A 72,089-nucleotide genomic window follows, 5' to 3' on the forward strand; every position below is an offset into this window, starting at 1 on the left:
TTTGGATGTGCAAACAAGAGCATTCATTAGAGACTTAGAAATTATGAAGAGAGAGTGAATTGCAAAATTAGTTACAGAAGAACAGAGGATAGAAAGAACGATAAAGCATTGAGACATCTGATCAAGAAGGATCAAGAAGATAATTGTTTAGAGGTGATCTATCATCAAGAAAGAAAGTGCCAATTGTAGGATCTATGCTGAGACATTTTAGTAGGTGATTTCAATTAAATCTCTTAAATAGAGTAGTCCTAGTAGGCTATATGAAATCCTTTAACAGGGTGCTTACTTAGTTGTAAGTTGAAGTCCTCTAACAAGGCACACTTCTAACAGGGTGTTGAAATCCTCTAACAAGGTAAAACCTAACAGTCTTTGTAAGAATTTAATAGTTTGGGCCTTTCATAGGGTATATCATGATTCATGATCAAAACATTGTGTATGAATTTTCCTTAGGGCAAGATTCACCCAAGATCGTAGAAATCGAACACGAGCACAATTGTAGACCAAAAAAGAGTATGATCAATATATCATTGCATGTCTTGATACATCACTATTCCTTCTCCCATTTTGTGCCTAAGTCTCCTTCTCAAGTCTTGTTGATTCACTCTAATTTACAAACCACATTATAGCATGAGCGATTTGGTCATCTTGACTTCCACTATCTTTAGCAAGTTTACTTCAAATACATGGTCAAAGGTCTACCTAACATAAACTTTTCTAAGGGTGAATTTTCATAATTTTCAATGGACATGCATCTCAAGGAGAAGTATGATAAAGGAAAGCCTTTATGAGCACCAATTGTTCTCCAGTTGGTTCACATGGTTTTAGTAGGACCTTTTCAGTGACATCCGTAAACCAAGGCTACTACATCCTTACTTTTGTTGATGACTTTTCATGATTCACATGGATCTACTTTATTTATCACAAGAATGATGTGGTTCATAAGCTTCAAGCCTTCAAGATTCATGTTGAACAAAAATCAAGAAAAGCCATCAAGGTTTTATGCATGGACAATGGAAGCAGATATGTGGATAGAAGACTTAAGGACTTTTTCAAACTTGAGGGAATTGATCTTCAGAATCCACCAGCATTTAATCCACACAAGACAAATGTTTTAGCACTGAGGATTAGGATTCTTAAGACCATGGCAAGTTGCATGATAAAGGCCAAGTCTCTTGATCCTACACTAGAAGTCGAAGCTATAAGGAGTGCCACTTACATTCTTAATAGGTCTCCTCCTACTGCCTTAGAGAAGAAGACTCCTTTTGAGGCATGGTGTAGTAGAAAACTAGTTGTGAGTCATTTCAGAGTTTTGAGTGTCCAACATGGGAAAACCTATCTTCTAGGGGTTGCAAGGCACCAATGCCCAGGCCTTGTACTTTCATTAGATATGAAGATAATGTGAAGACATATAAACTTATGGATCTAGAGACACATAATATTTTTGTGGAGAAGGATGTACACTTTGAGGAAAGTTCACCTAGCTTATCCTCTAATCCTCTCCACACTTCATATGCTATGGAAACTAATAGTGACACCAATCAGACATGTGGAGTTCTATTGATAGTTGTAGTGAGTGGTCATGACATTAGTATAGTCCACATGCTTACATTACCATAGTGAAAGGTCCAGCATAGCAAGGTACATGTTGTCTTCTAGCTCCAACTTCAGTTGATGACTTCTTAGCAGACATTGTAGGTTTGTTCATGGAATCACACACCATAGAGTTGGGAGATATCTTTGATGATTTGCATCTTCTCTTTGATGAATATGACCCTTCTAGAATTGTTGTGAGGGCTCACTCTAACCATCATGTCCGTTCTCTACATGATCAATAGTCATAGGTTGGCATGATTGTGGATACTTATGTACAATAGTTGGAGGAGGTCTCTTTATCAGTTGAGGAGATAGTTCTGAAATAGGTTGTACAAACACTTGAGTAGGTTTTTGGGCCACCATACATCTTTAGGATTGTACCTTTTCCATTTTTTCTTCCAAAGGGGAGGAACATCATTCAACATTCTTGGACCAGCTTCTACCTTGGAGTAGCCTTCATTGATTGACATTCTTCCTTGGGGGGAGGGGGGACTACCTTGTCTCTCTTCCTCTTCTTCCTTCTGGGGGGGGGACTTTTTCCTCTTAGGAAGTTTTTTCCTTCTCATTCTTCTCACTTGTATATGTATGTCATAATGGGGGGTTCTTGATTACTCCATCCATCCATGCATCTTGCTTTTTCATCTCTCTTTTTGGGGGAGGGTTTTTCCCACGAGGTTCCCCTCTTTCTCCACTTTATGAGAGATTGCATCTTCATTATGTACATGGGTACCTAACATGGCCTAGTAGTTGGGACCCATCATGCATTTCATCCTAGTTTTCGTAAGCTTAAGAGCATTCCCCTAAGTTGCACTTAAGGGGGTGTTGGTGTAAATAAGTATTTACTATTTACATTTACTTAAGTTTACTTAGGTTAATGCATATTTTAATATTTATTTATTAGTCACCTAGGAGTGTGCGTACTCTTGTGAGTTGTCATGTTGACAACACAGGAGTTCACACCTCTTTTATGCACATGGTGTCTGCAACATAGGAGTTAGCACACTAATTAAGCACATGGTGTCTACAACATATCCACTTGAGATACACCTTATCATTCTTATCCTCTAATCTAGAATGAAGGATAAGACATATGCTTAGTTATCATGCTTATCTTATCTCTTGGTTCTTTCTAGACCCATTCTAGGTGCTTCCTAAGAGGCCTTTATATACAAGCACTCCTAGTGTGTTTATACACATAGTGATGTATCAGGACATGCTATGATATATTGATCATACTCTTTGGTCCACAATTGTGCTTGTTTTTGAGTTCTACGATCTTGGGTGAATCTTTCCCTAAGAAAAATTCTTACACATTGTAATCTTAATTGGATATATTTTACAACTGCAGTAGTGAAGATTTGTGTGTATCATCCCCACCCCAGTTTTACCTTCTCACTTCGAGGGTTTCTAGGTAATCATATCTAGTGTTATGAGTGTGATTGCTTACATATTTACATGATTTAGATGTATGTGCTTTATATGTTATTTTAGTTTATCTATTGAATGAATGAGATGGATGTGTGGTGAAATTTTTATGGGTTCAAGTTTTAACTACTAATTCACCTCCCAGAAGTTTACCTTTCCTATTGTAATTTCAACAATTGGTATCAAAGCTAAGTTCTAAGAAGAAGAAGCTTTGTAGCTTTGAGGAAAAGATCTTGAAATGGAGGTCTACAAGTTGGGAAAGATAATTGAAAATTAGGAGATTGAAATACATCTCATACTACATCACCTAAATGAGGCAAGAGAGGAACTAAATAAATCCTTGAAGAGAAGGAAAGAAATTTCTATTACAGAGAATGAAAAAAAATATAGAGAGATCAACACTAATAAGTTATTTGAAGATAGAGACTCAAATGAATTTGATGCAATAGTTGCAGATCTAATGAAAAAGAACAAAATTCAAGCTGAGAAAATCACAAATCTCAAGTTAGAACAAGAATCACAAGCCATACTGGTATGTGAAGTGGTTGAAAAAGAGAGGAAAGCCATGGAAGAAAAAGCCATGATTGAAGAAGACAAAAGAGTTTTGGTAACCAGTTGGAAGAAAAGTCAATAGAACTAACCAAGATTTCCAACATACAATTGGATACTCTAAGTCAAATGATGAATGTCAACTATGAACTGAATGTCAAGGATATTGAGATAACTACATTTAAGTTGCAAAATGAACAACTATAGAGTGATCTAAAGAGAGAAAAAGAATTTTCTAAAAGTTTCAAAAAACCAAATGAAGCCATCAAATACTTTGAACAATTACTGAGATTCCCTAGATCTAACAATGGTACATCTAGACTAGGATACACAAGCATTGGAGAAGGAGAGTCATCTAAAAGTGTTGAAGAAAGGAAAAAAAAAGGTAAGAACTCCAAACCTATTTTTCATAATTGTGCTAAGAAAGGGCATACTACTAATGTGTGCAGGATCAAGAATACAAATCAGAATGCTAAGCCTATGAGCATGGTTCATTGTCATAAATGCAACAAGCAAGGTCATCAAGCACATGAATGCAGAACTAGGACCATGAACACATAAAGATTTGAAGGTTATTTCTATAACTATCAAAAGTATGGACATAGAGATTTTGAATATAGATCCAAATCCATATGGGCATCAAAAAAATAAGCAAAGGTAAGGAACAATGACAACTCTTATTATTGGGATTATAATACAAGATATAGCTATCATTATTATCAAGAATATGGACATGTTCCTGAGAAATATATTAGAACACACTTCAGTGGTAACTAAAAAAGGTGGTTGAGTCAAACCACATATTTTAGCTATTTGAAGACTAGTCACATCAGTAAGTATTGTCCAGCTAGGTCAAAGGCACCAAGTTGTGAATTTGATAAAGGAAAAGGCAAGGAAGATGTTGAACACATTAGAGATGAGATGAATAAGACATGGAAAATGAAAGATGATTGAAGCACATCAAATGAAGAAGGGGTCACTTCACTCAATGGGTCAGGTGATCACACCTCATCAGACTAGGCAATCAAGAAATATATGGGATTGATATTCAAATGCTATATCATACATCAGTTCCAAAGGAGATAGAAAAGACAACATTAGCATGAATAAAGATGCAAGATGTTAAAAATTCAAGTTAAATATTTAAGTCTTTTATGTTGTTGCCGAACATGAAATGTTTCCCATGAATATTGAGTGGAATGATGGTTGATGTCGAGCTATCAAGACTAGCTAGTGGATGTCGAACTCGTAGTAGTTGTTGAGTAATGGAAATATCAAAAGATGCCAAGTGATCCTAAAATTGGTTGATGCCAACCTTATATCTGTGTAAGCACTCAACATTAAATGCAAGGTTTCAAAGGGTATATGATCAATTTTTTCTCATTATTCATCATTTCAAATTCAAGCAAGAGCGAGTAGAGAAAAAGACAATTCATAAACCTGTTCAAACAATTTGTAGAGATTTAGATAGTGATCTCACACCAGTTCTTCAAATTCCACAAGGTATTTATCACAAGTCAAGCTATGCAATTTTACTTTGCATAAACCCTAGTTTGACAAATGGCATCTAGTTTGAAAAATGTTGAAGCTATCAGTAAAGAAGTCAAACAACCTGTGTTTAAGGCCATTCCTGATATAGCTTACAAACAAGATCCTTTTGGCACATTATCAATGATCCTGCCAAATGTAATAATGGTGCACGATGTAAGGAGATGTTATAATTGTAAAATTGGTAGCATTGGGGACTTAGAAATCAAAGAAGCATATGATAGGTTATGTGAAAATGGTGTTCTAAAGGAAGAGTACAAAATTGTTGAGAGAAAGGGTTTAACACGTGCCCTAGATTTTGCTTGTGTTTTAAAACTGAATGGATTAGAATTATGTTGAGCCAAATACAAGATGTATCTTTATGACTAGAGGGTGGACCAATTAAGATTACCAAAAGAATAATTCATAGGGTTACTCGTTACCCAACCATAGATCGGTCCAAGACTCTAAGGAGTGATTCCAAGGAAGTGATAGAGAAAAATACTGGAGCAAAATGGAATAAGAGAGGCATGACAATAGATACTACTACTGATCCACTATTGAACTTTTCTATAAGGGTAATCTCACATAAATTCTATCAATCTAGTAGATTGAATAGTGTACCCTGCATAGCTATGGATGTTGGTTATAAAATTGTAAAGAAAGATCATACATATGATCTAGCAGAACTTCAGCTACAAAAAATGATGGAGAACCTTAGAGCTATCAAGAAAACCAAGAGTGCATAATGAAATTTGGTTCAATATAAGTTTGTATATTCTTTTATGTATAGAATACATTTCCCTCTTTTGGTACAATTGGATGAAAACCCAACTGATCAGTTGCAAAGTAGATTGGTGAATTTATTGAATAGATGGGAGACAACTTTGAAACCATCATAACAAGTTATTTTGAATATTTTAAGAAATCAATGAAGGAGAGAATGAGGATACCAATTTCATTGGTTAAAAAATATTATGATCACATATGTTTCCTTGTTGATGTTGATTACACATATGTGCAAGCTGCCACACCAAGGGTAAGATGGCTAAGACCCTTAGGATATGAAATTAATGTTGATGAAGCCTCAACAACCATCACATCTCTACTAATAGAGGAAATAGACAAAACTACTAAAATCTTTGGGAATTATGAAGTGATGAAAGCAAAGGTTGAAATGGAGTTAAAAAATGCCTCCACACTCAAGAAGAAAGATAATCTAGTTAAGAAGATTAAGGTTAAATTTGCTAAGGGTGCAGATGAGGAAGAGAAAGAACAAGAATAAACTCAAGCACCTCTTGCATTGACCCAAGGCATTGGAGAATTCAAGGAAGAGGAGGAAACTAAAGGAGCCAAGGGAGAAGAAGTTGAGGAAGCACCTACTCCTATCGAGCCAAAGAAAAGGAAGGCTAAGACACAACTGTTAACTTCATAATGATTTTTGACACTTGAGTACCAATACACTTACCTAGTTTCTATATTGGAGCCAAGTACAACATGAATGCTGAGCCACAACATGAGCCGAGTTAGGAAAGACTTCGAGTGCTAAGTAATCTTTTTGTGCCAAATATTTTCAGATGCTGAGTAAAGTTCAAGTGCCGATGACTTTAAGTGTCGAGCAGAATAAAGTACCGAGCAGAATAAAGTGTCGAGTGATGTTCAAGTGTCGAGTCATAGATGATGTCGAGCAAAGAGTAGGTGTCGAGTAATATCAAGTGCTGAGTTATTCAAAGTGCCGAGTAACACAAGGTGCCGAGTGATACAGTTTTGTTTAGGTGCCGAGTTATCCAAGAAATAGCATCTACTGAGCATCAAGTAATGCTTTAGGAGCCGAGTAACTCAGGATATCAGCATAAGAGTTTGTAATTGCACAAACTATGATGTAAAACATTTTTGTAGCCAAAATAAGGTAAATCTTGAATGATCTAGAGATAAGAACGAATCTTTTATCTTTCCTATGCAATCTACATGCAGCCAATAAGAAAAATGATGAAGGCATGCAACCAATGGAAGAAATGAAAACAATGAGCAGAAAATAGAGATCGAATATGGATCGTAGATCCATACCTAACCCTAAATCCTCAAATGCCTTTATAAGGAAGATGAAATTTCATTGAAAAATATACGAGTGGATATACAAGGGTGTATAAGGAAATCTACTTTCAGAACAAGGGTTATCAGATCACAAAGGATCAAGATCAGAGAGAGTAGAACAAGTGCCTGCATTCAACAATCAAGGATTGTAATCTATTAGGTTCATTATACCTAATACTTTCTAGCAATTGTATTAGAATGAAAATCCTATGGTGATAGGTTAGCTTAATAGCTATTTTGTAGATCCTTTAAATAGGCGATTAAATCCTTTAACAGGGTGACACTTCATGTAAAGTGTTTGTAAATCCTCTAACTAGGTCACTATTGACATAGTGTAAAGTCTTTAACAGGGCAGACCATCAGAAGTGGTTGAACAACATTGCTGTAGTAATTTTTGTGGGTATCATCCCCACCCCAGTTTTACCTTCTTATTCCTGGAGGGTTTTTGGGTTACCAAATTTCAGTATTATGTGTTGTTGATGCATATCTTAGTTTCATATTTACTTGATGAATTTACATGTATGCAATTTACTTCCACCTAAAAGTTTTATTGGTTAAAATGTGATACTTCTGATTCACCCCCCCCCTCTCATTAGTATTATTCCTATTTGAGTATTCCAAAAATTGGTATCAGAGCAACCAGGTTCTCATAAGGAAAAGTTTGATAGCTTGGAGATAAAGATCTAAAGATGAAAGTCTTCAAACTTGAAAAGATCATTGAAAACTAGGTGATTGATGTGCATCTCGCTCTACAAAAAGTAGAAGAAGCAAGAGTGGAATTAAAAAAATCTTTAAAGAGAAGAAAGGAGATAGCCATAGCTGAAAATTATATACACTACAAGGAGGTTGATACCACACAAGTGATTGCCAATGGAGACACTAAAGAATTTGATGCAGCAATAGCAGAACTAATGGAGAAAAACAAAGTTCAAGCAAAGGAGATGAGATCTCTCAAGATGGAACATGAATCATAGGCCATAATGATATGTGAAATTATTGAACAAAAGAAAAGAGCAGTTGAGGATAAAGTCATGATGGAAAATGAGAAAAGAAATCTTGCAAACAGACTTGAAGAAAAATGTACTGAATTGACAAGGATCTCAAACATGCAGATGGATACACTTGCCCAAATGATGAATCTTCATCATGAACTCAATGTGAAAGATATTGAGATCTCTACTTTGAAGATGCAGAATGAAAAAATACAGAATGAATTGAATAGAGAAAAAGAGGTAGCAAAGAATCTCAACAGGTCAAGTGAAGCCATCAAGTATTTTGAACAATTGATGAAATTCCCAAGATCCACCCATGATACATCAGGACTTGGATACAACAGTACTAAAGTTGGAGAATCATCAAAGAGTGCTGAACAAAGAAGTGACAAAGGTAAGGATTCAAAAACCACTTGTCGTTATTGTAATAAGAAGGGGCATACAACTAATGTTTGCAGGAGTAGAAGATTCAATCAATTAAACACACCCAAGAGTAAGAACTTTTGTCACAAGTGCAACATGTAAGGACACATGACACAAGATTGTAGATCCAATGTTACAAGGACTCAAAGATTTGATGGACATTGTTATAATTGCAAAAAGTATGGACATAGGGCATCTGAATGCAGATCAAAACCTATGTGGACATCAAATCAACCAGTAAAATCAAAAGGGAATGGAAGTCATTATCATTGGGATTACAACACCAGGTATAGCTGTCATTATTATCAAGAATATGGACATATGCCCCAGAACTGCATAAAAATACATTTCAAAGGGAACTACAAGAGATGGTTGAACCAAACCACATGTTTTAGTTGTCTGAAAACTGGTCATACCAGTAGAAACTGTCCTACAAGATCAAAGGCGCCCAAGACTGAAGAAAATAAGGGCAAAGAAAAGATTGATGTCAAAAATATAAGAGGGCAAATGAATAAAACTTGGAAAAAGAAAGATGAGTGCAACACATCAAGTGGAGGGATCACTTCACCCAATGGGTCAAGTGATCACACTTCATCAAACTAAGCATGAGAAGTATACGGTACTGATATACAAAGCTATATCACACATCAGTCCCAAGACAAAGAAGCTATGCAAAGTATAAATCTGCATGAGACAAGATGTCAAGATGAAATCTAAATGATTTTGCCAAGCTATCTTTGGATGCCAAGTTAAACTCCAACACATGCCGAGCTCCTAACAATGGTCGAGTTGATAATTGATACCGAGTTAGGTCAATTTTTTTCAGAAGCCGAGTTGGCAGTTGAGCATTTAATGCAATAAAAATAGGGTATATCATCATGATTTTAATCAGTTTTACTCATCGCGATCAAGAAGCAAAGAAGAGAAAAATAGCGGAGCAACTTCACAGCAAAGAATCCAGCATTTCAAGCAGATTGCAACCTCTCCCAACGTGTTTTTATCGATCTTGAGGTATTTTTCATTTGTGCCAAGCTATGCAGTTTTATATTTCGTTAAAAGGAAACCCTAGTTTACATAAATGGCGTCAAGTTCCAAGAAAAATAAGGACAAAGAGTCATTTTAAGTTTAGTTAGTGTCCAATGAGGTTAGGCAACCTGATTTTCGTCCCATACCTGAAGTAGCATACAAAAATGACCCAGCCGGAGCTCTCTCCCAAATACCCCCAAAAGTCATAATGGTTCAAGACATTAGGAAATGCTACAATTGTAAGATAGGTGCCCTAGGAGATATGGAAATAAGGCAAGCCTATGAGAAATTGTGCGTAGATGGAGTCTTAAGAGATGAATTCAAAATTGTTGAGAAAAAGGGTTTGACCCGAGTTTTGAGCTTTCCCACCGTATTCAAGACAGAATGGGTTAGACTTGTGCTAAGTAGAATTCATGGTGGTAGTCTGTGGTTAGAAGATATTCCCATCAAATTAACCAAAGAAATCATACACAGAGTAATAGGGTACCCAACCCTAGATCGGTTCAAAACCTTGAGGAGTGAATCGAAGGAGGTTATTGAAAAGAACACTGGTGCTCAATAGAATAAGAGAGGAATGACAATTCACACCATACAGGATTCTCTAGTTGAATTTTCTGTTAGAGTCATCGCCCATAAGTTCTACCAATCTAGTAGACTCAATAGTGTACCATGTATTGCAGTAGATGTAGACTAAAAATTGGTGAAAAAGGATCATACTTATGATCTTGCAGAACTGCAACTACAACAGATTAATGAAAACCTAGCTGCCATAAGAATGACAAAGGGCACTCAATGCAAATTTGGAGCAATTCTAGTTTGTATATTCTTCTATGTTCAAATTGAGTTTCCCTCTTTTGGCAAAGTGACATGGAGGAATGATAGAACAATCATTGCCCAAATCAATGAATATATAGAACAAATGGGAGAAAATTTTGATACCCTGATGACAAGCTATTTTGAAGATTTCAAGAAATCCATGAAACAAAGGATGAGAATACCAGTTACTTTAGAAGAAGAACATGTTAATGATATATGTTTCTTGGTTGATATTGACTTCACATACATCCAAGCAGAAATTCCAAGAGTGAGATGGCTAAGGCCATTTGGATATGAAATCAATGTTGATGAGGCATATGCAACAATAACTGCATTATTGGCAGAAGAAATAGATAAAAGTGCTCCACATTTCTACACTTATGATGTAGTAAGGTAAAAAATAAACATGGAATTAAAGACTGCTTCCACATTAAAGAAGAAAGACAAATTGTTAAAGAAGATTAAGAAGAAATTTGGTGAAGAAATTGAGGCTGTAGCAGAAGAAGAAGAAGATGACAATGATGATGAAGATGAGAAAGAACAAGGCCCCATGGAATTAACTCAAGGACTAGGTGAAGACAAGGAGGAAGGTGCAGAAGATAAAGACGCCAAGGAAGCACCAACTGAAGCCGAGTCAAAGAAAAGAAAGGCAACAGAACAACCTCCAGCTTAGCAAAAACCAAAGAAATCTGCCATGCCATCACCTCAGAAGCCTACAACACGAGTTGCAACAAGGACCTCCACTCAAAAGGCTAATGAGGAAGTTACAAAGAAGAAACAAATTAAGGAAACATAGGAAGAGACGAGGAAAAGAAGAAGATACGTGGCTCAACCTGATATTGATGAAGAAGATCAATCTGAAAAGGTAAGCCATTCTTCAGTTGATATTTTATGTAAAAAGATTGGAAATGGCGATTTAGGCAACTTAGATAAAGTTGATTTCAATAATTTTACCAAAGAAGAATAGAATAGGATAGAAAAAATAGTCTATGGAATGATGACACAGTTCAAGTACACTCCACTTGAACTAGATGGACAATTGCCAAAAGAACTATCTAAAATTGTAGAAGACAGATGGCATTTTTGTTTGAAAATGGAGAAGGAGATGAGGGAATCAACCCTAGCGAGTGTATTGCCAGATTTGACTAAGGAACAAGTAAAGAAAGCAGTCAAAAGGCATAATAATAGGTTTACACCTAAATACAGGGCATTCTTCATACTCCAAAACAAGATGGAAGAAATTGTTCAAAGAAAAATGAAATCATGGAAGAACTTGAATAAGAAGATTGAAGATTTTATTGAAGAAGAATACAAGGAAGAAGCTGCAACTCCACTAGAAGAAAGGAGAAAAAGGAGAGAAGAGAAGACAGAAGAAAAGAAAGTAGAAGAAGAAAAGGAGGAAGAAGAAAAAAAAAGATGGAGAGGAGGAAGAGACACAAAAAAAAGATATAATGGCAATAGCTGAGAAAGAGCGGCAACCAGATCAGAGTGTGCAAGACACACAATTGCCACCCTCTAGCCCTCCTCAAGTATCCATCACACCTGTAGAAACTGTAACTATTATTGATGTTCCTGACACTTCTAGTCAGAATATCAATCCATTAATTGCAGAAGATCTCAAAAGAATCCTTGACCAATCTACACAACAAACATTATTATGTGCAAATCTAGTATTGGTTAGTATGGATGAATTACAAAAACTAGTAGAAAGCACAGTTAGGATAAGGTGAATCCACAAGAACCACCTTCCATCATCTCTATAGCTACTAGTAGTCAACTTCAAATGCCAACAGTTATCTCAATATGCATAGTTGATACTACAATACAGAAGCCGAGTGCAACTGTAGAAAAAGGAACAGAACAAACAAGACAAATAGAACAAACATGACAAACTATTACATCTGATCCTACAACACAAACACAAGGTGCACTTCCTAAGATTACCATAATTGATCAAGATAGAAGACAGCAGGAGGAGGAAAAAGTGGAAACCCCTAAAGAGCAAGAGGCAATACAAACACTGATAAATTTGCCTACCTTGAGAACTCCTTCACATCAGCCATTGCAAATATCTTTACCAACATCTAGTACTACAAAAGTTACAAGGGTACTTCACTATGGAGACCCCAAATTAGATGAGGAGATAGTCATACCAGGCTATGACTCAAAAACTATAACCATTGATCAAATAAATGAGGTACAGGAAGCACTGAATAGGAGAAAAAGACAAGAAATACTCAGGAAGGAGTATAAACAAAAGCAAACACTACATGAGATTAAGGAAATCTTTATGGATGACTTCAGTTTGCAATCACCAGATGAGTCAAAGCATATCACGAAGCAATTGATAGATATTGTTGACCAGGTGACAAATGAAGACCAAGAGACAAATGCAAAACTTATGGAATGGTCTGAAAGAAAATTCCATGGAAAAGTAAATGAGAAAATATCAAGTCAAATTGCACTTTCCCAGGTTGAATTGGCAAAGCTAATTGACAAAGTGAAAAAGGTACTTGAGAATATATTCTCATTGTACAAAAAGTTGTGTGACTTTTCATACTTCACACAGGAGACTAGCCAAAAGACAATGAGCTTGGAAAGAAATTTAAATATTTCTAGCATGCAGCTACCTAAAGATCCAGTTCAAAGTGAGAAGCATTTTACCCAGATGCTTCACACTCAAAAGGAAATAGCTGTGTTAATAGGAGAAGAGGCCAATATCAAGGCAAAATTGATACAGCTCCAGTCCTCCATTACCCCACATTTAGAAATACTCCATAAAGAGCAAGTCTATGCTGAAACTGTTCTCAAGAAAGACCCTAATCTTTCTACATTAGATGGACTTATTCATCTTGCTGCAAAGACTGCCATCCAGCATAAGTCACTAGAAATTTCTTTAAACAATTGGGATGCAGCTCTCAGGATGATTATGGAGGTAAACAACACATTTTTGGCTAAATATGGTCTTAACCCTTAAAAATTCTTTGACATAAGTGTCAAAAAGGGGGAGAAGAAAAAGAGATATAATAGGGGGAGATACAGATATTATGAAGATAAATTAATGGGGGAGAAAAGATAAAAGCAGGAGCATGATATACAAATAATGGCACAATCAACTCAGGGGGAGTTACAAAATTTTTGAGGTATATATTGTAAGTTACAAATTTTGATCAAGTTTTCTTTAAACTCTGTATATACCAAACAGATTAGTAAATGTACTCATAAGGTTAGTTAAGTGTTTTTGTCACTCATGTTAAAGGGGGAGATTGTTAACTTCATAATGATTTTTGACACTTAAGTGCCAATACACTTACCTACTTTCTATATTGGAGCCGATTACACCATGAATGCCGAGCCACAATATGAGCCGAGTTAGGAAAGACTTCAGGTGCCGAGTGATCTTCTTGTGCCGAATAGTTTTTAGATACCAAGTAAAGTTCAAGTGCCGAATGACTTTAAGTGCAGAGCAGAATAAAGTACCGAGCAAAATAAAGAGCCAAGTGATGTTCAAGTGCCGAGTCATAGATGATGTCGAGCAAAGAGTAGGTGCCGAGTAATATCAAGTGTCAAGTTATTTAAAGTGCCAAGTAACACAAGGTGCCAAATGATACAGTTTTGTTTAGGTGCTGAGTTATCTAGGAAACAACATGTGTCGAGCATCAAGTAATGCTTCAGGAGCTGAGTAACTCAGGATATCAACATAAGAGTTTGTAATTGCACTAACTATGATGTAAACCATTTTTGTAGCTAACAAAGGTAAATCTTGAATGATCTAGAGATAAGAATGAATCTTTTATCTTTACTATGCAATCTACATGCAGTCAATAAGAAAAATGATAAAGGCATGCAACCAATGGAAGAAATGCAAACAATGAGCGGAAAATAGAGATTGAATATGGATCATAGATCCATACCTAACCCTAAATCCTCAAATGTCTTTATAAGGAAGACAAAATTTCATTGAAAAATATACGAGTGGATATACAAGGGTGTATAAGGAAATCTACTTTCAGAACAAGGGCTATCAGATCACAAAGGATCAAGATCAGAGAGAGCAGAACAAGTGACTGTATTCAGCAATCAAGGATTGTAATCTATCAGGTTCATTGTACCTAATACTTTCTAGCAATTGTATTAGAATGGAAATCCTATGGTGATAGGTTAGCTTAACAGCTATTTCATAGATCCTTTAAATAGGTGATTAAATCCTTTAACAGGGTGACACTTCATGTAAAGTGTTTGTAAATCCTCTAACTAGGTCACTATTGACACAACGTAAAGCCTTTAACAGGGCAGACCATCAGAAGTGGTTGAACAACATTGCTGCAGTAATTTTTGTGGGTATCATCCCCACCCCAGTTTTACCTTCTTATTCCTGGAGGGTTTCTGGGTTACCAAATTTCAGTGTTATGTGTTGTTGATGCATGTCTTAGTTTCATGTTTACCTGATGAATTTACATGCATGCAATTTACTTTCACCTAAAAAATTTATTGGTTAAAATGTGATACTTGTGATTCACCCCCCCACCCTCATAAGTATTATTCCTATTTGAATATTCCAACAAAAACCACTAGCTAAGGCAAAGAAAATTGTCAAACCTAGCCAAGAAAAGTTGAGTGCACTTACCACCAGAGCTACCACACATGCAATCACTCAAAAGGCTAAGGAAAAATCCAAATAGAAAGAGAAAGGAGGACAACAGCCAAAAGGTCAAAGAAGAAAATATGTGGCACAGACAGATTCAGATAAAGAAAGGATTGAATTAGATGATAGAAGCCAATTTAAAGTGGTAAGTCACAATCCCCTATTTGATCTTAAAAATTTGTGTGAAAATGTCAAGAATAATGTAGATTTATCTAGTTTTAGACATGCAAATTTTTATGATTTGGGAAAAGAGGAGAAAAAGAAAGTGGAAGAAGCCCTATACGCAATGATGTCAAAATTTAAGACAACACCATTAGAATTTTCCAACTCAGCACCCAAGAAACTATATGACTTAGTTGAGCAAAATTGACATTATTGTTTAAATTTGGAGAAACAAATAAGGGAAACCACTTTAGCCCAAGTAATGCCAAAACTGACAAAAGGGTAGATAGGCTAATAAGAAATATGGAGTTATGTTTACACTTAAATATAGAGCCTTCAACATTCTTCAAAATAACATTGAAGATGTGGTCAAGAAATCAACCCAAATGTGGAAACTCATTTATCGGCTGACCACTATGAAACAAGGAGAAGTTGACCCTTTTGAGGGTAAAAATGATGATAAGGATGAAGATGGCAAGGAAGAAGACAATACAGTTGGGGAAGAGACAGAAAAGCAAAATGATGACATAGAAACAACTGAGCCTAAGCAACAAGATGAATAGAGTGTGCAAGACACACAAGTATCAAGTGTCAGTCCTCACTATAACACAACCACAACCATTGAGACCATACCTGTAAAGAATTTTTTTGATGCATCAATATAGAACTTCAATCCACTGACTGTAGAAGATTTAGAGAAGATTCTAGATACTTCTACACTGCAAGCTAAGCTATGTGATAACCCAGTTTTGGTCAGTATAAATGAGCTCCAAAAGGCATTAACTAATGTCACAAAGGACAAGATAAACCCACAAGAACCAACTTTTGTCATCCCTTCAGTTAATCAAGTACAACCTTTGACTCAAAAAATAGTAGATACATCTACTAAGGTTTGTACACTTGTTAAAATTGACATAGTTAAGCAGAAGCAGACTACAGAAGAAGAGAAAGACACTACTAGTGGAAAATAGGAAGCATGATAGATAGATTCATCTATACCTAAAGCACAAGGACAAGGTGCTAGTCATGTCATTGTAATAGAAAAGATAAAATCTAAAGAGAGTGAGAAAATACCAAAAGTGAAGGAACAAGAAGCTAGCCAAGCATTGGTAACCCTACTAACATCTGGCACTACTCCTACATAGGTTCTTTAGAAGTTGAGCACAAAAGCTATACCATTGAAAATCTCAAGGCGAGGCTCTAGCTCTTCAAAAATTGAAAAAGTTAATTCACTATGGAGATATCACTCTTGATGAAGAGATTTTTATACCCAAGTTTGACTATGATATAATGAAAATAGACCAAATAGGCATATTGCAGCAAGCCTTGGAGAGGAAAAGCATCAAGAAAAGCTTAGGAGAGAACGTAGGCATGAGAAAACACTTCAAGATATTAAGGACATCTTTCTAGATGCATTTAGTCTACCAACTCCTGAAGAGACCAAGCCACTACTAGAAAAATTGCCAGATATAGTGGAAAAGGTCAACAATGAAGACATTGATACTAATGCTAAACTCTTAGAGTGGTCTGAAAAGAAATTCTAGAGAAAGGTAAATGAAAAGATATCTTGTGATATAACACTCATTTGAGTTGCATTGGCAACAAAGGTTGAGGATGTGAAGGAGGTACTTGAGAATATATTCTCATTGTACACCAAATTGTGTGACCCTACATGCTTCACCCAAGAGACCAGACATCATATTCTAAGCCTAGAGAGAAATATTGACATATCAGGTACAAGGCTACCTCAAAACCCTACTTAGAGTGAGAAGTATTTTAATACATTTTTTTAGTCACAAAGTCAATTAGTTGTATTAATAGCAGAAGAGGCTAGCATAAGAGCCAAATTAACATGTATACAGGTGTCCCTCACCCGACATATGGAGATACTGCACAAGGAGGTAGGTTATACTAAGACTCTACTGAAGAAAGACCCCAATCTTTCTACTCTAGATGGCCTAGTGCACCTTGTTGTCGATCTTGTAATCAAAATCAAGTTATTGGATGTTGCATGCGAGAACTGAGATGCAGCTCTCAAGATAATACTGGAAGTCCACAAATCATTTTTGGACAAACACACTATATAGGTATAACCCATTTGACACAAGTGTCAAAAAGTGGGAGAGTAATACAAAGGGGGAGAAAATATATAGATAAAGGGAGAGAAACAACAAGGAGGAGATACAATATGGTAAAAATAAAGAATAAAGAAATGGGGAGATACATCATTGAAGAATAAATAGAGCACAATGAAGAGATATCAGCTAAGGGAGAGCATGAAAGAGTATAAGTGCATTTGAAGTCAAAGAGTATCAAAAAAGACACACTTACTCAGAAAGGAGCATAGATTTTGGATACAAAATGGATATATTAACTTAGGGGATGTTATCAAATTTTGAGGTAAAAAGGTTATTGCAAAATTTTGAAATTTTAAAGTTTTGTATATAAGCCGAGCCATGGATATGTTATGCTTGAGAAGATTGAGGTTGATTATGTATATTAAAATGTTTTTGACACTCATGTCAAAGGGGGAGATTGTTGATCTTAGATTGGTTTTGACAAGTGAGTGTCAAAACACTTAAGCCATTTACTTAGTTCATGCTGAACTAGTAATACATGCCAAGAACATCATATAAATATTAAACCATGCTGAGTGATTTAGGAGCCGAGTAAATAGTGGATGTAGAGTAATGTAGGTGCCAAGTTAGAATAGAAATATAGTGCATCTAGAGCATTAGAGACTTCATATGCCAAATGACACAATTTGGACATATTTGTTTGTAATGGCACAAACAACTATGTAAACTGTTTGTGAGCAACCTTAAGGATAGATTACAATCTTTTGGAGATAAGGATGAATCTATATGTTGATTCCCTATGCCTTACATTTAGCTAATCAGAAAATGGGAAGGTTTAAGCAGCAATATCGATGAATCTCATCGTATATTCATACCTAAACTTAAGTCTTCTAGTCTTCTTAAGGAGGAAAAAATCCTAAACTTTATATGAGTGTGTAAGAGATTGAAGGAGAAGTATAGAGAAGTTTGCATGTGCAAACAAGAGCATTCATTGGACACTTAGAAGTTATGAGGAAAGAGTGAATTGCAAAATTAGTTACAAAAGAATAGAGGATAGAGGGAACAATACAACATTGAGACATCTGGATGAGAAGGATCAAGAAGATAAGTGTTCAGAGGTGATCTGTCATCAGGAAAGCAAGTACCAATTGCAAGATCTATGCTAAGGCATTTTAGCAGGTGATTTCAATTAAGTATCTTAAACAGAGTAGTCCTAGCAGGCTGTATGAAATCTTTTAATAGGGTGCTTGCTTAGTTGTAAGTTGAAGTCCTCTAATAAGGAACACTTCTAATATGGTGTTGAAATCCTCTAATAAGGTAAGACCTAATAGTCTTTGTAAGCCTTTAACAAGGCAAACCTTTTAAAGGGTGGATCATGATTCATGATCAAAACATTGTAACCTTAATTGGATACACTTTACAACTATAGTAGTGAAGATTTATGGGTGTCATCCCCACCTCAGTTTTAGCTTCTCACTTGGAGAATTTTTGGGTAATCATATCTGGTGTTATGAGTGTGATTGCTTACATATTTACATGATTTAGATGTATTTTATTTACATGTTATTTTAGTTTATCTATTGAATGAATGAGATGAATGTGTGATGAAAGTTTTATGGGTTCAAGTTTTAACTACTGATTCACACCCCCTAGAAGTTTACCTTTCCTATTGTAATTCCAACACCAAATGGTCTAGAAAGTGTGTATGGAAGGCTAGTTAGTCCATCAAGGGATTCAATTTCAAGGGAACTCCATTTCCCAAAAAGAAGAATAAAAAAGGTGACCTAGGCATAAGGATGTGTCTTTCCTTAAGGGATCAAAACAAGATCAAGCTTCCCACACAAAGAAGGGTCAAAACAAGGATCGAGCCTCCCAAATTTTCAATAGTTTAGAGAGAGATCCAAAAATTAAATAGACCAAGAGCCTAAGAATGACTCCTAAAAATTAGAAGAAAAAAGTGAGAGAGGGGATTGTTGGAATATGATTGAAAAGATCATTGTTGAAGAATGATGAAGATGATAAAGAATGTTTTCAATCATTTTTTTGTCATTGATGTCAAAAATTGCTATTTGCTAGAATGACAATTGCTTATATGATCCAAATACTATCACTTAGTTGATTAACAAGGAGGAGTTAATCAATAAGAGGTAACAAGAGCACCTAAGGAAAATGTTGAGTTATGATGTTGTAATGAAGTATAAGGATCAGTTAAGACATTGATAAAATAGTGTATTGATAACATATTCTAAGGTACAAAGGTTGGTCACACTTAGAAACATTAGAAGTATAAGTTGTAACAAGGTTGATTGCAAAGCTTAACTAAGTTCATCAGTGAGTGCTGAGCAAGCTAGTTCAAGTAGAGCAAATTTTCAGTTGGAGCCAAGCAAATGTTAAATCTAGTGTGTCCTGAATAAAAGTGTTTAGATGTTGAGCAAATAGTTGAAGCCAAGAAAACTTCAGGTGCCAAGCAAGGAAAATTTAGTATGAGCCGAGCATCAATAAATTTAGTTGATGTCGAGTGAATCCACAGTGGGTGCCGAGCAGTGTTTAAGTGCTGAGTAACACAGTATGTGTCAAGCACCAGTATTTCGATAGTGCCAAGCTGCTACATTATTTGAAAACTCAAAGATTTTCTAGATCTAAGCTAATAAGGTTGTTACATTGAATTTTGTGAACCAGGTAGAAGATAAGGATGATGAGCTAGTGTCACATAATTTTATGCTACATATTTTAGGTGAATACAGATGGATTTAACATGATGTTTCTAGAAGAAAAAAATTGGAGGAAAAGCTACATCATATCTTTCTAAATAAATTCAAGTTATGAGTGGGAAATGAATTCCAAACTTCTACATAAGGAGTTACAGGTCAAAGATCGAATAGTGGCCAAGAGTGGTTGAGTGTGGGCAAGTGTGGTGTCTAAGAGAAGACATTGAGAAGGAAGAATAGAGCACAAAGACTCTAATTTGATCAAGTGACCACAAGGAGGATATTACATTGGCATAATGAGTAAAAGACTCAAGGAGATAGAACTTAAAATGGTGGACAAGCTGTTAGAGCTGCAAAGGAAGAAAGCCAAGCAAAAGTTGTGAGTTGAATTGTGATCTGAGATTTGCAAGGTTGAGTTGTAAGTTATATCAGGTCAACGACTTTCTAATACTCTCTAGAAATTGTATTAGATAATGGAAATCCTATGGACTTAGGTTGGCCTAATAGCCATTTGTAAATCCTTTAACTAGGTGACATTCCAAGTTGAATGTTCTAAAGTCTTTGAACAAGACACACTCCTAACAGGGTGTTGAAATCCTTTAATAGGGTCACATCTAATAATGTGTTGTAACCTTTAACAGGGCATCACTTCAGAAGGGTGAGAAAGAAGGTAGCATGTTATTGGTGGTTTTCCCAAATTGGGTTTCTATGTAAATCTCTATGTCATGTGTTGATTTACTGCATATTGAGATACACTTACTTGCTAGGATAAAGGATTAAGCTTGGATGCATGATAGGTGGAATGGGCTCACTATAAATAGTGAAAAAGTTTGATTAGTGAACATTTGGACCTTGAATAACTAATTCACCCACCCTCTCAGTTATTCTAAAACTATTCTAACAATTGGTATCAGAGCCATCTGTTGATTTAGTTTTAAGGTACTAGTAGCAGGAAGATCAAGATGTCCAAGAGAGAAGTTCCCAAGCTCAATAGAGATAACTTCACTGCATGGAAAAGTCTAATGAAATTGCACCTTGGATCAATAGGTGACTATGCAAAAACCTCAATTATAGTGGAACATGTAGATCTAGTTGGACCCCTCTTTGCAGATGATTTGAACAAAAGGAAGGAGCACAATTAGGCAATGTTGGAGATTGCCTCTACACTCAGCTATGCTCAATTTAATGACATCAAAGGATGTGACACTACATGCAAGATGTGGAAAGCCTTATCAAATATCTATGAAGGAGATTAGAATTTTCAAAGAGAAAAAAGAGAAAGCCTCAGAGGAAATTTTTATGACATGAAAATGGAGGAAGGAGAAAATGCTGCTCAATATGGCACCAGAATGAAAGAAGTGGTAAGTACAATAAGAAGTTTGGGTGGTTAGTTAGAAGAAGAAACTATCAATAGAAAATACTTGAGAACCCTACTCCCTATCTATGCTATTAGAGTTCTATCCATCCAAGAGCTAAGGTGTGTACAAGGAAACACACTAACCTTTGAAGGAATAGTGGGAAGACTTACTACATTTGAACTGTCCAACTTTGATAACTACAGACCTAAGAACCTTCAATCTACTCTCAAGGCCAAGTTGACATTGAAAGACATTGAGGAGGTGAAATCAAAGAATAAGAATAGAAAAGGAAAACATGTATCTAGTGATAGCAGCATAGATGAAGAAGGTGTGGAACAATTGGAAGCACTACTAGCAAGAAGATTTCGTAGAGGTAAAGATAAATTCAAAGGTAAGCTACCTATTATTTGTTTCAATTGTAATGAAGTAGTTCATATTGCTACAAGGTGTACACAAAAGAAGAATCACAAACAAGGAAACAAGTACAAGAGCAAGAGAGAAGATGATAGCAGAGATTACAAGGACAAAGGCAAAAGATGCTACATTGTTGAAGAAATTTCTAATGAGAATGATGATGAAGTAGTTTATGTAGCCATGAAGGATGAATTAGATGAAGATGAATCAACAACACTGGTAACCTATATGAAAAAAATGACAAGTGGATCATTGACAGTGGATGCTCACATCACATGACTGGAGACAAAAGTAAGTTTATTACCTTTACTCAATATGATGGTAATAGTGTTAGATTTGGAAATGATGCTCCATGTCTAATAAAAGTAAAAGTTAGCATTAAACTTACAAAGAAGATATCATGTGATAATGCACACTAAATTGAAGGTTTGAATTATAATCTACTAAGTGTATCACAGTTAGGAAACATAGGATGCAAAGTAGAATTTGAAAACAAAACTGCCAAGATCTATGACACTCATGGAAGTTTGATAGGAAAGGGTGACCAGACTAGGAGCAACTTATTTTACCTAGATATGGAAGATGCTACTTGTCTTGTTGTTAGATTTGATGATGTGTGGTTGTGGCATAAGAGGCTATGCCATGTGAATTTTGATAATCTGATCAACATCAGCAAAATGAAGAAAGTCAGGGGATTGCCAAAACTGAAGAAGCCTGACAACATAATGTGCAAACAATTCCAACTAGGAAAGATGACAAAGTCTAGCTTCAAAAGAAAGACCTATACTTCCAAAGAAGTATTGGAGTTAGTTCATACTTACTTGTTTGGTCCAACTGAAGTGCAAAGCTACGAAGGAGATAGATACATAATGCTATTTGTGGATGACTACTCAAGAATAATGACTGCCATGTTCCTGAAGCAAAATTATGATGCATTCAAAATGTTTAAATGGTACCTTGCCAAAGTAGAGAATGAAATAGGAAAAATCTTGAAAAGCCTAAGATCTGACAAAGGAGGTGAGTTCACATCAAGAGATTTTGAAGTGTTCTTCAATGATAAGGGAATCAAAAGGCAAACATTAGCACCTAGAACTCCACCAAAAAATGGTATAGCAGAAAGGAGAAATAGATCAATGATTAACTGTGCTAGAACTTTGATGATGGGAAAGAATGTTGCACTCAAGTATTGGAGAGAAGTTGTAAGTACAGCAGTCTACACCCTCAATAGAGTACAAATCAAGAAAGGTACTAATGCAACACTTTTGAACTATGGTATGGTCACTCACCTAATGTTAAACATTTCAAAGTATTTGGATGTAAGTGCTATATTCTTAAAGAGTCTAGGAATGGAAAATTTGATGCCAAAAGTGATGAAGGCATATTTCTTGGTTATTCCACTAGAAGCAAAGCTTATAAGTGTTTAAATGTTAACACTAAAAAAGTTGTGGAAAGCACAAATGTAAACTTTGATGAGAATGCAAAAGTTCAAGACAATGAATCCACCAAGAAACCAGAAGAATACAAATCCTTTGTATAGTTCTATGAAGGAATGTCTGATGAATAAGATGTTGCAAATCAAATTGGGAATCAGTAGCAAACTTCATTATCTACTAAGTCACAGCCAGTGAATGCTAAATTGCATTCAGATGCCGAGTTGTAGAATGTAGGAAATACACATTCTGACTCTAAAATCAACACACATGAAAGAGATGAAGAGTTACCTGATAGAGCTGAACGTAGTGACTCTAATGTTGAAAGACCAAACATGGAAACAAGGACTGAGCCTAGGCTATCAAAGTATGTGAGAAGACGCCATCCTACAGAATAGATCATTGGTGACAAGGATGCTAGACCAATGACAAGAAAAAAACTTAGAAGTGAGACATGTCTTCTTAGCAAAGTTGAACCTAGGAGAGTGAGTGAAGCTCTACAAGATGATAATTGGTCAATGCAATGAAAGAAGAGATAGAGAAAATTGAGAAGAAAAAAACTTGGACTTTAATTCCAAGATCAGTAGATAAGAATATGATTGACACCAAGTGGGTGTTTAGAAATAAGTTAGATGAAAATGGTGAGATCACAAGAAACAAGGCTAGATTAGTCTGCAAAGGCTATGCACAAGAAGAAGGATTGGATTATGGGGAAACATTTGCCCCTGTTGCAAGACTGGAAGGAGTTAGGACCCTACTTGCATATGTTGCCTATAAAGGTTTCAAAGTCTACCAAATGGATGTAAAGTATACATTTTTGAATGTCATACTAGAGGAGGAAGTCTACATAGAAAAACTAGAGGGTTTTGTTAATGAGAACAACAATGATAAGGTTTGCAAGCTGCACAAAGCTCTTTATGGGTTGAAGCAAGCTCCTAGAGCTTGGTATGAGAGACTTCACAAATATTTGGTGAAGATAGGCTTTGAAAGAATAGATGAAAAAAAACAACATGTACATGAAGTCAGAAGAAGGTAAGGATATCCTGATATCATAAATCTTTGTGGATGATATAATTTTTGGAGGAAAAGAAGTATTAAGAAAAGATTTTGCTGATAAAATGAAACATGAATTTGAAATGTTAATGTTTGAAGAAATAAAGTTCTTTTTTGGATTAAAAGTACATAAACTAAAACATGGTATATTTGTGACCCAATCAAAGTATATCAAAGAGATACTCAAGACATTTGGTCTAGAGGATTCCAAACCTGTCAGCACACCAATGGTAACAGAACACAAGCTATCCAAGAATGACGAGTCTACTAAAGTCAATCAGACAATGTATAGGTCCATGATTGGAAAGCTACAATATGTTGTACATAGTAGACTAGACATTGCCTTAGCTATTGGGATAGTAGCAAGATTTTTTGCTAATCCAAGAGAAAATCATCTCATGGCAGTGAAAAGAATAATGAGATATCTAAAAGGGATTGATGACTTTAGTTTGCACTATAAGAGGAGTGAAAAGTTTGAGTTGAATGCCTAAATTGATGCAAATTGGGGAGGAAACATTGATGACATAAAAAGAACCAGTGAAGGAGCACTCTTCTTAGGAAAGAGACTAGTCACCTAGACTAGCAAGAAACAAACTTGTACCTCACAATCCACAATTAAAAGTTGAATATGTAGCAGCAGCCATCAATTGTACTAACATTATGTTGACCAAACACCTATTGAAAGGAATGAAGGAGGAGATAACTAAGCTAGTGATACTCTATTGTGATAACACAAGTGCTATCAACATATCCAAGAATCTTGTGATGCATGCAAAAACTAAGCACATTGCAATCAAGTATCACTAATTCAGAGAGCTAGTAGAAGACAAACAAGTGAAGATGGAATGCATTCACTCAAAGGAAAAGATCGCTGATATCTTCACTAAAGCACTACCTAAAGATGCTTTTGAGTATCTTATAGGTAAGTTAGGGGTAAAGCCCCTATTCTAGGTTGTTTGAGCAATAGCAGCACTGCCCTGCATCAAAGGAAGTTGATTGTTGAAATAATGAAAGTTGATGCAGAGGATACTAAAGTGCTGAAATTCCAATTCAGTCATAAGCATGGTGATAGAGGAAGAAGATTGGAAAATGCAAATTTCATGTCAACATAATCAAAGATGTTACATCTTTGGCATTGTTGTCAAAGAAGGAGATTGAATAGTAGAAACTAAACAACACGAGGGAGAAATAGAAATAGTAGAAGATTAGAGGGAGATATGGAACTGATCAAATAGTAGAATTTGATCTAAAGGATCAAAGGGAGAGATAGCAGAAACTGATTAGTCAGAGCAAGAAATAGCAAAGCTACATGATCAGATGAACAGGAAAAGAAGAAAGGAAAAAATAGCTAAGAGGGAGAAGCAAAACAAAGAAATTAGGATAATATATCTAAGGAATTAGTTTGTATTAGAAAAAGAGGGAGATATGATACAAAGAGGGAGATATGAACTGATAACAACTTTTCTTTTTGGCAGACAAGTATTATGGTAACTAGGTTGATCAGCTTGATTAGTTGATTAGTTTGGTTTGCCATCAATGCCAAAGAGGGAGATTGTTGGTATATGATTGAAAAGATCATTGTTGAAGAATGATAAAGATGATAAAGAATGTTTTATCATTGATGTCAAACCTGCTATTTGCTGGAATGACAATTGCTTATATGATCCAAATACTATCACTTAGTTGATTAACAAGGAGGAGTTAATTAATAAGAGGTAACAAGAGCACCTAAGGGAAAGGTTGATTTATGATGTTGTAATGAAGTATAAGGATCAGTTAAGACATTGATAAAATAGTGTATTGATAACATATTCTAAGGTACAAAGGTTGGTCACACTTAGAAACATTAGAAGTATAAGTTGTAACAAGCTTGACTACAAAGCTTAACTAAGTTCATCAGTGAGTGTCGAGCAAGCTTGTTCAAGCCAAGAAAATTTTCATTTGGAGCTAAGCAAATGTTAAATCTAGTGTGTGTCAAGTAAAAGTGTTCACGTGCTGAGAAAATAGTTAAAGTCGAGAAAACTTTAGGTGCTGAGCAAGGAAAATCCAATATGAGTCGAGCATCAGTAAATTTAGTTGATGTCAAGTGAATTCACAATGGGTGTTGAGTAGTGTTCAAGTGTTGAGTAACATAATATGTGCCAAGCACTAGTATTTTAGTAATGTCAAGTTGCTACATTATTTAAAAAGTCAAAGATTCACCAGATCTGAGCTGATAAGGTTGTTACATTAAATTTTGTGAACCAAGTGGAAGATAAGGATGATGAGCTAGTGTCACAAAATTTTATGCTAACTATTTTAGGTGAATACAGATGGATTTAACATGATGTCTCTAGAAGAAACAAATTGGAGGGAAAGCTACATTGTATCTTTCCAAACCAATTCAAGTTATGAGAGGGAAGAATTGAGCAGGAAATTAATCCCAAACTTCTACATAAGGAGTTACAGGTCAGAGATGAAATAGTGGCCAACAGTGGTTGAGTGTGGGAAACTGTGGTGTCTAAGAGAAGACATTGAGAAGGAAGGGAAGTACATTTCATTTCTATTGTTCTATAAGGAATAGTAAAGAGATAATTTCGATAGTGGGTTCAATAGTCTTGCCCTTGAAGCTATTTGGGTAGTGGGTCTAGCTATCTTCCACAAATCCTAACAGGGTTGGCACAGCTCCTAACAAGGATTCAAAGTCTCCTAATAGGGACTTATATGTACTAAATGTATTCAAAGACTCCTAACAAGGTCCATCCTCTAACAAGGAATATTTATATTATTACATCATCTTGTGGGTACCATTCCCACCAGGGTTTTCCCTTTGATCAAGGGTTTCCCTAGTTAACATATCTAGTTTTATTGTTTATGAGTATCTTGTTGTGGTTTCAGTTTATATTACTCATATGGTTAAGTTTGTTTAAGGTTGATAATTGTGATAATAGTTGGATGACTGATTGACCCCCTCACCTCTCAATTATATCAATGGACTATATATTCTAACAGAGTAGAGTATATGCCCCCACATTAATGTGGTTGTAAACACCTCAACAAGAGAAATTGCTTTAGTAGAAGCGTAAGTGCATCCATTGAATACTATTTAAAATGCCCCCAAGAAGATAAAAATATTAGGGGAAATGACCACATAACAAAAATAAAGAGTACAAAGGGATCTACTAACTTTAAGGTTAGTAAGATCATACAATAATACATAATATGAAAATATCACCATTCCCCAAAGAAAATAGAACTATGATACATTGGAGGAAAAGACACATAAGAGATACAAAGAAAAGTATTTTAGTCCAATAACATAAAGACGAAAAAGAACTAGTTCTACCATGTCATAAGTGAGAAAGAAAAAAACACAAGATCAATAGTACTAACAATAAAATAATCAAAACATTGTTGGCATTATGATACATTTTTGTCATTAGTTACAACAATTATTGGATTCTGAATGCTTACCGAGCTCTCACCGGACATTCCTTTGAAGCCAAGCTTTACCTAGTTCTCAGTGTTTACCGAGTGATCGAGGTGAACAAAGAAGTCAGTGTTTACCGAGTGATCGAGGTGAACAAAGCAGCTAGTGTTTACCGAGTGTTCGAGGTAAAGAAAGGAATCAGTTTTGACCGAGTGAAGATGTACTTAGTATTGACCAAGAACTTCATGATAACCGAGCTCCTGAGGTTATCACGGAAATTAATTTTATCGAGCTCAGACGGTTATCAAGGAAACTAACTATCATCGAGTCACAAGGTTCTATCGAGTGTTTCCTTTGATCACCGAGCTATAGTTCAGATAGAAGTGTTCATCGAGTGACATCTCTTCTACCGAGTCTCCAGTGGTTACCGAGTTTAGAACTACTCGAAGTGTTTAGTATGGACCGTGCCTTCACTTCTACCGAGTGCATGACGATGCCGAGTAACGCAGTGGACGCCGAGTATCAGAAGGACACCGAGTCAGTTCAGTGAACCCGAGTTTTTACCTTGGGCTGACTTTGTATAGAGATTTGCACTTGTTGTTTTGGCTGACCTTGCATGTATTGTTTATTTGGATGGTATATATATGCAATGTATTGTATCATTCAAATGTAATGGTAATGAATGAAAATGTGAAAGTGTGAAAGAAATACATGCGTGCGAAAGTATGTGTGCTGAGTTGTGAAGGTATTCAGCAAGGTCAAGTTTTGGAGCAGAAAAGTTTTATCTATCACATCAAGGTGAATCAGAGCATAGCAGATCTTATCAGCAATCAGTTGTAATCAGATCCACTATTTCATTCTAACAGGTGAATTAGTTTTTGTAAATCCTTTAACAAGGTAGACTTAACAGTCTTTTGTAAATCTCCTAACAGAGTGCATACTTTATTGTATGTTTGTAAATCCTCTAACAAGGTGGATCTAGCAATCCTTTGTGCTCCTAACAGGGCAGATCACCAGAAGTGGTCATTGTAAGCCTTAACCAGCCAACTTCATACTGCAGTAACGAAGCTTTGTGGGTTTCATCCCCACCCCAGTTTTACTTTCTATTTGGAAGGTTTCTGGGTCACCAAATCTGTGTGTTCAAGTGTTGCAAATGATTTTGTTTCATGCTTACAGTAGGTTACTTGGATGAATGGTGAATATATCAGTATGCAGTTTTATTGTTTGAAATTTTAAAAGTTACTGATTCACCCCTCCCCTCTCAGTAACTTGTCATATCTTGAATATTTCCAACAAAAATAACATGCAAAAACACATAGAAGAAAAGAGAGACAAATGGACAAATGTAAATGAAATGGTGATTACTTTATCCTCTTTAACTCAATGAAACAACAAGGATTATCTAAAGAAATAAAAAGAGGAAAAAAAAAACAAGGGGTAAAACATAACACAATAACACAAATAGTACTATGGTGAATAAATTCTACATCAACCATTTTGTGTAAACCCTATCTTGATTTGAAATGCTAGCAGAAGGATGGTGATTCATGAGAGGAACAATATCCATTATAGTAGGAATCACAATGAGCTCTAAGCAAGTAGTTAGAGTCATTATTCTCATTACTAGGAGTGAGTGTAACTTATGTAGAAAACATGTTAGTCACATCACTATCATATCAATTAAATCTTTTTCACTACTATCATCTAAAGTATCTTCCATATCTAGATCAACAAAGTTAAAATATGAATGTAATCATCATGTTTATCCATATGCAAAATTTTATCTTGTTTAACATGCTCCAAAGACTTACACATTTTGTGGGTCCACAACACAGACCCTATTTTTAACTTCAAAAATGGGGAACCCTTTTTTGTCTCAAAGAAGCTCATTCCTCAGAATAGGGTATCTTCAAAGGTGCCTCAGGGAGTGGAAATTTTATAGTTTGAGTTTAGGAGTCTAGTTAGTTAGCATCATTTTTAATCCTAGATTAGTATACTGATGTTTATCTTTTGTGTAGGTCATCATGACATCCTCATCATCCCTAGCACAAAAATTACCATGGTATTACATGTGCATATTCAACACATGTGCCCTAATATTTTAGATAGAAGAAGTAGAAGGAGTTAAAGTCTATGAAAATGTTGGACTATAAAGAGGGCATAAATAATCAAAATGATCAGGAATAACTACACAATAGTTCTTATAGACCATGTCTAAGAAAAACTTAGAAACCATTTTCAAAATTGGGAACTTTGATTTTTAAGTGAATTGAGGACCTTGAGCACTTTTCTAAAGATGCACAGGTGTGCTAGTGCACATTACAATTTTGAATATACATAAGTTGAAGGACTCTAGAAGGTGTGCATGTGTGAATGTGCACATGTGTGCAATTTTAAAGTCTTGAAGATTCCCAAGGTTCTAAAGATTCTAAGGTGCACGGGTGCATAATTTTACAAGTTTTGAAGATACATAAGTGCATAGGTGCACAAATATGCTTAAACCATCAAAAATATTAGAAAAAAGTACACAAGAGTGGTCCTAGAATTCATTAGAACAAAACCTAGAAATCATTTTAAAAACTAAGGACTTTGATTTTTGGGTGAATTGAGCACCTTGAATACTTCCCTAAATGTGCACAGGTGCACAATTTGAAGATTTGGTGAAGGAATTATCTCTAAAGGTGTATAGGTGCACATATCTAGAACATCTAGAGGTCCCCAAGGTCCCAAAAATTACCATGGCTTTCTCATCCTCTATAGAAACTAAGATCACACTCAAATACATGACTTTCAAGTTCTAAGGAATGCTCAAGAATTCACACTTTATGATTTCCATAGAGAAGTGAGGGAAAAGTATGAAGCTTTAGACAGTTATAAAGGAATCACATGTAAAGGATGAGGTTTTGAAAGGTTTTACGGATAAAATAACAAGCACTTTTAAGTATCTTGGAGAAGATCATAATACAAACATCCATTTTCTTACTAAATACTATCACCTCCATCAAAGGATTCATTCAGATTTGGAATATGCTAGTTAGCAAGATGCAATATCTAATGTGTTAGTGCAGATAGATCAACCTGGTCAAATTTCTGGAAGTAATGAAATTGTTTCAAGTTTTGATGTTGCAATAAGTGTGGATATCCTAGGAAATGTTGAGGATGTAGAAAAATTTGAGGTTCCAAAACTCCATGGAGTTGCAAAAATTCTCAAAGTTGCATAAAATGATGGAAATTTAGAAGATCTTGAGGTTAGTGAAATTTTTGAATTAGGAAGTCATCAAGAAGAAGATATCAATGCTTCCTACTATGATATTGATTCCCCATTGGATAATAATAAGATACCTCCCTTAGAAGAGATGGATATAATGCTTAATTTGGTCTAGAGTTTGAGTAAAGGAAATGTCTATTTATGGGTGTTCTATACATTAAAAAAACTATGTAATGATAAATTCATGTAGAGTTTACCCCTTTGGTTTCCATTCAGAAGTAAGTTGTCTTGATTTGTTGTTAGCTTTTGAGATTGCAATGGAAGGTAAGTATGATTTTGAGCATGTTTCTTTGGGATATGAGGGAGAAAACACCTTGATTAATGATATTAATGAACCCTATGGTTCAAAAGGAAGGCTTATGATTGAGTTTGCTAGTCCCAAGTGTGGAAACAATTTATTCAATTGTATATTGTCATTGATGTTACACAAATGTCACACTCTAACCAAGCATGACTAGTGTTAACCAAGCTCAGTCAGGCACTATGGAAGTTTCTAGTATTAACCAAGTTAGGTTAGTTAATAAAGGAAGCTAGTATTAATTGAGTTTGTTCGGTTATCAAAGAAAGCTTTGTATTAACCGAGTGTTCACTCTAGTGTTAGCTGACTGAAAATAGATTACTTTGTTAATTGTTTGGTTAATACAAGTTGACTAAATGGATGTTTATCGATGTTTTGAAATGGTTTACAAGCCACTTTTATTAGCCTATAATATATAAGACAGGTCAAGATGTGAGGATAAAAGAGAGTATAAATTTGAATAAAAGAGATGGATATGTGAGTGAAGACAAGACATAGCAGAAAGTGTGAGTGTTAAGTTGCGAGGAAAAATCTGATTAGGAAGGATCCAAATGTTAATCTAGAATAATAATCTAAATTTTGAAAGTCAATTGCTTCATCAATCAGGTAAAACTATTGTTGCTTTCTAACCATTTTAGCAGTAAGGAAATCTCTTAACAAAGTTGACTTAGTCATTTTGTAAATCCCCTAACAAGGTAGCATTTCTCAATTGAAGTGTTTAAAAAACTTCTTACAAAGCCACTCCTAATAGGGTGATTCAAATCCTCTAACAGAATTAAACTTAACCATATGTTTTGTAACCTTTAACAGAGTTGTCTCCTAATAGGGCTCACTTCAGAAGAGTGAAAATTTGTAACTAGTTACATTGGTGGTTTTTCCCATTTTGGGTTTCCACATCAAATCTTGGTGTCTCATGTGTTCATGTTATTTTCTTAATGCTTTATGTTTCTGCAACTAAGTTACTAAAGGTTAATACACATTAATATCTTAAGATTTCTTTGTTAAACGAGTTACAGTGAATATCTAGTTCTAACTGAGTAGAGAAAGTATTTGGTTTAAGGAGTATAAGTTTGTTTTGACATCTAAGGGACCTGGATTAGTTTTTATGGTAACTGATTCACCCCTCCCCTCTTAGTTACTCTTCTTATATTTCAAACACCAAGGAACTTAATGGTGAAAATTTATGGTTTAAGGCTAATGATGGTGATAATAAGGACCATAAACACAATATTCTATCTTTTGGGTCTAGTATTAATAGCTATACTATATTATCGATGCCAATATTTCCATTTGTGCATGGAGGTGTGTACCATGAGATAAGATCACCAGAAGGAGAAATTACTGTTAGATTGTGGTGACTGATTAGGAAAGTACTGTACATACTTCATAAATAGTGGGGTTCGAGGCATCGCCCCAAAAAAAAATTTTGGGCAGTAGCCGACATGGTAGCCGACATATTATGGCCGACATATGGCCGACATGTTATAACCCTAAAGCGGTTTAATACTTGTATAAAAGGGCTTAGGGTTGGGTATTTTTCATAATGTTGTTATACGAAATTGGTTCTTGTGGCGGTATTGAGCTGTAAGGGATTACAGATTGTAATCAGGTTGTAATCACTGGATTGTAATAATATTGGACATGCTATTTGGTGGATGTAGCCCAGGGATTGGGTGAACCACATTAAATCTTGGTGCCTTGTATTCATTTCTGTGTGTTCTATTATTTTCTATTATTGGTTATATTTGCATGTAGTTTTTATTTCTGTCTGTGGTTTATCCTAACAAGTGGTATCAGAGCAAGGTTGTCTTTTAGTTATCCTCTGCAGGAAAGTCTCACGGTTAAGTGGGAGTCTCACAGTTGAGTGGGAGCGATGGCAGATGAGGGTAAGCAAAGGGTTGACAGGTTTAATGGGCAGAACTTCCAGTTATGGAATATGCAAATGGAAGACTATTTATATCAGAAGGATTTATGGAAGTCGTTGGAAGGAAAAGCCAAGAATCAGGGAACTATGTCAGAGGCTGAATGGGATCTTTTGGACAAAAAGGCACTCAAAAGCATTCGGTTATGCTTGGCACCATCGGTGGCATTTAATATTACAAAATCAAAGACGACAGAAGATTTGATGAAAACCCTAGCGACACTATATGAAAAGCCCTCCGCTTCAAATAAGGTATTTCTCATGAAGCATTTATTTAATATGAAAATGGCAGAAGGTGGATCTGTTGCAAATCATTTAAATGAGTTTAATACTATTACTAGTCAATTATCTTCTGTGGGTATCAATTTTGATGAAGAAATTAGGGCTCTCTTGATTTTGTGTTCTTTGCCTGAAAGCTGAATGGCTTGGTAATGGCGGTGAGTAATTCTGTTCTTGGATCTAGTACCCTAAAATATGATGATGTGATCGGTGTTATTTTAAGTGAGGAAACTCGTAGAAAATCCTCAGGTGGATCTACATCAGGAAGTTCTTTAAATGCACAAAGCAGGGGTAGAACGACTGAAAGGGGAAGTAACTCTGGAAATTGTGGGAAATCAAGAGGAAAGTTAAAGGGGAGGAGGTCTCAATCGAGAGGACCAAATGATTGCTGGTACTATGGGAAACCAGGGCACAAAAAGAAAGATTGCTGGAATCGAAAGAAAAATGAAGGAGATAAATTAGATGGAGACAAGGAGGCAAATGTGGTAAGTAACAAATCTGAAGAGGATGCTTTGCTTCTATCTTTAGATAGTGTTGATGATTCATGGGTTTTAGATTTTAGTGCTTCATTTCATGCTACACCTCATAGAGGTTATTTCATTGATTAGGTCCAAGGGGATTTTGGGCTTGTTTATATGGGGGATAATGAACCCTGTCAGATTGTTGGAAAGGGAAAAATTAAGATTAAGTTGCAAAATGGGAATCATTGGCTACTACATGAGGTAAGACATGTTCCAAAACTAAGTAGAAATTTAATTTTAGCAAGGAAACATGGTGATGAGGGTTGTGTAGTTATTTTTAATGATAAAAATTGGAAGGTTTCAAAAGGTTCCCTTGTAGTAGAAAAAGGTGTGAAAGTAGGCACCTTATATCTTTGTACAAGTCATATTGTTCCTTCTACTTTGATTGTTTCAGAGAAAATGAATATTCAAGAACAATTACTGCAGTTGAGCAGGGAGAACAAATAGCTGCTGTAGATTCTGATACAGCGTTGTGGCACAATAGACTTGGGCACATGAGTGAGAAAGGTATGAAAGTACTTCATTCAAGGAAAGTTTTACTAGGTCTAAAATGTGTGAATATGGATTTCTATGAAAGTTGTGTGTATGGAAAACAAAAGAGAGTGAGTTTTGTAAAGACAGGGAAGGAAAACAAAAAGGAGAAATTAGAGCTTGTGCATACAGATGTATGGGGACCAGCCCAGGTATCTTCCTTTGGTGGCTCTCATTATTATGTTACATTTATTGATGACGCAACTAGAAAAGTATGGGTTTATTTCCATAGATAGAAATCTGATGTATTTCAAACTTTTAAGAAATGGAAATGCTTGGTTGAAAATGAGACTGGTAAGAAATTAAAATGTCTCAGATCTAATAATGATGGTGAGTATTGCAGTCATGAATTTGAAGATTATTGCTCCACTAATGGTATTCGTAGACAACAAACTATTCCAAGGACTCCACAGGAAAATGGAGTGGCTGAACGCATGAACAAGACTATAATGGAGCGCGCAAGGAGCATGAGGTTGCATGCTAGGTTGCCCTTACACATGTGGGCAGAGGCTGTCAATACTACAATATATTTGATTAATAGAGGTCCCTCTACTCCTTTGGGCTATGGTATTCTAGAGGAAGCATGGACTGGTAAGAAGGTGGGTTATTATTTTCTCAAGACCTTCGATTGTGAAGCTTTTGCTCATATAGACTCTGAAAATAGAACCAAGCTAGAAGCTAAATCAAAGAAATGTGTATCTTTTGGATATGGCATTAATGAATATGGTTATAGGCTTTGGGATTTTGAAAATCTTAAAATTATTAGAAGTTGGGATGTCATATTCAATGAGAAAGTGTTGTACAAAGATCTGTTGCAGCAACATGAGAAGAAAGAAGATGATTATGTAGTGTTGGATGATACTCCAAAAGCTAATGTTCCAGCCATTCCTCATGATGTACAACAACTGCAACAATAAATACCACACACACCAGTGAATGTTAGATGGTCAACAAGGTAAATTAGACCTCCACAAAGGTTTTCTCCCTCTTTGAAAGATGAAATGGACTCTTTGCTGAAAAATAAGACATGGGATTTATGCAAGTTGCATGTAGGTAAAAAGGCTTTACAGAATAAATGGGTTTACAGGTTGAAAGAAGAGGAAGGAGGTAAGAAAATATTTAAGGCTAGGTTAGTTGTAAAAGGATTTGCACAGAAAAAGGGAATTGATTTTGATGAGATATTTTCTCCTGTTGTTAAAATGACTTCTATTCGTACTGTTTTAAGTCTTGTGGCTACTGAAGATTTGCATTTAGAGCAGATGGATGTTAAAATAGCCTTTCTTCATGGTGATTTGGATGAAGAAATATATATGGCTCAGCCATAGGGTTTTGAGGTCAAAGGTAAGGAGAACTTAGTGTGCAAATTGAAGAAAAGTTTATATGGCTTGAAGCAAGCACCTCAGCAATGGTATCTGAAATTTGATAGTTTTATGCATGAGCATGGATATAATAGGTTTCATTCAGATTATTGTGTTTATTTTAAGAGGTTGGATGATGATAGCTACATTATTTTATGTCTATATGTTGATGATATGCTTATAGCTGGGTCTAACATGCATCATATTAAGGGGCTAAAATTCCAGTTAGCACATGCATTTGCTATGAAAGATTTGGGGGCAGCAAAAAAAATCATTGGTATGAAGATTTGCAAAGATAGGAAGAACAGAACCTTGATGCTATCTCAAGCTGATTATGTTGAGAAGGTGTTGCAACATTTCTCTATGGAGAATGCTAAAGCTGTCAGCACACCTTTACCTGGTCATTTGAAATTGACTAAGGAGATGTGTCCCAAGAAACAGGAAGAGGATAAGATATCCAAGGTACCCTATGCTTCATCTGTAGGAAGTTTGATGTATGCTATGGTATGCACGAGGCCAGATATTGCACATGCAGTGGGAGTCGTTAGCAGGTATATGAGTCATCCAGGATTTGAGCATTGGAATGTTTTCAAGTGGATTCTCAGATATTTGAGAGGAACATCCAATAAGTTTTTACACTTTGGGGGCTCTATTACTGATTTATAGGGCTATGTTGACTCAGATTTGGCTGGGGATATTGATACCAGGCGGAGTACTACAGGTTATGTCTTTACTATTGGTGGGGCAACCATGAGCTGGGTTTCTAGGTTACAAAAGATTAATGCTCTCTCCACTATAGAGGCAGAGTATGTTGCTGCTACAGAGGTAGCCAAGGAGATGATATGGCTTCAGTTCTTATTGGAAGAATTGGGACATCCTTAGAAGGATAATTATTTGTTCACAAATAGTCAGAGTGCCATTCATCTTGCTAAGAATTCAGCTCTGCATTCTAAGACCAAACACATACAGTTGCGGTACCATTTCATTCGGTCAATTTTGGAGGATGGACAGTTAAAGCTGGAGAAGATACATACCAATGACAATCCAACAAATATGTTGACAAAGGTTGTAACAAGGGAGAAGCTGAAATCCTCTTCAACTTCGGTTGGTCTTTTAGACTGAACATGAATAAAAGAACAGTAGAGTCTAGGATGGTTTGATCCAGTGGGAGCCCCATGTGGTAGTGGTATTGCTCCAGGATCAGTCTCCAAGTGGGAGATTGTTGTTTAGTGTGGAGCCTGATCAGTCCCCAAGTGGGAGAATGTTAGATTGTAGTGACTGATCAGGAAAGTAGCTGACATATTATGGCCCACATATGGCCGACATGTTATAACCCTAAAGCGGTTTAATACTTGTATAAAAGGGCTTAGGGTTGGGTATTTTTCATAATGTTGTGATACGAAATTGGTTCTTGTGGTGGTATTGAGTTGTAAGGGATTACGGATTGTAATCAGGTTGTAATCACTGGATTGTAATAAGATCGAACTTGTTGTTTGGTGGACGTAGCCCAGGGATTGGGTGAACCACGTTAAATCTTGGTGCCTTGTGTTCATTTTTGTGTGTTCTATTATTTTTTGTTATTGGTTATATTTGTATGTAGTTTTTATTTCTGTCTGTGGTTTATCCTAACAATTACAATGTGTGAGTGTACCCCTATGGTAGGGGCCTCACTTGATAAGGTGATATCTTTTAATTATCCCTCTTAGTTTGATGATTTTCAATTTGAATATGATGTTAATGGTAAGAAAACTTGTTTGTAGATTAATCATAACCATGGAGAATTACAAAAACTTCTTATTTTCTATGATTTATACGCAAAATTTGAACCAAGATTGCCCAATTTTTATTTATTTTTGAATATAAAGACAAGGCAATATTTTTTAGAACTATATGGGTTGGGTTATCACTATTGCACATAATGAAAAATCTACTAATAACCACACCATATTCTTATTATTTAGGGTTTTTTGTATATAAGATTTTTTTTTTTAAAAGTCTTTTTAGCTAGGTGTTAGTTTTCTTTGTGTCAAGTCTATTTTGTTTGGATTCTTGCATCTTTTTGCTTCTTTTTAATTTTTATTCTTTGATTCAGGGAGTCACTATGTTTTGTCGAGGTTTTTCCAAACATGTGGTCCATACCAACTAATCTCAATTTTTGGAGGAGGTGTTTCTTTTTCAAAGCATTTAGATAAATTTGTTTCTTGTATGAACTAAATACAAGTGTTATGAGCCAAAAAGGACTTCTATCCTTAAAATCAAAATCTAGATCAATCAATCTCAACACTTCACAAATTTAAGGAATTGGACATCCAAGTTTAACTCAAATCTAGGTGGATGGTATGGAAAAACAATTCAAAACTTACCGGTTCAAACTAAGGATCTCCCTAGAAACTTGTAAAGATTAATGTATGCATGTGAGTTTCCTAAAGTTTATTAGAAGAGGAATGCAAGAGTTATCAAATTAGAAATAGAACCAAAATGGAAATACCAATGCCTTGGATACACAATCTAAATGTGGTCAAGGAGGAGAAAGAAGAAGAAGAAGAAGAAGAAGAAGAAGAAGAAATAGAACGGTGTCACATAAAATTGCAGATGCTTGCAAGGGTAATCAAATTCAAAGCTAACACGTCATAGTTACTATCCTAATTCAAGGAAGAATTAAGTGAAAATACATGAGCTCCATGAAGCAAGCTAAAGGATTACCAAGTACTCAAAGATAAGCAATTGGCAACTCATTAAGAGCTCTTTGAATGAATTCTCGCATCTATGCATGTAGTGATTCGTAGCAGGATTTTAGGGACTTTCGATGCTTTTTCCAATTTTTATTTTTATTTTTTTTAATATCGTTGAACACTCACAATGGTTGGCACCTAGAGATGTCAAGAGGAATTAAGACACTGAACACACACTTAACATGAAAATTATAGATTCTAAGTTTTTTGTTCCCAAGTACCTAAAGACCTCTTGTGACTTATGAAATCAAGTTTCAAACTTGACACAAATTTGAGAAATGCTTGTCGAATAAGAAATACCTTTGTCATTTCTTCCTTTTATTAGGGATATTTTTTGTGGGTCTACAACACACACCCCATTTTTAACTTTGAAAATGGGAACCCACTTTTTCGGCTCAAAGAAGATCATCCCTTAGAATAGGGCATCATCCAAGGTGCCTTAGGGAGTGGCAATTTTGTAGTTCAAATTTAGAAGTTTGGTTAGCATTGTTTTAACCCCTAGCACCAGTATACTAATGTTTATCTTTTTTGTAGGTCATCATGGAATCCTCATCATTTGTAGCACAAAAAATTACCATGTTATTGTATGTGCATATTCAACACAGACGCCCTAGGATTTTAGATAGGAGAAGCAAAAGGAGTTCATGTCTATGAAAATTTTGGACTATAAAGAAGGCATAAATCATTAAAATAATAAGGAATAAGTACACAAGAGTGCTCCTAGACTCCGTATGAGGAAAACCTAGAAACCATTTTCAAAACTAGGAACTTTGATTTTTGGGTGAATTGAGCACTTCCAACACTTTCCTGAAGATGCATAGGTATGCAAGTGCATAGGTGCGTAGGTGTCCATTGCAATTTTGAATATGAATAATTTGAAGAACTTTAGAAGGTGTGCAGGTGTGTAATTTTAAAGTCTTGAAGATGTCCAAGGTCCAGCATAATTTTATAGGTTTTGAAGATGCATAAGTGCATAGGTGCAAAAATGAGCTTAAATTATTAGAAATATTAGAAAAAAGTACACAATAGTGTTCCTAGACCCAATTTGAAGAAAACGTAACATTCATTATTTGAAACTAAGGACTTTGATTTTTGGGTGAATTGAGCACCTTGCACACTTCCCTGAAAGTGTGCACACTACTACATTTGGGTCCAAATTGTGAGGGCAAGTTGTCACAATTGTGATGGCCACCCATCACCCAAGTGACAGTATCATGAATTGGCTCCTATTGCACATGTGTCAGACTTTTTTTGTCACAAATTGTGATGCCAAGGGTGTAAGGAAACTTGCAAGAAATAATATAACTATTTTCACATAACCCATAATAGATCTAAAATAAATATGCAATTAAAATCCACATGCAAGAGAATATAAAATATACCCACAAAATTGTGACACAAGATATACCCTTGGAAACCCTCATTTGGAGGAAAAACCCAACCTCCAAAAACATCCATCTTCATGTATTATTTAATGAAAATACCATTACAATACAACTATGGAGCCCTTCAAAGCCATAGCCACTACCAATAAATCTATGTGAATACACATCCCATGCCATGCTTCCAACCTTCACAAATGATCCTTTGGCTAACTTGTCAAGCCTTGTCCCACTCAACTCTTTCCCTTTTTGCCTTTTTTCTTCTCACACCAATAACTACCCTTGTGGCTACTTATATAGTAGCAAGTCCCATAAAACCACCAAGTGGTATTACATAAACCATGTTCTACCTAGCCTATTGATCCCACATTTAATATTGGAAATATGATTATTTTCCCCAATATTAAATAATTACATGAAATATTATCACAATGTTACAACATAGCTCATCAAGTATATTCCATGAGAATCTTTACATGTTGCACACCCATCTAGGTGCAACATTATATAATAAAATAAAATAATACAATATAAAAATATTATGCAATGTGTGCAACACCCATTATCTCAACAATCTCCCACTTGTTGTATACATTGCATAAGGTCAATCTATAGCTACGTAAATGAACAAGGGAACAATTCATCCCAGCACATCCACCATCATGGATCAAAGTACACAAAGTACTCCAACCTAGTACCCACAAGAAAATCAAAGTATCCAACATCTCAAACATGAATGATCTCACCTCCTATTATGTCACTACCATTGGAAATACATAGAATCCATCCAAAGAGAAAGCCACCCAACTTGTTGCATTAGAAGATTAGAAAAATGCTATACCAACCAAAATGCCAAGCACAAAAACCTGATCTAAAAGGTAATCACATGTATTTGTAGTTGTCAAAATATCCATAGATGAAATAGCATCCACAGTAAGTGCCAAACCCATCCAACTATCCATACCTCCAAAGATATACTAAGTGAATCTCACATAATCAACATATGCAATCTATAACTTACAATCACAAGCCTCAAGAGCAATACTTGCCACATATACACCAAGAAGCTCCCACTGCAAAAGATAATGTCAAATTTATAACCAATCCACTCACAACATCTCAAAGAAGTCAATCCATGTAGTCTCAAGGACATCCACAACACGTAAATTAATAACCTACAAGAAAAACTCTCATAAAAAGTCTCAAATGCTATCCCAAGTTCTCCACAACCAATAGGGGAAAGAGATAAAGGAATAACTATGTGATCTCTCAAATGACATACATTAACACAAAACAGCGATCACAATCTCTAACCAATCTCAAATCCAATGTAAGAAAAATTGAACATCCAAGAAGATAACCAAGACCAAATAGAAACCATGCAAATCATAACCTATATCATGTAAATAGTGCAAGTATGATCTCCTCCATAAAACCTCAACTAAGAAGCCACAATAACACCCAAACAATACCATACAACTAATCATGGATGTAAGCCTCTCAAAATAAGATCAAACTCATAAACCATTCCTAAACCAAGGAATAACCATTCCTATTCCAAGGAATATGCCCAATATAAAACCATCTCCCAATCTCAACTAACATAACAACATGGGAAAATGGAGATAACCAATACTAAACCATCTCTCAAATGAACCCTCTAGAACTAACTCATGTATCATAGTTCAAGATCCATATCCATGAAAGGTAAGCATAAATATAATGCATATGAGAGAAACAATGGGCTATACCTCTCAAGTAGCAAACCGTCGAGTAGACCAAGAGTGGGGAATGAGAATGTTCATCAAGATATCCAAGCCTCCAACCAAGACTCATCTAAGAACAATCTCCTCTCAAGTCCATATCAAGTGAATGCCCCTCAAATGTCCTATTGAAACCAAACAACTGTCCCAACAAATACTTCTCTAATCCAAGAGAAATCAACATCACCACTATCTCTAAGTATCCATGAGCACCTGTAACCAATCAATCCATGCCAATTCCAAATGCAACATAGCAATATCATGAAGTATCCAGCTTATGATCAATGTACTCAATACCAAGAAACTAAACCAAGATTAATGTCAAAGTTCCAATTATGGCCTCAAGAACATAAACATGATAGCATGATCTTACCATCTCAAACAAAGAGATAACATGCTCCATATGAATATAGTATAACATGTCACAACTCTAAACACATATCAAGAGTATACCATGACATAAAATGAAACCATCCTAACTCCAAGGATAACATGCCAAATGAAAGCATAAACCACACCTTTTACCAAGAACCATGTAAGTCCTCAAGATGCAACCATCTGCACACACCATGAAGAAAAACCAAGAACCCCATGATTCCTCAAGATCTAACCACCTCCACACACCATGAAGATAACCAAGTTCACCATGCAAATTTCAAAGACACTTCTACAGCAATAGGATGTAAGACAAACCTCCAACACCTGTAAACACTCAATAAATATATCAATGCCAAAAACTCCCACTCAACTGTGGTACCAAGTCACATATGGCATCATAAAATCCATCTCCTACATGAAGATCCTCTAGGTCTACACTTACACAACTAAAGTGTGAGCACCAAGTGAAACCAAGATCTCCAAACCAAGAAGATACAAACCAAACTACGAACTAATCATGCACTATCACCTCATCACCATCACAAGCTCCCACTTAACTATGTATCCAAGATATCCATGACATGATGATGAAAAAAATATCCTCTAACCATGAGAATCAACCAAGGCATCAAGCCATCAAAGAACTCAAAGTGCACATCACAAGCTCCTCAAAAGAAACCAAATAACCATGATCATCAACCAAGAAGATATACCACCATAACCAAATCAGGAATCAAAACTAATGAACGTCAAAGATGTACCTATGTATCCAATCATTTCATACCAAAATCTATGACACCATGATCACATCCATGAACTGAGCATCTAACTCTCAAAGTGTCCAACTTGTCAGCATAAAATAGTCAACCACAATCTTGCACCATGACTATACCTGGTAACAACATCTCATCCCTTCTACATGAATAAAAAAATAGAAAATCATTGGACTTAGGGCATAGACAACCCAAATCCAAGACACCAATATGAATATGCATCAATGATGAAAGATCAATGGGCAAAGAAAAACCCATAACCAAGTTATAAATGCAACTTGTAAGTGTAGACCACTTACAAAACTGCACAACTTGTAGACCCAACAAGCCATCATGCATATCCAAACCAAATACTAATAATCATATCATCATGAGACCAATATGAAATATGAACTGAGTATACAACGGCATCAAATCTTAAATCTCCAAAATATACAATGTCATAAACTCACAATGTTACCATAGTCACTATATATCATAAAATGTTTAGATTAATATATCACCAAATAAATCATGCCAATCCTACACCAATTCTAAACCAATGTGTAGAGCTCTCCAAGAGCTTTCCATTGACTACTCGAAGTCCAAAATCTAACTCTGTATGCCCAAGTTATGCCCTAATTTGTGCTCAAAATAAATAACATCTAAATTTTAGGCTCTTAAAACTTGACAAAATGTCAAAATCATAGAACCAAACCTAAACCAAGTTGTAATACTCTAAATTAGCTTTCCAACATCTATAAGAAGTATGAAATCTGATATCCTAAGAGAAAGTTATGGTTGTTTAACTAAGACAGTCTTTTTACCCTTTTCACTTCGATTTTTTTTTGTGATGAAAATTATGATAGGATTAAATTTGACGGTCGTCATGGGTTGAAACTAAAAAACGTTTCCATTTCCTCTAAACATGGCCAAACTAGGGCATATTATATATCAAAACTTATGGAAACATTGATCCAGATCCAATGGTGAGGTTGTCTGCAAGCTCCCCCCTAAAACCCTCATTTAATGAAATATCTAAAAAACTCATTTGTCCAACAACTTCACATGCCCAAAATCTACCAACATCCCATCATAAAAACAAACCCAAAACCCTTAGATCTGCAATAAAAAACTCATATATCTTGCCCTTTATTTTATCCTCCCATGCATTCCCATGGATTCAATCTAGGGTTATAATAATAAAACCATAGCTCTGATACCACTTGTAAGGAAACTTGCAAGAAATAATATAATTGTTTCCACATAACCCATAATAGATCTAAAATAAATATGCAATTAAAATCCACATGAAAGAGAATAGACAACATACCCACAAAAATTGTGACACAAGATATACCCTAGGAAACCCTCATTTAGGGAAAAAAAAAACCCAGCCTCCAAAAGCATCCACGTTCATGTATTATTTAACAATAATACCATTACAATACAACTACGAAAGCCTTTAAAGTGATAGCCACTACCAAGAAATCCATGTGAATAAGCATGAATCCACACATCCCATGCCATGCTTACGACCTTCACAAATGCTCCCATGGCTAACTTGTCAAGCCTTGTCCCGCTTGACTCTTTCCCTTTTTTCCTTTTATCTTCTCACATCAAAAACTACCATTGTGGTTGCTTATATAGTAGCAAGCCCCACAAAACCACCAAGTGGTATTACATAAACCATGTGCTACCTAACCCATTGACCCCACATTTAATATTAGACATATAATTCTTTTCCCCAATATTAAATAATTACATGAAATATTATCACAATTTTATAATACGGCTCATCAAGTATATCCCATGAGAATCTTTACATATTGCACATCCATCTAGGTGCAACATTACATAATAAAATAAAATAATACAATATAACAATATTATGCAATGTGTACAACACCCATTATCTCAACAAAGGGTGTCTATTGAAATTACGACGAGTAAAGTTGTCATGACTTGGAAGAAGGGAAGGGCAAGAGTTCATCTTCATGCTATCACAATTGCGATAGTAGACTATTGAAAATATGATGGCTTAGGCTTTCTATCTATTGTCCCAATTGTGATGTTTGTGCAAAAATGATGCTGTGAGAGTGACTACTATCTGTCAAAACAATCTATTGCAATTGCAATGGGTATGTGACAATAATTTTGTAGGAGCGATGACTATCTGTCGGAACAAGCTGTCATAACTACAATGACTTGCTAAATTGTTTTTAAAAGTAGAAAATGTTGAATAATTATTCCTAGATTCCCCATAAGGATATCACAAAGAGGCTCAAAGTCAACTATGATTCTCTAGGGAAGCAAGAGAAGGAGATGTTCTTCAATGCAACATGTTTTATGGAACACTTGGTTGTGGAATTCCTTTTAACATATGTCCTATTGAGGAGGATGAAGATGGTTAGATAAGAATGCACGATCACTTCAAGGACATTGCAAATGGACAACTTCTCTAGTTATAATGAGCTCTAAAATATTTCTTATGTCTAATTTGATAATTTAGGAAGCAATATGAGTCTAAGGAATAACAATCGATTCACATAGTTAGTTACCATGCAATCATAGGTTAATGTTGAGCTTCATAGTTTAATATTCTCTACTAATTAGGGCCAACCACATGAAAGCTCATAACCCCCCCCCCCCAAAATTCATTCATTCCATAAATAAATTTCCTGTTAACATCATACCATTGATTTGATAAACTTGTGAATGCCACTTTGATTCCAGAATGCACATGCATCAAACCTGTTGGGTTTTTTTAGCTCCACCTAATTTTCATATACATATGAATTGAGACTACATATTGAACTATGTCATCCTTCTACATTGTCTGAAACCAAGAGATTCACATAATTAATTGTCATGCAATCATAGGTTAATGTTGAGATTCACTTGGTTTTGAGAATAGTTTATTATTCTCTACTAATCAGGGCCAACCATGTGAAGGTGGAATCTTGTTGGGCTCCACCCCCCTCCTCCCCAACATCTAAGTTCTCCATTAACATCTAAAATATTTAGGAAAGGATCAATCTGTAAAGTACTTGGAATGTCCTCATCGCCTCCTCCTACTCTCAGGGGAAGTTCATCTTCATTGCTCATGAGCGATTCATTACATATATCTAGTGATTCTTGTACATCTAACACAAGTACATCAAGAAATGTCCTCATCACATCCTGCATAAAATGAATCCAATATTATAAAATGCCCCCTAATAAATAATAGTTCAAGTGAAATAAAAACATGAAAAATGAGAGAGAGAGAAAAAGAGGAATCTACTTACCAATAGGCATTGCCATCGCATCTATGGCCACACTTTCTATTGAGTGAGTTTTATTTCTTTTTTGTTGTGCCAAGATCTCTTTTTGTACATACATACATACATACATATGTACATACATACATAGATAGAGATCACAAGGGCATGACAATGAGATGCATAGATCATACATACATACATACATAGACCAACACACATGTGTATGTATGTATGTATGTATATATGTATATGCATATACATATACATATGTATATACATACATATATAGAGATCACAAGAGCATGACAATGAGATACAAAGATCACAAGAGCATGATAACAAAATGCAATGATCACAAGGGCACGACATTGAAATCCTAGATCTTGATTGATCTCTACAATCCACAAGATCTCTTTGTATATATACATACATACATACATACATGGACACACACACACATCTGTGTGTGTGTACATACATACATACATATATACATACATACACACATACATACATAAGATATACATATATACATGCATGCATGCACACATGTATGTATGTATGTATATATATACAGAGAGATCTTTTTAAAGGTGCTTATTACATCTTAGCACAACACAAAAATGATCCAGTTGTATACATATTCTATAATCCAAATAATAAAACAATAAAACTCACTCAACTTGTGCTAGGTGACTTACCTCAAAATCCTGCACACAAATAATGTAGAGTTAATGGGCAATATGTATATATATCATGTATGTACATAGGGGAAATGTAATGCCCATTCACAATGACATTAACTCTGCCCATTTTTTGTGGCTTGTATACTTATGTATATACATACATACATATATACATACATACATATATATATATGTATATATATATATATGTATATATATATATATATATATATATATATATGTATATATATATATATATATATATATATATATATATATATATATATAAACATACATACATACATATATACATATGTACATTTACATCCTTTGCATGATTTAGAGGTAATGTCATTGTGGTAGAGGATTTTGCAAGGGAATGAGCCTCATGATTATCACATTTACATAGAAGTAGAACTTGCTTCTTTAACTCCTTACACTCAACTCTTCACTGAAGTTATTCTTCCAATAGTGAAAATAGCTGGTACAAATTCCTGGATTGAGTAAGAGAAGCAAGTTATTGTTGCAAGGAGGAAATAATTTGAGAAATACTAATGATAGTGGAATCAATAGAGGAAATAGGTGGCAATGAAACATTTGACACATTAGGAAGAGTGTAAAATTAGCTAGAATGGAAGGTGCTACAGATGGGACATTAGGAACCATACTAGGAGGACAAGTGTAATGAACTATATTGTATGAGGGTTGTGAGATAGGAAATGAAGTAGGTGGAACACTCATATGTAGAGAAGAAATAGTATAAGACTAATAATAGGAGGGTTAAATGGTTGAATATAAGTAGTCACAATAGAAGCAACATAAGAAGGAATGTTAGAGATAGGGTTGGAAAGATACAAGATAGGTTCAACATTAGTGATACATGAAGCCATTCCTATTTTAGATGTGGCTTGAGATGAAGGCTTAATGTGAGTGTAGACAAGGTGAGTAAGACCATGTAAAAGATCCATGTCCATAATTATAGATCACTTTCTTAAGAGCATCAAAAATAGCCATAGTATCAGTATTGTGATTCTCTTGAAGAAGTAAATCATGCATTTTATCAATCTCAGTAGCAATCTTATGAATTTGTTCAAGAGAAACTCTTAAAGCCTCATCCTCATCATGAGATGAATGAGAAGAGTTGTGCTCCATAGAAGGATTAGCATCTTGAGAAACCATAGGATCACTAAGGTTCCTAAAGAGAGGAGAAGAGGAATCTTGATCAAAGTGATCCATGAGTCTATGACTTCTCCTAAGGGGATACTATAAGTAGGGCTCAAGTTAATATAGCCCAAGCCCAAGGATGCACCTACATTAGACACCCAAGGTTTAAAAAACAAATGTTCCATAAGGACTTATTAACATCTGAAGAAATTCAAAACACAAATCACATGCACATTCTTAATCCACAAATCCTCTTCATCAATCATCCCAGAAGTTTGTCCAAACTTACTACTACAACCAACTATATCATCAGAAATATCAGCTCTTCTCTTGCTATTGCAACTACCTAGATAAAATGGATCATACTTGTTGCAAGCCTTCATCTGATTAGAAATTTTCTATCTTCTTCCTCTGCTCTTAATCACAAGATTAGATAACTATCTTTCAATAGTAGGAACCTCAACCATAGGTTTTTCTATCTTAAAATGAAAAGTCTTTAAAACACTTAAGTTCGCTACAACTTTTGGGGTCAAATTGTGACAATAGGGTAATTTGTGGCTTTTCATGTTTTTTTGTTTTTTTTTTTTTGCAATTGTCCTTGTTGTCATTGCAATAATAACATTTGTGTCACAATTACGATGCCCACATGAGTATAAGAAAAAAAAAAAACATGACATAAATCATTCCCTGTTTATTTTAATTGATTATGGAGAGATGCACGTGAAAGAGTGTGGAGAGCTCCGAACAAGGGTGTAGAGCTCTGAACATTGGTGGATATTTCATTGTTGTGCCCTTGTGATCGCTCCATTTCATTGTCATGCCCTTATGATCTCTATATTTCATTGTCATGCCCTTGGTGGAGATTAGTGGAGATCTATGATTTCACTGTCATACCCTTGTGATCATTCCATTTCATTGCCATGCCCTTGTGATCTCTGCATTTCATTTTCATGCCCTTGCTCTATGATTCCATTGGCATGTCATTCCCTTGTGATCTCTGTGCCCTTGCTTTGTAATTTTCTTCAAGGAGAGAAGAGGTACCCATGTAAATGTTCTTTTCTTTTCCTTCTAAACATGTATCTCTTTATATTTCCCTAAGAATGTGATTAGAGAAGCTTCTCTTTATGTATATGTATGTGTGTGTGTGAGTGTGTGTGTGTGTGTGTGTGTGTGTGTGTGTGTGTGTGTGTGTGTGTGTACATACACACACACACACACACATGTGTGTGTGTGTGTGTATACATACTTACATAGACACACACATATGTGTGTATGTATGTATATATACACACATACACACATATATATTTATATACATACATACATATATAGAAATCACAAGGGATGAGATGCAAAGATCACAAGGTCACAACAACAAAATATAGCAATCATAGGGGCACAACAACAAAATCCTAGATCTTCACTGATCTCCATAATCCATAAGATCTCTTTGTGTATATACATACATATATACATAGAATATTGAAAAATTGTTGAAAGCATGAATGCTGATGATATTCCTATGGGGGAGTATTGTAGATATATTACATTCATGACTGAGTTTGTCATTGATGTCAACGTAGTAGTTTTTTGTGGTATCTGATAGAAGAATAGTGGAAAGATCTATTGGAAATAATCAAGACTAGCTAGGTTACTGAGAGGGGAGGGTTGAAATAGTAACCTCAAAAATTTTTAATAAATTTAGCACATAATCCATTCACCATTAATTCATCTAATCTACTGCATGCACGAGAAACTAAAAGATAAACATTCATGGCACATGAACATAGTATTTGGTGACCTAGAAACCTTCCAAATAGAAAGTAAAACTGGGGTGGAGATGATACCCACAAAACTTTAGTAATACAGTATAAAGTTGGCCTGTTAAGGGTTAGATTGATCACTTCTAATGATTTGCCCTGTTAGGAGCAAATAGGACAGCCAGATCGACCTTGTTAGAGGATTTACAAACATACAATGAAGTATGCACTCGGTAAAGAATTTTAAAATAAAAGACTGTTAAGTCTACCTTGTTAAAGGATTTGAATCTGATTCACCTATTAGGATGAAGTAGTAGATCTGACTTACAAATTTATTGCTGATTAGATCCTTGAAGTATTGATCACCTTTTGTGATAGATAAGATTTTTCTACTTTTGAATTGACCTTGCTGAGTACCTTTCTTCACTGCTGATTCACATTCACTCTTCTCAAAAATTCCACATCATACATCATTCATGCATACATACATACATTGGTATGATATAATACATTACATATATACCATTCCAATTTTTATATTTAGAAGGTCGGCTAAAACACAAGTTAACATAAATATTACTGAGTCGGCCCAAATGTAGAACAAACTTAGGTTCTGAAACTGACTTGGTGAATTTTTGATAGTCGATGTCCACTACATTACTCAGCATCGTCATGCATTTGGTAGAAGTAGAGGCTCAGTCCATACTAATCACACAACGTAGCTTTGAACTCAGTGATCATTGGAGACTTCGTAGATATGGTGTCACATGATAGAAACTAAATATTGTATTTACCTTGCTTGCACTCAGAAAACACTACTCATCCATCACTTGGTTAGCACTGGCTTCACATCACAAGAACTAATGACTCAGTAGACATTGCAAAGCTCAATAACAACTGAACTACTCGGTGATAACTACTAGACTTCACACTGCCTATTTTCACTTGATAGCCTCTAGAATGCTCATTTTGAACTGTGAAATTTGGTAACCACTATATTGCTTGGCAAACACTAGAGACTGAATGATGAACTCGATAACCATACAAAATTGTGAATCAGTGTTGTCACTAATGACAAACAAGACTTAATGCCAACAAGATTAGGTTGGTATGGATGGCTAGTTGAGTATTCTAACTATTTGAAGTTATCAGAGAGATACATCTAAGTATCTAGTATATGCATTTAATGTTAGAAGAAAAAATGATAAGTCTAGAAGAAGTTATGCAAGTTTTGGTGATGTCTGTTCTGAGATAGAGTTAATGGAGGTATGTTTTGGTAAACTTGTTATATCTCTTGGAAAAAATATTATTTTGAGAATCGAGGTTGAGGATGTGAAGAAGACATGTTGGTGATGACATGGCTAAGTTCACTTGTCATAATATTGCATGTATGGAAAGTTATTCAAGTTGCAAGGTGGAAGACTAATATTATCGCTAAGTGTAATGTGTTCTTAATGTGGTCCTAAAATGATTAATTGAGAAGGTCTAACAAGACAACTTGGGGAATTATATTATGGACTTGTTATAAAGGAAGGATATTTTCCTTTATTATAATGTATGTTTTTGATTAATGATAAGTAGCAGTAAGAGCGAAATGCGAAAATGAGTAGAGCAGATTGGAAGTGAAGGAAACTTCATTCCCAAGGTTATGCTGAGTGATCCAAGTTTTAATATTTGGATATAAGGTTTGTGACCTAGTTTACAAGGTCTAAAAGTGATTGGCTTAGTTGATAGAACAAAAGAAAGAACATAATAGTAAATTACTTGTTTGAGTAGTGAGTTCTTCTTGTAGTTGAAATTGCATGTTTAGGCAATGGGCTCATTTTGCATACATTGAACTACAACTCCTAACAGGGATTCAAAGTCTCCTAATAAGGACTCATATGTACTAAATTTTGTAATATAATCTTACCAAGGTCCATCCTCTAATAAGCAATATTTATATTAGTACATCATCTTGTGGGCATCATTCCCACTGGCGTTTTCCCTCTGATCAAGGGTTTCCCTAGTCAACAAATCTAGTGTAATAATCTATGTGCATCTTTGTATGGTTGTTGTTTACTTTGGTTGAATGGTTAAGTTTTTTTAAAGAAGACAAATGTTTTAATTATTGGATAATTGATTTAATCCCCTCATCCTCTCAGTTATCTTGGTGGACTATTGTTTCTAACAATTGGTATCAGAGCAGTAGGTCCTTGAAGAGAAAGCTTAATAGCTTTAGGAGATCATGGTGAGAATGATTAGATCTAAGTTAGATAGAGAAAATTTTGACATAAAAGTTATCATATTTGTGTATAGATTAGAGCATGGAGTTTTTAGATCCAGAATCATTTTATTGCATACAAAAGAATATAGGCATAAGTATAGAGAGATCTAGATCCAAAGAAGATATGAAGATCAAGGAAGGTATTGATCTACTTATGAAAAGAGAACAAGAAGGTATGGAATTTTTTTTTTGGACATGTAAAGAATTTGGTCATTTTTTGAGTAGATGTCCCAAGAGATTGAGAAAAGCTAGAAAGAATCTACTCTCCGATAAAGTTAAAGAATTTAGAGCAAGTATGGAATGATCCTTGAAAGATTGTGTAATGAGTCTAGATTGGTTAATAAAGAGAAAATTATAGAGGAAACAACTTTGGTAACTATTATGGAAAGTGTTAATGTGGGAATTGATGAGAAATTCAGGATACAAGAAAGAATAGTCTATTACAATTCAGATGATGTTGTTGTTGCTAAGCCAAGGAATGATTAAGTATTTCTTGAGACTAACAATGATTTGTAGAATGAAGGAGAGCTAAGGTAGGAACAAAGCTCGGAACCTTTAGTAGAGCTAAGAGTTGAGATAGCAACTCCTACTTTGGGAAAGAATATGATAAAGAATCACCCATCCGAGTAGATCATCAGAAGCAAAGATAAAGGTGTGATTACAAGAAGTAGAGTCAATGAAGAACTATGTTTGATATCTCAAGTTGAACCTAAGAATGTAGATGAAGCATGTAAAGATGATTATTGGAAATAAGCTATGAAAGAGGAATTGGATCAGACAGTAAAGAATGAGACATGGGAATTGGTTCCCAGAATAGCAAACAAGAATGTGATAGGAACTAAATGGGTATTCAAGAACAAGATGAATGAGCAAGGAAAAGTTGTAAGGAATAAGACAAGATTGGTAGTGTAAAAGTTACTCATAGCAAGAAGGAATAGACTATGATGACACCTATGCTCCAGTGGCTAGAATAAAAGTAGTAAGATTATTCTTATCCTATGTTGTACGAAAGAAATTTAAAGTGTATCAGACGGATGTCAAGTCAGTATTTTTTAATGGAGAACTTGAAGAAGTGTACATTGAGTAGCCTGAAGGTTGTCCTTTGATAGATGATAAGGACATAGTATTAAAATTGAAGAAAGCATTATATGGCTTAAAGAAAGCACCAAGAACCTAGTATGTGAGGTTAGACAAGCATTTGATAAAGCTTGGATATAGCAAAGGTATGGAAAATAGTAATTTTTATTGGAAAGAAATTGATGATGGTTTGATGATTTTGGTAATATTTGTTGATGATATCATATTTGGAGGAAATGATGAAGAAAGTAAGGAGTTTGGAGAAGAAATGAAGAAAGAATTTGAGATGAGTATGATAGAAGAAATGAAATATTTTCTAGGATTGTAGATTTTATAGAATAAAGAAGGAATCTTTATTTCTTTTGAAGGATTTACTGAAAAGGTTTGGTTTGGAAACAAGCAAACCTATTGGAACACTTACAATAATTGGGTACAAGTTATCTACAAAGGATGAGACAACTATTGTTGAGTAGAAGAATTATAGATGTATGATCAAAGGATTGCAATATATGACTCACACAAGGTCGGATATAGAAAATATAGTCAGAATTGTTGCAAGATTCTAGGTTGATCCCAGAGAAGCACATTATGTAGTAGTCAAAATGATATTTAGATATATGAAAGGAACATTTGAGTTTGGATTGTGGTATGAAAGATCTAATGATTTTAATCTAAGTGTTTATACTAATTTTGATTGGGCAGGCAGTATGGATGACAAAAAGAGCACCAGTGGTGAGAGATCGGTTTCTTGGCTAAGCAAGAAGCAGAAATGTACATCAAAAAGTATAGAAAAAGAAAAATATTTTGTAGAAATAAACAATTACAATCAAGTTGTTTGGATGAAGTAGATGTTGAAGGATATAAGGATAGAAATTAGTGAACCTATTGTCATACATTGTGACAACACAAGAATAGTAGATATGTCTAAGAATCTAGTTTTGCATTTAAAGACCAAGAACATTTCTATTAAGTATCACATGTTGAGAGATAAAGTTGTAGAAAAGGAAATAAGATTGGAGTATGTAAGCACAAAGGAGTAGATTGTAGATATATTCATTAAGCCTCTTCCCAAAGAGACTTTTGAGTATTTACAAGGTATGCTAGGGGTTATGCCCCTTCCTACATCAGAGTAGAGATGCAAGAATGCATCAGTCCAATGTAACAAAGAACCGTTGTTTTCTAGATTGAATGTTGATGCTTCCTGTATGAGGGAGTATCTGAGATGGATAGAGTCATCCAAGACTCTTGTTGAATGTTGTTTTGAATAGTGTCTTTGGACACTTGAGCTAGTAAGAATTACTTGTTAAAGAGTTTCATGCAGTGAATTTGGTTGTTGAAACCTTTGACATTGATGTCAATGAGGGAGAAGTTTGGTATGAAAAACAACATGTACAACATGATAGTTGGGGAAGTTCGGCATGAATATAGTATGTTCAAAAAATGTACAGCATGGAATGACAGTTTGACAGAAAGCACATTGAGGTATATCAATGGGGGAAAATGATCGATGAAGAGGATTTGAAAAGAAGATGAACAATATTTTGTTGGTATTCCTGGAACTAGATTTTTTTCACCTATGTTGCCATCAATGCCAAAAGGAGAGATTGTTACAAGATTGTTGAAAGCATGAATGTTGATGATATTTCTATGGGGGAGTATTGTAGATATGTTACTAATGATATGTTACATTCATGACTGAGTTTGTCACTGATGTCAACATAGTAGCTTTCTGTGGTATCTAACAGAAGAACAATGGAAATATCAATTGGTATGGATGGCTAGTTGTTAGAATCTAAAAAGATTAATAACCCAGAAAACTAGTACAATGAATACATATCTAAACTAGGAATGCAAATGATACAAAATCAAAATAGCAACATAGAGTTAGTCTCTAAGAGAATAATGCAAATGCTAGAAGAAAAATAGCATTAAGATGATGCAAAAGAAAGAAATTACAAATACAAGCCAGGTAGCATGCTTATATAGACTAGGAAGAGATAGGAGGTGGTAATAGACCAATGAGGAGCAACCATCTATCAGACTAAAGATAGAAAAGTATCTTCCCAAGATAGCTAATGGATGCTCACATGTAGGCAGCTGACACCTCACAACCACTCACCTAATAAGACATGCCTTATTAACCTAAGCAAGATTATTAAAAGTGTAGGAAAAATGTAGCAATATAGGGAAAAATGAATAACCCACTAGGAAATTAAAAAAAACTACACTAACACCCCCCATAAGCAAAGCTTGAGTGGATGTACAAATGGGTCCCAACAAATGAGGTACCCATGTACATAAAATTCCCCTAAAAGAGAGATAAAAGAAACTCCCCCCAAAAAAAATTAGGACTTCAAGTGAGAGGAAGAGCGCCCCTCCACCCCCCCACCCCACCAAATATGAAGCATCTCACACCCCTAGAAAAACTCACAAATGAAGGAACTTTCTCTCAATGAAGGGTTTGGTTAAGATATCAACAACCTACTCAAAATTTAGACAATAGTGAAGGTCAATGACATGACCATGGATGAGCTCTCAGATGTAGTACATGTGGATCTTTGTGATTGGTTTGCTAATGATGGAAATGATTCTGTGAGATCTAAATGGCACTCTAGTTATCAAAAAATATGACTGATGGTCATCTAATTTGGATACTAGACTTAGTGAGAAGATGTTGAAGCCAAATGGCCTCAGTGGTAGTATTCATAGCCCCTTGATACTAAGCCTTAGTAGAAGATAGAGCAATAGCAGACTATTTTTTGCTCGACCAACAAACAAGAATTGAACCAAGTGAAAAGTTGTAACTTGAAGTAGACTTGAAATCTTGAGAATCACCCACCCAATCTAAATTTGTGTAGCTCACCTTCAAATCAAGCTTAATACTTTCTATGTAGTGAATCCCACAATTGTGAGAACCCTAAATGTAGTGAAGGATCCACTTGGCTACTTTCTAGTGTAGCTCATGAGGCTCCTTCATGAATCGAGAGACCATGCCTAATCATATGAGATGTTAGGTCTTGTATGAGTTAGATAAATGAGACTCCCAACAAGTTGCCAGTACAAAGTGTCATCAACAAGTGGAGAAGAATACTAAGCATCAAGTTTGGCTCCAGAAAGGAAGGGAGTCCGAGAAGGCTTACAGTCAGCCATATGAAACCTTGAGAGTAAATCTAGAGAATACTTGGACTATGTAATGGTGATCCTAAAAGGAGACTAAAAATCTCAATCCCAAGAAAGTAATGCAACAAGCCCAAGTCAGTCATCAAAAAACTATCATGAAGGGAAACTTTGACAGCCTTAATGGTGGGTGAAGAACTTCCTATGCTCAACAAGTCACCAACATACAAAACCAAAAATAGGATTGAATCAACTTGTTGTAGAATGTAGACATTAGGATCATAATGGCACTGAGTGAACCCAACTAATAGAAGGAAGGAGTCTATCTTGGCATACTAGGCTCAAGGAGCCTATTTGAGGCCATAGAGAGACTTCCACAGATGGCACACAAATGAAGAATCTTGAAGAAAGTGGCTACTCCATGGAGATCTCCTCATGAAGGTCATCGTGAAGAAAAGTAGTCTTCACATCCATCTAATGTACTTCCCAATGATTAGCTATAGCAATGGAAAGAACAAGTTTAATGGAATTCATTCAGGCATCTGGCACAAAAGTCTTAGAGTAGTCAGTCTTAGGAACCTAGGAGAATCCTTTGGCAACCAAGTGAACCTTATTCTTGTCAAATAACCCATCTACTACAAATTTTGTTTGATAGATACACTTACATCAAACAAGTTTTCTTCCCTTAGGAAGAGGGACAATATCCCAAGTGTGTTTCCTCATCAGGGAACTATATTCTTCGTGCACAGTTGTGTCACACTCAAGAATACCAAACGCCTCATGAAAGGACTATGGATCTAAGGCAGTAGTAATAAAGACATGTGGAGCATCTTGAAACTATGAATGAGTCTGCTTGGTGTCTGATGGATCCCCAACCCAATCATCTGTAGATTGCCAAGTCCGTCTAGCCCAAAGTTGACTGAAAGATGGAGAATCTGGAGGGGAATCATCAAATTTTGAATAATGACTAGGAGAGGAAGGAGGTGAGTCCTCTGAGCCACTCTCTACATTAGAAGTGGATGTAGAAGACTACTCAAGTAAATTTGACTCATCAGAAGATCTGTCATGTATTCCAAGTGACTCAAATGTCAAAGTAGAAAGAGTTGGAGGACTGACAAAAAGTGAGCTTGAAGATCCCTCTTCAAATTGAATACTCCTCTCAATGAACAACTCATGTGTAGTAGGGTGGAACAACCAATAACCCTTCAAATCATTAGGATAACCTACAAATATGTAAGGTCTTCTTTGTAGATCCAAGGCCTTATATTTCTCTACAGGAATGTGGGCCCATGCAGGAGAGCCAAAAACTTGAAAGTGCTTAACTGATGGTTTTAGACTACTCCAACCTTCAAAAGGAGTAACTCCCTTCAAGGCTCAGTGAGGAACACAGTTCTAGATATAACAAGCACAATTAATGGCCTCTTCCCAATACTATGGTGCAAAAGATCTAGAGTGAATCATATAGTTTGTCATTTCCTTCAAGAATCTATTCTTTCATTCTACAACACCATTCTACTAAATATTGTATGGAACTAAATGTTGCAAATCAATCCCCTCTAAAGTGTTAAATCTCTCAAATCGATGGTTGACATACTTACCACCATTGTTTGTGCACAAAGCTTTGATGGCTTTCCTAGATTGCTTCAATTTTGAAGTCCTAAAAATTATCAAATACTTCTAACTTTTATTTGAGAAAGTACATCCAAGTAAACTAAGAAAAGTCATCAATGAATGTGAGGACATATTGGGCCCTACTAAAAGAAGGATGTTGAAACAGACCACCCAAATTAGTGTGAACTAACTCTAGTATCTGTGAAGCTCTCCATGCCTTACTTTTGTCAAAATTTTCCTTAGAATGCTTACCAAGAATGAAACCTTGGAAAACACTGCTTGAGAATTGAAATGAAGGCAACCCTGTGACCATGCTCTACTAGTTAAGCTGATGTAAGTAGAAAAAGTTAAGATGGCCAAACAGATCATGCCTTGATTTACTCACATCATTAGAGTGAGTGAGAAAAAATAGTCAAAGGAGGATTAGGAACAAAGTGAGAAAATAGGTAGAGTCATGACAGATGATCTTCTCTCCCAACTGCAACTGTAGAATCACTGTGCAACTCAGGTATCTCCACTGAATCAGGAGTGAACTCAACTCATTTTCCTAAACTTGTGTAAGTGATCTAGTATACTAATAAGAGATTAGTTAATAATGATGGTACACAAAGAACATCATGGAAATTTCCATCCCCCACATCAACAAAACCTCTCCCACACACCTCAATAGGAGTGTCATCACCCATCAAAATAGAAGGCATAGTACACGGCTCCAAGGATGAAATTTCTTCCTTAGATGAAGCCATGTGGTGCAAAGCACTCAAATCAAGAACCCAAGTGGATGGTGAGGAAGCAACTTCAACAAGGGCCTTGCCCTTTCCTTTCCCCTTGTTGTTTTCTTTTGCCTTGTTAGGCCCTTCATTAGAACTTTGTTTGATAGACTCAGGAACACTGATATTATTCTTCTCAAGAATGTGTGTCAAGTGATCAATTTGTTTCTTCAAAAATTTATGTTCATCATGATCAGGTCTTTTACAATAGGCACATTGGACCCTTTCTTTCTTAGGCTTATCACCCTTAGAAGATGAGGTATCAATAGTTGCTTTTAAAGCAACTGGTATCCGATCCTTCTTCTTCTTGCTATTCTTTTGTTTATTATCCTTACTATTGTTGTTACTACTTTGTCCTTTTTGTTCTTTTGTGCCTTGGTTGGCATCCAAGGCATGTGACTTAGAAGACTTAAGAGTGCCCATCTAGATTAGCTTGTCCTATTCTTGAGTAAGATTGATAGAAAAATCATCTAAAGATGGCATGGTGAATTGAGTACCAAGTGCACCCTTAGTAGCATAGAAGGTAGAGACAAACAAAAAATATTCTAAACTTAGCTTAGAGAGAATACCAAGAATTAGTTGTTCATCTTTCTTTTCAATTACACATTATTTTAACTATAGCCTTAGTGATTTTAATTTAGTAAAAAAATCCTGGATTGTGTTGAAATTGGTTGGACATAAACTAATTAGTTCATTTTCCAACATATGACCCCTCATTGAATCTCATGTGGCAAATAGTGTTTCTAGCTTTGTCCATATTTCATTTGGTGTATCCAAAGACTCAATGTGAAATAGGAAATCAAGAGAAATAGACTAACACAATTTTCTATATGCCTCATCACATTTGTTAAACCACTTAGGCTTATCTTCATCTTTGTCAGGTTCAGTTTCAAGTCTCATAGTTATCCTATTTAATCCAACTTTCCTTAAGTGAATTGTCATGCATGATTTTCACTGAAATTAATTGTATGGAGTTAGGATGGGCATATTTGTTTGATCCATGATGAAAAAATGCAAAGAAGAAATGCTAAGAAGAAGAGAACATAGCCACGACAATGTCGCCCCCCGCCCCCCCCAAAAAAAAGAAATATGATTTGGCACTTTTTACAAATACAACTAGCAAGAAATACTAAGTGGTCTTGATTTCAATACATTACAAAACCCTCACAAAGAGAATATGCAGAAAATGCAACTTTGGCACAATACTCAGAGAAATTAATAACACCACTGCAATCTACTCAAAAGATCATGCACTTTAAAAAAAAGAATTGCCTCGATACAAGGTCATATGAGAAAGTTATGATCCTTTGAAGTTCCCAAAATGAGAACTGTGCAAAGTCATGACTAAGAATTTGCAATTTGTAAAAAATTTATGCATGAAAATCTGAAAAATGACTACACTAGTGGATAGAGCACAAAAAATATCCAAGATCATAACAAGAATCATCAAAATTAGAGTATATATGAGCAAGAATCAAGCATTTGAAAACTGCATTCAAATATGTGACTACCAACAAAGAGGGGTATGACTATAGCTTTTTGCACTCAATTCTACAAAATATATAGATTGCATGCAAAAACTAAAAGATACCAGATGGTTTTCTAGTGCTGCAAATAAAACCTAGAAGGCATTTTTCTTGCTGATGTATAGATGATGTAGCTCTAGTGTAAATTAGATGCCTTTAACAACCAAAAATGGCTCCAACAACCAAGAAATGACCCCAACAACCAAAAGATGTCATGCAAAGGTTGAATTAGCTACTTAAGTCAATCAATGGTATGCTGGAACCTACAATATTGATTGAAAACACCAAACACTAATACATTTGGCATCAATTTGTGAGGTTAAGTGTCGCAATTACAATGGTAATATGTCGCCACTGCGACGGTAGAAGACGTCATTGTTTTTCAGTCACAAATTATGATGTCTATTATCTACCATCCCAGTTTTGATGCCACTCTATCATAATTTCACCATTCTAATACATCACGAATCCTGTCACAATGCATGCAGGTCCCATCGCAATTCTGACATCCGCCAACATATTGTGACGAGGTCATGTCGGCATCTGGCCACGGGGTCATTGTGCCCATTACTTCCCTTGCCATCGCAATTGCGACATCCATGGAAAATTGCAACGGGGATGCATGACGGCACCGACGGTGTGGTAGCTATGGCGTCGACACCATCGGCTGTCACAATTTTTCTAATGGCGTAGCAATTGTGACGTAAATGCAAGAATTGTGACAGAGTTGCTATGCGTGCGACGTATGTTCCGTCACAATGGATGTATGAATGTCACAATTACAATGTCCATGACTAGCTCTTGGGCGGGGTCGCCACAGCGACCCCACCGCAAGCATATTCAGCCTACAGTGCCTTTTTCTTCACTTGATCCTGAGTAGCAAAAGCTTTTTGCTTCTCTAAAAGTTGAGATGTTCAGGGAGATAAAGTGGGAAAGATAGAGAGGAATAGATAAAGAGATATGGAGGAATAAGGAGAAGGGGCGATAAAGAGATATATAGATGGTGAATGAGAGAGAAAGATATAAGGAGATATAGAAAGAGGGTGATAGGGATAGAGGGATAAATAGGTTATAAAATAAGTAGAGAGAGCTAAAGCAGAGATGGAGATAGGGAGAGGTAGCAAGAGGAAGACAGACATCATGAGATATGCTCCTAAATTTTCCAATTAGAGTCCTTTCTCATTGGAAAAATAAGATATTTGTAATGGTGCCTAGTAAGCATGTATTACATAAATACATGCAAAACATAGAACAATGTATTTTTTCTATTTGATTTTCTACCTCTTCAGTGTACCCATTGCACATCAATGTAGTATTGCTAGTTTTTTATTCATGTTATGCATGGAAAAAGCATATAGTAAGGGTCACATCAAAGTGTTCATTGGTAAGGAGAAACCCAAAAAATTACCCACCATATTACATGGGCCTAAGGAAAGCTTTATGCTTGACCAAAGGCAAGGCACCTGCAGCTAAAAGTCAGGATGATCAAACTGGAGTGAACAATGACTTTACAGAAAACACTTTGAAAACTTGTTAAGAAAATCTATCAACGTGCAATAAGATTGTATTAAAACTAGAATTATACAGATCCATATTATTAAAACTTAAAATACCTGTCAGTATTAAGTGTTCAAAAAAGCACAAGCCGAACACCTCTTGGAATGTTCAGGGCCTCCATAACCTTTGCTACAATAAGAAAGAAATCCAAATAATATTAAATCTTTGCTGAAACTCCAATTCACAAGGATGTATAGTTATGTTCTAATAATCAAATACTAACAGTAAAAAACACAAAGCTGAAATGGATATGTCGCTAGTTTTTCTCCATTCATTCATAAAACAAGCTTGATACTAAAATGTAAGTGTTTTCTCTTTAAATTATATCATGCTGATCACAAATACTAATCACAAATTAGTTATCCAAAAGGGTACAATAATGACAAAGGAGCCAAATACTAAAAGATGCAATGAAGAGTTGCAATTCTTCAAATGATATTAAAAAGGCATCAATAACCAGTCCAAGGACATTATTCAGATAGAAGATTACTTTATATTCTATACAGACATAAGTGGTAGTAATCCACTAGACATCAGAAAGCCAGATCCCATGAGTGCAATGATTAAGATAAGGAATAGTGACATATATATCACATAAGTAACAAGAGTTACATCAGAAATTGCAACAGTACAAATCACCCATCATTGGGTCATCACCATTACAAAGATATTATATCAGACAGAGATCAAATAAATATCCAACGTCTTTACAAACCAAATAGAATCAATCATATCACATTTCAATAAGGAAAATATCAGATACAGTGAATAACTTTAGACCAGTATGGTACATATCACTTTTACATTATGATAAATCTGTAACAGTGATTACTTGGTCTTGCAAATTGCTCTATAGAAATTCTAATGATACTTATTGCAGATCAGTAATCAACATTAGATCATCAGGATTTATGACATTAGGTCATTTAGTTGACTATCACTATACTTTCCACTTCAATATATATAATCCTTGTTTAGTCTTTGATATTGATTGGATTGGGAATTTTCACAAAGTCATTTCCATCATTATTGGAAGTGTTTTTGGTTATCAAAGTTTGATTGAAGATGTCAAAACTACTTAAAAAGACATTTGCATATTGTTCATCTATATTCTTTACCAAAGATCAGTTGCATCTCTCTAGCAGTGAATTAAAGAATATATCAGAAGCATGGGTGATATTACTTGTACATAACATCAAGATACATGCACAATTGCATTGATATATCTACCCTGAAAAAATATTGTTATTAATACCTAACATTTATTTTTGGCAAAATAAAGAATTGAGTATAAGTAATAATAGAAAGAAGTTTATTGTGATTTAAAATATAAGGATTTAGTCACAGACCCTTAGGAGTCATATAAGGGAACATCAAACATTAGCTCTAACCTCAAATAAGGGATTATTAACAAGTTGAAAGTTATCCTTGTTTTTGAAGTCAAATCTCTCTTCTTCCAAACTTTCCTTGTCTGAGTTCTCTAGACAATGTTTCAAGTCATAGGTCTCAGCTAGGTTGTCCACTTTATCATTTCTTCCTTTGTCTTTTGGTTCCTTGAAGTGTTTTGTTCCTACACCTTGATTTTTTATTTTTTATGTTTTCATGAACATCTATCAACTTATCATTTTTTTGCTTATATCAATCCAAGGTCCTATGATATATAGTTGTTGATTATTCTTGCTTACTATCTTGTTACCTCATCCTTAAAGGACTTCAATGCTATATGTTGAGATTTTTGACAAGGTAAATGTGAGTGAAGTTCTTGAAGCAATATTTGAATTACAATACTTAGTATGAACAATCTCTCCTATTTAATTTTCTGCAACTTCTCTCTTTCTTGTGAAGCTATCATCTTGACATGCCTAGATATCATAGAGCTCTTTCAACATCTTCAACACGATCCCTTAATTTCCCTAGTTCTTCGCTTGCCATAGTTTCGTCAAAACATTTTCTCACCTACTTGTTCCTATCCTTCACTATCACATCTCTTTGTCTATCTTCCTCAAGGTGATTAGATTTGACACACAATGTATTTTTTGATTGACTGACATTAGAAATATTACTCTTCTCATGCACAAACACTGACATGCTAGTCAATGTCATGTACTTTTTAAAAGGTGAAGGATAATTTTGATCAACATCCTTATCTCCAAGCAGCTTCACATAATCTGAATGATGACCCCTAGATTCAATCCCTACTATGTCACCCTCAATGTATGACGTTGAGATGCAATAAGAACAATCTCATAATCATCATCAATCCATGTACTCATTTCATTTGTGATAGAAGGAGGACTCAAAAAATTAACTGCTTCTATTCCTTCCCAAGTGTCAAAAACTATTTTCTCTCCTTGTATCTTGTTACCACTATTTTTGGTGGCCTATTAAGGTTAGATTCTGAAAATCTTCCTCCCATTCACTTCCTAACTTGGTTTTTTCTCGTTCTTCCTTTTTCAAGTGAGGTTTCAGTTTTTCCTCTTTCTCAGTTTAAATGTTGTGGTTGTTGTATGGAGACAAGTAGCTTTAGGATTTAAATTCTCCACCTCTAGCTCATGGAAACCCTTTGCTTCTACATATGCACGAATCAGTCTTTTGTACATAGCACTATGCATTGGAGTGGCAGTTAGATTTGTACTTTTTACACCACTTACCAATATTTGGCATGAGTAAATTGAAAAATAGAAATAAACACAATTTGAAAGTTAACATCGTGGATGGCCCCAACACATGAATATAGAGGATGGTCCCTCACAATGACCTTAAGGACAAAATTTTGAAGAAGTTTACAAAGACATAGACATAAGGCTGTTATCTTCACCTTTATACATTAGAAAAGTAACAACTTTGTACAAATAAATAAATAAATCAATCATTTACTAAAAATTTCAATTTATTTTCCAGCTTTTCAATCTCTAAATTTTGTCTTTGAAGATTTGTAGTGAGAAGATTGTGGTGCACAATCTTTGAAGTTTGCCAGCCCTGTAGCAGTTCTAGTTGTGAGTGGAATTTGAGCACATTTGAAGCCCTCCACACCAAGAAGTGCAAAATACTGACTCAATAGTACTTAAATAACCCTGTTCTTGTGCAATACATTTAGCATCTACCTCTCATTGACCTTCATGACATACTTTCATATTTAAATTCAACTGTCAATTATATGGACGAGCCTAAGAGACACTCTTTTTAAGGAAGGTAAAACTAAAATTAATAAAGAAGTAGCAGAATGGGCAAAAGGTATAACCACATAAGAAGGCAGAAGGTATGTGAATGGATGTAGCTGATAATTTTTCTCAAGTTGAATCAATATCATCAACTTCAAGAGCACCCACACAGCCACTAAGAAGTTCTACTCATAGAAGAAATTTGTAAAATATTAATTGTAATTGCAATTTTTTATCATATAACACCGTGATTGTATTAAGCTTCTTTATTGTTTGTGAATGAATGAAAAACCACTTATTTGCTCTTTGATATTAGTTTTATAAATGTTATTAGCTATGTTTTCTGGGTAGATTGTGTTACAATTTTTGCATCTAAGAATTCTAATGGATTGTGGAAAACTACTATCTACATTTATAAATGTTGTTAAATGTGCTTTTTTTATGTTTGAAAATTTTGTTGAGTTGAGTCCAAGTCAAATTTGGGTTTGTCAAGTTTTATAAAGTTACAAGTTTCTTAATTAGTAACTAAGGAATAAATAATGAATTCATTAGTGATGTCACAGTCACCTTACTGCTCATGAAAAGTAACTCTTCTCCATTTTCACTCTTCCATGAGGTCACTTGTCCACCATACAGCAATACCTACACAAATATAAAATTAATAATTTATACATATGACCTAAAAGAGAATTGATAAATTGAAAATGACATCAGAACCACAACTCAGATTAATCCATTAATTTCTGTTGACACAACGTTAAAATCAAGGGATAGAGAAAATAAAAAGGAAATAGGAAGTAGATCTAATGAGCCATATTAAATATAAGATCAAGGTTACATTAAACCATCTTATGCTCTTAAACTAGTATCAGCAACCAGCAATAAATGACACAAAACCAAGTATATGCACGTATGTAAGTATTAATTATTTTTTCTCAATTTCGCTCTTCCATGAAGCCAGTTGCCTGTCATACAAAAAAAGATACACAAATTCCACATATAACCATATAATCAATGAAATGATTAAAAATTTTAAATTTCAGAACCCTGTACTGTAAGCAACTCATGAATAACCTATTTTCGGGAATCACTGACATGAATGAAGCAAGAAGACTAAAAAGAAATAAAGCTATCATAATATTGTTTTAGGTATGGCTCCAAAGAACCCTACAATATGCCCTATATGCCCTATGAATGATATCAGCAATAATTGACAATAAATCAGGAATATAAACATATAGAAATATTGATGAACTATATTATTCCTGCCAGGCCAAAAAAATTGATGATCATGCTGATGGACTACCATCTTGCAATAAAGATAAATTGGATCAAGCTATCAATGTCTTAAGCTTTGGTGGAAAGAATTTCAGTGGGTTGTGTTTCTTCACTGACAAAAATAATCTAAGCTTGTTAAATTTCTTCAAAGATCATAATAAAATATTTTAAAGTAGGAACAATTAGTATACTATGTAGTGTAGGTAACATTGATGTGCCTAGAAGCCTTTTTTTTTAGCATAAATAGATTTAACATAAACTATTAGTCTACTAATGAGGAATGTAGACCTACTTGGACTTGTTATGATCCATTTTTTCCTTTACTCACAAGGTTGTAAAAACTACCATAACCAAAGTCCAAAAAATCCAAAATCCAAAAAGGCATGAATTGGAGAGAAAACTCAAAAGCTTGATAGAAAGAACTTAAAACAATAGATCGTTTCAAATCTCAGTACAACCTCAACGATGAACACAATTCAAGAACAAAACTTATTTATTGACCAAAAGAATACCTTAGAGCTTCTCTTAGATTGAGATTCATGTGTAGATTTACTATTATTTGAACCAAACATTGATGTCCAGGCATGGTTCAGCAAAACTTGAGTTTCTAAGCCTAACTTTCTAACCTCTAAAAATGGAAGTTCAAATGTCGATCCCAAAAAATTAGTTGAATAATTGACCTGCAATAAAAGAAAGTGAGAAAAATTCATATACATATTCTATTAAACGTTTGAAGACATGAGATTTCTACATTCCATTAGGTGAAAATTGAAAGAGCTTCTAGCAGTAACTGTGTAGACATTTGTCAATCTAACTAAATCAAATTAAAACAAAAATTATGTTAAAACACCATACAATTAGAAGTTACAGACTGCACAACATTTTTGTAGTAATATAATCTCGGCAAAAACGTAAACCATATCTAATACAATGCAATTACATACCTGGGTCTTCCCATATCTAAACCATATCGTTCTTGAAGCTTTGATACTAATAGTAGTTGTTGTCTTCGCTCTTACTGACTACACATTCTGGGCCTCCAAAAAGGGCAAAGATTTCAGTTTCTTTGGCCCAGTTCTCTTTGCCAGCCTTCTTGTCCTTATTCTGTTTAGTTTTATTCAGGTTATGGACTCTTTCCTTTTGTTTTCCTACCTTTCTTGTTTCCTTATTTTCTAGGCATATAAAACCTGATTTATTTGCTTCATATTTATTTTGTATGGACAAAGAAATGGTGATGCTTGGTTTGAACAGTGATTTTTTTTGTATTTTGCAATCGAATAAAAATCATGTGCAAACTTGTATTATCCACAACTGGGAAATTTGTACTACACTATAGGCCTGTGTTTGTTGTCAAGAAGTGAAGGAAAGATGAAAATACATGAAGTAAGCACAGTGACTAATTGAGAGTCAACTTAGTTTTCTTATTGTATGAGGCAATAAATAATTCTGTATCAACCTCACCTGAAGATCGATGTCTCAATTTTCTCTCTACAAGAGTTGTCACAAATTCTAGGAGTCATAGAATTAAATTATTAAAGTAAGATGGTGCCATGGACTAAATTTATTCAAATCAAAGCACAAATTTGAAGCAGCCATACTTTAAGTTTGACGTTTGTCAGCTATCATTTTCTATTTAGCTTGATTCTAATTTTTATGTGTCCTAAGTTTAAAACTCCATGAGCTTTTAGCCCATCTATACTTGTTGGCTACATAACCTCTACAAATAAATTTGGTTAAGGTCTTTTTCTCTATCATTGTTGTAAGACTATATGATATATGGCAGTAATTGTCTTATGGTAAGTTGGTAGCGACTGGAATATATAGCATTTAGGATTTAACGGTAGCATCAATTATGGCTCCCTTAGTTATAAATATATCGCGTTGACAATGTCTTCCTGATTTTGTGGTGGAAGTATCTTTATTCATGGGGCTTGCATTGCCCTAGTAGATTCTTGTGTGCATTTTTTGAATAAGCTAGATTTTTATTTACCTATATATGACATTCTGGGATGCAATACATTTTTCAAACCTCCTACAGACTATTGATAAGACAGGAAATATGCATGCTAATAAATAAGATAGTAGAACCTTACTAACCTATATCACGTTTGATTTCAACTGCTAAGGAAATCTTATGTTCCCTTCACCATTGGATCATATAATGATGTTGTACTATGTGACATTGTACCTTTGAGTGGTTGTCATATAATTTTAGGAAGGGCTTGGTAGGTTGAGAAGAGATCCCTACATGATGGTAGAAAGGACACCTACACTTTCACAAATAATGGAGAGAAGATGGCATTAACACCATTGGAGGAGCACAAGACAACTTGGAAGGTGTCAGTGAGCATTGGCATCTTTGAGAGGGAAAGGTTCCTAACAAAAGAGGAACATGGTGAAGCAATGGAAGATGTTTTGATCAAAAAGGATGATGCTTTGAAGAAAACAGATAATGAGAATGAGGTTGAGGAAAAGAACCTAGAAAAGAATGATATGAAGACAAGTTGTCCATTTGAAGGACAAATAAAAAATGAGCAGCAATCAAGTGTTGAAGAGCAAGGAGAACCTAACACCAAAAAGGTTCAAAAGGTTGTAGTAGAGGTAAAGAGAAAGGATGTTGATGAAGATAGAAAAAGATTAGGTCTTGAAGGGCTTAAGGGAAAGGAGATGATTGGAACAAAGATGAAAAGTACAAATGCTGATGTAAATAGCAAAGAAACAAGGGTTGGAGAAGCAGATATTGATTGGTTCTATATGGTGTCCATTGAAAGTTGGACAAAGAAAATTCACAAAGACAATGATGACTGAATCAGATAGAACAGCCACCAACCAGGAGTTGGTATACCAAGGCAAATGGCAAGGGTGTGAAGACATGTTGCAGATAGAAGTAGAGGTCTCAAGGTGCAAAGAGACTAAGGATGAGAAGACAATGGAGATGAAGAGCCAAGGGAAGGCTAAACAAGGTGATTATATTCCAAGCATGGAGAAGTATGAAAATATGAGTTATTTTTGGTTTGTTATTCTAAGTTTGTTGCAGGCATATGAGAATATGATGGAGATTCCTAGTGTGTGGAAGATAGCAATACTTGGTAAGAGTTATGTTCTAGAAGGAGCTTATTATTGCTTCTTGTTTCTACCTATTGTTAGTATCTTATTGAGCTTCACTTTGTTTTGAGAATAGTTTAATATTCTCTACTAAACAAGGCCAACCATGTGAAGGTGGAAGCTCATTTGGCCCCACCCCCTCCCCCTAACATTACTCTACATTTCCCGTTAATATCTAACATTCATTCATTCTTTCAACCATTAATAAAATGTAACATTCAATCAATATCACATGATAACATTCATTAACACATTAGATTCGTTAACATGCAACATTCATCAATATTCTACATTAACACATAATTCATCAACATTCATTAGCACATAATTAAATTCATTGAGACATAAAATTTAGTCATTATCAATTAAGGTATGTAGATGACAATCATTTCTTTTTTTTCTTTCTATTTCTTTTTTCTATGTAAGCTCTAAGAGGAGCATAAGTGTCATCATCAATTCCCCCCTCATCAGTTGTTTTGTTCTCTGTTCTTGATGATCTCAAATTCCTATGTTGTTGCAAAGGGGGGTACTCTGCAATAACAAATAAAAGAGTTAAATTAAAAATAATTTATTATAATTGTTACAAGTATTTAATTATTTTAAATAACATATCTATGGCACTCTTTACCTGATCTGACCACATCATTTTGTCTGGACTCAATGTCAACACGGTCATGAACATCGACCCCTCGATCCTCTACAGTTGCTATACAAAATGTTACGTTAATCCAAACACCAATTGCAATTACATATAAAAAATTTAATAGCAAATGTATACCTCCACCACTGGGATGCACATCATGTGAAGCTTCGGCATCCATAGATTGTGTAGAAGGATTGTCAGGCTGCATTCCAACTTCCTACGCATTGTTATCATTGCTTGCTTAAAATAGATATACTCACTTTATATTGGAACTTAACATCAAATAGACTAATTGGTAAAGTATTCAATTTGAAATAAATTTCATTTAGCTTATTTACCTGTGGCTCAAATGCATCATTATTAGAACCTTCCACACTGATTTCAGCTCATAGCCATTTAGCCACAGCTCTATAGCCTCGTTGGAAGCCAATTCTCTTATCCTCTTCTATGAGGCATCTCTTGAACTCTGAGCCCTACATTTTTGCGTGGTATGGTGAATTTTACTTGCATTGTTTCATCAACCAATGGAGGGTAGTTAAAATATCAAAAGGAAATGGTAAATATTTAGCAGGGTTTCCAACCCTTGTTACACCTTATTTTGGTCATGTTGGAGTTTTTCTAAATTGTCTTTGGTCTTTGGGAGTCCTAGAGGATCCAATTTCACTCTTGGTTGGGTGTGTAGAATAAAGGTCAAGTGCTGCAATCTGCCCTGTCACTGGTAACAACAAGTTTGCCTTAGACCTGATTTGTTTTGGGTTGTGTTGATGTTTGTTTTGGTTTCCATTTATGTTAGAGGGTTGGAGTTTTCCAAAACACTTGGTGTCAAGGGTGGGTGTATGAGACCTTGAATGGTACAAGGGAGAAGTAACTAGTATGCAGCCTTATGTGATGAGTTGGGTCCATGAATTAAAGGAGTAGACATTGTAACAGCAAATTAGTTCTTAGGCCTAAGAATGGTTAATGGTTATTAAATTAATATGGTGATCATGAATGATCTTGGATCCTCAAAATATGTGAGGATAATAAGCCTATAATATAGGATTAAGGCATCTATCAAAGTTGCCAAGTGTTGTAAGAATGTTGTCATAACAACATTTTGCACTTATTGCAAATATTCCATGCAACATGGATAGCCTTGGATTCCTTTGATTGTGGGAGGTTATTTTCAACCAAATAGGCCCTAGAATGGTGGAGAAGACACCTAATGGAGTGATGTCTTGAATCTCCAAGCATTGGTTGCATATTGTAAAAAGTTTGAGTTAAGGATGTGGCTGGAAAACTCTATTTTTGAAGTGATATTTTGGTTTTTGAAGGAATAGTCATACTTGAAGCCTAAAACATGTTGATACAGTGGTTGAGACGTGTTCTATAGTCATTTTGAAGACTTTTTCATCTTATGTGTTAAGGTTTTGGATGAAATCTTGAATATGATAAACCTAACAGCCAAGAACCTTCCCAAAATAGTAAAATGGGATGGAATCTGAATGAATTCAATGTGAAGAAGGTCCCCACAATGAAGTTTGAAATTTGTGATGTTTTAGTGGATTTGACACTTAGATCCATCTAAGTGAAAGTGATAAAGAGAACCAAAATTAAGGTGTGGATCATCCAAGGTGGAGTTTTCAAGGTGTAACTCTTGTAGTAAAGAGTGAATAGGATTTAGTTAATGATCTAATCCTATTAGGAGATCCTATAGAAGCATAGGATACTAGGAGATAAGAGAAATCTCTTGGTGGAAGTGGAAAACTAAGCCTAGGAGTTTTATGTTACACCAATGCTTCCAAAGCGTGTTACTCTGCATCATATATTGGTGTGGAGGAACACTGAGATCCAAGTTGAGGATCAGGAGCATAGACAAGCTAGTCTATCCTGGCATTTCCCATCACATTATATAAAAAATTTGATACAATTTTTCATTTACTAATACTTACAACTCTTGCTTGAAGTTTCAAAAAACCACCAGAGCCGAGCTTGTGTGTCCTGTGCTTTTCTAGTCTTGCCTTTGTTGCCTTTGATGTGTCAGGCAATCTATGAAAAGTTTGAAATATGTTAGATAGTATAAATATAGAGGTTAATTAGTACATAATTAGATTCTCAACAGTATGACATACCTTGTTGTACTCTCTACCGGTGTAATATTATTTTTCTTGTCAGCTTTATACTTTCCATCCAAAATCAGAGCCTACCACTCAGCCTCAGGAACATAGGGCGGACGCT

The sequence above is a fragment of the Cupressus sempervirens genome, chromosome 7, assembly GCF_028749045.1.
Source record: "Cupressus sempervirens isolate cs-2001-9-10 chromosome 7, ASM2874904v1, whole genome shotgun sequence".
Classification (NCBI taxonomy): Eukaryota; Viridiplantae; Streptophyta; class Pinopsida; order Cupressales; family Cupressaceae; genus Cupressus; species Cupressus sempervirens.